Genomic DNA, 70,335 nt, shown 5'->3' with positions numbered 1-70,335 from the left:
CCTTATTTAAGAAAACTCTACTATAACATCAATTCCATGCTTTTTCAATAATATCAAACTTAAAAATATATTGAAATCTTGATGTTCTTACCTTGTCCTATTAGTTTCAACCTTTAACTTGGTTTTCTCTCTCCTCCAGCTTCTCTTTCTTGAATCTAACTTGATATTCTAGCTCCCCATAGTCTCCTTGTTATCTTTCTCTCTTGATGGATATGGAAATTCTTTTGATTTCTAGGTGAAAATGGTGAATTTTTGGTGGAAGGACCAAATTGTAAAGAAAGCAAAACTTTCTTTCTTTCTCTCTTCTTCTCACGTTGGTGCATGGGAAAAATGGTGGGATGGTGATTCTTCATCTTCCTTTTCGTATTTATATACTAAATAAAATAATAATAAAACAATAAAATAATATTTAAAAATCAAATTAAAATATTAATAAACTATTATTTATTTATTTATTAAATCTAAAATATCTCCAACATCATCATTGCATTCTAGATTTCTCTCTCTTCTAATTAACCATTTTGCCCTTCATAATTTTTGAAAATTCCATCCTTGAGTCATCACTTAATTTGGTAAAATTGTGATTTAGTCCCTCAAAACTCTTCACCTTTTCAATTTGGTCCTAATTCATCCATTTTCCTTAGTTTCTAGATTATTCCACCCTTAAAATATTTTCACCATTGGTTCTTCAACTTTTTCATATTTAGACTTTATCCCTCAAATTTTGAGTATTTACTCTTAATCAACAAAAGTTTTCTCACTTTTGCGATTTAATCATTTCTTGAATTAATATATCATAATATACTTCCCAATGTTGTCATAACTCAAAATTTCCCTTTTTGTCACTTTATTTCCTTATTTTACTATATCAAGGATACCTACTTTCTTACTGTAGTAATTTTCGGGGTATTACAGTAGTAATTTTCGGGATATTACATAAATTCAAACTCAAATTAATCATAAACAATCAGCAACCCAAATCCATTTAACTTGAACCTCATTGTCTCCAAACTCAAATTGGCACAATATGAAACAACTCAAATCCAAAACAACGTCAACCCGAAATGCCTTAAACCTAAAATGATCTAAACAATTAACGTGAAATAACCTAAACTTAGTAATCAGAATCCAGAATGATTTAAACTTGTAATAATTCGACCCCAAAAACTCGAAAGAACTAAACTTAAAAAAATTTAAACTCACAATTAATCCAAAATCCAAAATAACCCAAACCCAATATTAACCTAAATAGAAATAATCAAAAAATTTAAATCCGATCAAAAATTTGCCCGACCCGTCTAAGTGTGTTTCCTTCTATATAGTTTTCAACCCTTTACGTGTAATTTAACATCATGTCTCAAATCGATATTTAGAATTTATTGTATTAATTTAGTGATTAGTTTTTTTTCGATCAACCATTTTGATACACATGTGTCACCCTACAATTATAACACATGCCATCATCATTTAAAAAATATTTATAAAATCCAAAATAAACATAAAATAATATATTTATACAATTAGGTTTATTTTATTTTATTAATTTGAAAACTTTTATTATTTTAAATTTTTATTTTTAAAGATGACGATATCATTAGTGACTCGTACACGTGTTATAATTGTAAAATAACATGGGTTTAAATTTAACGATAGATCAGAATAAAATTTAGATATTAAATTAAGAAAAAATTATAAATATCAAATTGAGAGAATGTGCGGGTAAAATGTATTTAAACTTTTTTATTAATTATTTTATTGCCATAATAATATTTGATGTTAAAGGAACGTTATTAATTAGAGAAAATCCACATTCATTAATGAATTATGACAACAACTGCCTAGCTGTCAGAATTGGATTAAGTTGAGACACCATTTTGGACCATTTATTTATGAGTGTATGGCAATTAAGATTTGGTCTTTCTGTTTCAACATGCACCATGGGTTTGGTAGGTGTTTCTTTTTTTTTTTTTTGGAAAATTTGGTAGGTGTTTCTTAATAATAACAATGATAATAATAATAATACTTTAATACATCAATTTCTTCAAAATAAGATAATACAAAGATTAATACTTACAAATACAAAATCTAATATTACAAACAGGGAAGAATGCAAGGGTAGGTAGGAGGTTTCTTCTACGATATAAAAATTTGTGATTTAACCTCTTTAAAATTATTAAATTACAATTTATACATAGTAATATTGCACTTGGCGTAGTAATAATTTTTTGGGGACCCAAGAAATATTTTAGGTATAATAATTTTACAAAAACTCATTTTAAATCTTCATTTAGTTTTTCGTAGTTTTAATCTTTAAATTCATATTTTTATTAAATCACCTTAAAATGGAAAGTGCAATTAACGTTTTTTTAATTTTAATGATGTGACATACAGGTAAATTATTATGTGGATGACATGACAATATTTAATTAATTTTTAAAATTTTAAAAATATCAAAATTTTAAATAATTTTCATATATGTTTTAATGATTTTTTTAATTTTAAAAGAGTTAATTAAATGTTGACATGTCATTCATGTGGCAATTCTTGTGTATACCATGTCAAGAAAGTTAAAAAATATTTAACTTTTCAACTATTTTTGGGTGATTTGATAAAAAAAGTTTAAGGGCTAAAAAATAAAAATTTAATGGAATACTAAAATATTATGCCTTAAGTTAAAGTATTAAAATTCTTATTTATAAATATAATATTTTTATTAATAAATTATTTTAGTAAAATTGATTTTTTATCTATAAATATAATAAAACTTATAAATAATAAAATTTATTTAAATAACAAATTAAGTAATATAATTTCTTCAAATTCATACTTTTATATGTATTTCTCTACTCTTTTGTGGTTTCAGTTTCTTAAAAGAATAAAAGAAATATAAAAAAAAAAAAGAGTACTTATTGAACCTTATTCTCAAGCTTTGATGATCTGATCGATTCGAAATCGTCGATACAATAGCATGGAACGATTCGTCGGCGGCAAATTCAAGCTCGGTCGCAAGATCGGCAGTGGTTCCTTCGGCGAAATTTATCTCGGTTCGTCTCCACTCAATATATATACTTGGTTGTGTATAATTTAAAGTGATTTATAATCATTTTGATTTTGTTTTCAACAGCTACGCATATCGATACGTTTGAGATAGTCGCTGTTAAGATCGTAAGTGTCGTTTAATTGTTTAGATTCTTTATCTGATTATCGTTTTAAGCAAAGAGAGCTAGAATTGAAAATCACTTGTTATTCTCCTTTTTTGCTAATTTACTTTGGCGGTTACAGGAGAACAATAAAACGAAGCATCCGCAACTGTTTTACGAAGCAAAACTGTACAATATTCTTCAAGGAGGAAGTAAGTGTTCTGCTAGAAGTTAAAGTTACTTGCATTTTAGAACTGTGAAATGAGGAATTAGTGTTTTTTTATTTATTTATGATTTTAATTAATGCGTAGGTGGAATTCCTAGCATAAAATGGTCAGGTGTAGACGGTGAAGATAATGCACTTGTTCTCGATTTGCTCGGACCGAGTTTGGAAGATCTTTTTGTGTATTGTGGAAGGAACTTTTCGCTGAAAACTGTCTTAATGTTGGCTGATCAAATGGTGAGCTAAAATCAATGGAAGTTTGTGTTTTTTTAAATAGTTACTTAATTTTGTATTCTGATGATTGAATCTATTTTAGATTACAAGAATTGAATATGTTCACTCTAAGGGATTTCTTCATAGAGATATAAAGCCTGATAACTTCCTCATGGGACTTGGTCGGAAAGCAAATCAAGTTTATATAATTGATTTTGGACTAGCAAAAAGATATCGAGATTCCACGACTAATCGCCATATTCCATACAGGTAGTTTTTTGGGTTTAGTTTGTTGCTTGTTAACTTGTCTTTGTGTTTCTTTTGGCCTGTTATATGTAAACCAGTTTTACTACAATTGTGTGATATGTGGGTCTTGAACTACTTTTGCTTCTTACAGAGAGAACAAGAATTTAACGGGGACTGCACGTTATGCCAGTTGCAATACTCATCTTGGAATAGGTAAGGGAAGACAATTTTTTATATTTTTTCATTCATCAAATTGAATTAAGCATGCATTCGTTTATTTGGATATTTTGTCTATTTTTTTCATAGAGCAAAGTCGAAGGGATGATTTGGAATCACTTGGCTATGTACTTCTATATTTTCTTAGAGGAAGGTAGACAGCCTATTTTCAGTGATTCTAAGGCAATATTTTGGAATTTGTTTGTGTATAAAGCTGACCAAAATTTTCATGATATAGCCTTCCATGGCAAGGTTTGAAAGCTGGCACAAAGAAGCAGAAATATGATAAAATATGTGAGAAGAAGGTGTCCACTCCTATCGAGGTGTGTCTATGCTTTTTGTATCTTTCAGTTCTATATTGTGATTCTAGTATGATTTGATTAACATGGCTTCTGTTTCCTTTTACTTTTGTTGATCAAGGTTCTTTGTAAGTCCCATCCTGTGGAATTTGCATCTTACTTCCATTATTGCCATTCGTTGACATTTGATCAACGTCCTGATTACGGATTTTTGAAGCGTCTTTTCCGTGATTTGTTTGCTCGTGAAGGTATTGTTGGATGCATTTTACTTTTCAAATTCTTTAAAAAGAGGTTTTTGAGCTGCATTGATTATACAATGCATGTGTTGGTTCGTCATCATAATTAGCTTGTGCTACACTCTTTTATGTCTTCCATGTTCTAAAGGGCTCATTGTTGCAAAGCATGAGGCTTTATCTATGCTACTGAAGAACTCAAGAAAGTGATTGTGATCTAGGGTGATGTCCTTTTGACAGTACTGGTTAAAATATGCCATTGAATGGGGAAGAAAAAAGCCCCCGCTAGTTGGCTTCTTGGACCAAGTGTCGGGATTTGAGCTAGCAAATGACAATGGAATGACATAAATGAAAACTTTTGTAAATGGTTTATTGCAAACTAATTTTTGGTTCTATTTTGTTATAGGTTATGAGTTTGACTACATTTTTGATTGGACTATCATCAAGTACCAGCAAGCCCAGAAAAGTAGATCTGAGCTCAGATTTTCTGTTAGTAGCTTACTTCTTTTCCTTGAAATGTGCAACAATATATATTGCAGTTAGTGTTGTATATATTTTTTGACCTGCCTTAGTGATTTGGAACTGTATTCTTTAAATGGAAGATCTATTTTTTTTATAAGATTATATTCCCCAAATTACAGCCTGTTCCTGGAGGTAGCAGCAGTCATCCTTTTCCCGTGGATGTGAACAATCATCAAGGTTAGCTCCTGCTGACGCACTTTGTGCTCAAATGACTGAATCATGTCTTGAGGAATTTATCTGTTGGATTAAAGAAGAGATAGGGTTCAGATGTAAAATCATCAATGATCTTTATCTTTAGAGAAATTCCGAATTCTGTTATTGATGTTAGTTTTACTTGGAAATAAATAGGATTTGTGTTTGTTTAAATTTCAGGAAGTTCTAATCCTTCTTACTTGACTGATATTACAGAGCGCACTAGATCAAACAATGTTTCGGGTCCTGTTGAGAAAAATGTAAGTTCAAGATCTTATTTCAGTGAAGAAGGAAAATTTATGCCAACTATTTTTGTGGTAAAAGTAACATGGAGGCCCTTGTACTAAGAGTCAGATTGCATTTTGCCCCCTCTACTCAAGAAATGGGCAAATTAGTCCCTGTCTATTAGATCAAAGAGCAAGTTGGTCCTGTTAAAAATTTCATCCATTTTTGCTGTTAAAAACTGATCCCATTATGTTAGCATGAGGTACACATGGCATGCCACATATCATTGTTTGGTAATTTTGTTAGCCACATCAGTTTTTAACAGTACAAATGGATAAATTTTTTAACAAAAACGACTAATTTGCCCATTTTTTTAGTAGAGGGGGAAAAATGCAATCCGGCTCCTAGTACAAGGACCTACATGGTAGTTTTAGCTATTCTTGTTTGTGTAGATATATATGGATACAGCTCTTTATTGTTTATTTATCTTAATTAGGAATTATTTTAGTGCTTTTGGATCTTTGAGTGCATTCTAGCTTCATTTGTGATATTGATTTTCATGTTTGGTTTTGTCAGATTTTTTACCCTCATACACCCTCATCTTCGTTTGCACATGCCAGTACCGCAAGAAGAAAGCAGAAATCAACATTTCCCAATGAAACCACTAATTCTGGGCCTGGGCATGGAAACAAAATCGGTCCCTCCAGTAGTTGGATATCATCATTGCAGCGCATTTCATCTGCCAAATGATGAAAATGGTAATTTATCAGCTCATAGATCAGTTTCTATTAAGTTGAACTCTATCCAAATGCAATTAATGCTGGTATACTCGCATCATTGACCAAATATTCTCAACATTAGCTATGGTTCAGGTTAAGGAATTCTAGTGATGCATCTATGATTAGCTCACCTAAAACCCCAGTTTTCTTTCGCATAAACCTTTGGTTGTTACTGAATACTGATACCTGAAGTATGATTCCCATGCTGTAGATGTCGTAAATGACCCAAATAGCAACCTTTGTTTCTTTGGCTTTTCCTAAATGTGAATTATGCGTGATGGACCGACTATGTTCTAACCATTAGGTAGTCCAATTTCATTTTTGACATTTGTTTGCCTCAACTGCAATCTTTTATTTGCATGCGTTTCAATTTTATCTGTTCCTTTTAACGAACTCATTGAAGTTGTTGAATATTTTAGCTTCATGTTTTCCTTCATTCTCCAGTTGTTTTCTCAGCGCAATTTCTATTTGTTTTTGTGCATCACTTAAAATATTTCGGCTTCTCATGTCCTGTCAAAGTGTATGGTATGAATTTTTTTTTCTAGCAATTGTTCATCATATATATTCGTTTATCTAAATTTAAATAATCCTTCTAATTATACATGTTCATGCTTCTAATTTGTAGGTGTGTTTGAAGACCGTAAAATGTATATCCCTCTTCTAACACGGAAAATCTAGAAAGGACTGCTTGAAGAAACTATTTATGGAAAATCTAGAAAAATCTCGAAAGGGCCCTTCGAGTCCTTGATTCTGCAAATATCATCAGTGCACGTGCCGTAAAAGTTAAGTTCTGCCTTTGATTTCAACTTGCCTATGACAAGGAACATGTTACAATACATATCTCTGCCGAGCTTGTCTAATCATGTATGATGCGGATCTGTTCGGGATAATGAGAGAAGATTAAAATGAACAAATAACTTTTTTACACATTTGCTGTGTCTACTTGGATTCTGAAGAACTGAGGAGCTCTATGTGACTATGCTGGTATCGCGTAAACTAGGCGAGGCAGACAAGACATTACTTCAAGCTCCTTCAGGTATATATGTATGTATGTATCGTATGTACAACTGCTGACAATCTACTTTCCGATACATAATGCTATTTCAGAATGGAAAAAGTCGATGAAAACATTATGTTCTTTGTCCTTACAACTGGGGCTCCTTTGATTTTACATTTTTGGTCTTCCTTGAAAACTCTTGGGGCAGTGCCAAATCATTATTATTATTATCAAAAGGTTAAATGACATATGTAAGCAAATCCATATGATTATTTATTGTTCATCTTCTGTAAATATCAGTGGCTATATCTCATTTACTTTAAATAGCTTTAGTTGGAACAAACGAAGATTTGCGTGTTGCTGGTTTTGTTTCAATCAAATGGTTTGAAACAAAGAATAAACCTGTCAATTAGGCTTGTTGGAATGTGTCAATCTTTTTGTGTCGTTTTATTTAGATGATTTTTTTTTTATTTCGGGTCATTGTGCTTGAATTATTTCAGATCTTTTTATTATTATTTTAGTTATGATTATTGTATGTTTAATGCAACATTTGGCACCTTTCAATGTGATATGATATCTAGTGATGGTGTTAAGTTTTAGTATTTAATTTGAAATTCATAATTAACTAATTTTATTAAATCAACTTGGAAGATAATCGCAAGCTACGCTAAATTTATTCAAAATTATAATTTAACGATGTTGACAACTAATTTTTTCTAAAAAGTTTAGTTTTTGACAATTTACATACAAAAAGCAAATAAGACCAGAAATACACAAGTAAAGATTTGTTAAGCCGTTTATAATTAAGTCAGATCAAAATTAGAACGTGTAAACCTTAACACCAACAAAAATTTAAAGACACGTAACAAAGATTTCACTCAAAGCCAAGTTCAAAGTTTTGTTAGTTACAGCATATTTTACAAAAAGTTCTACAATTCCCGTGGGTGCACTTGCGCCATTGCCCCCATAGATATGTAAACCCATGTCTGGTAACAGGCAAAAATCACGTCCAAGTTAGTCTCGGTACCCCTTCAACAAAATCGAACTATCAAAATTGGTCATTTGTAGTATGCAAAGATCGGTCTATTAAAACCGGTTCTAGTTCCCGACAAATCTGAAGTTACAACTTCAACCCTTCTGAATCCGATCTGCAAGTCATGTACACAATTCATAAGGCAATGATGATTGAAATGTGCCTCTACCAAGTTGGATGGAAACCTCAAACAAACATTAAACAAAGATTTAAACAGAGATTTCATGACGAAAACATACCTTGTCTAGAAGCATTTCCCGAAAAAAATCAGGTCGGTATTTGATATCTCGATAATTACTTCTTGTTGTCTGCAATATGTCGTGTAAAAAGTTGGTTTTTTAAAGGGTCCAACATTAATAAAGCATGTCACTTCACACCCATCGAACCCCCAAGGCTCACCCATAATTGTTCTCATTTATGTAAAAAGAATATACCTCAGAGACTCTGCGGTTCCTTTCATATGATGACCAAGGTTGAGGTTCCAATACAAAAACGCCACCCTGTTCATGATCATATGCAGGTTAACACGACTAATAGTACAAACAGTATATGCATTCTTCCACAACTGAAGAGAAAATCGATACTCATAAATGAAGAGAATTTAGCCCGACAAGGGTGAAAATGAAATTACCGGACGTAAAAGTCTCCAAATCTTCCCGAACGCGGTAATCAAGCCATCATCACCCCAGTTCAGGTGAATCCACTTTGTCACACTCAAACTGCATTGCAAAGGGATCCGTGAAAAAAACAATAAATCAGGTACAACTCACTATCAAAGCCACATGTATACAAGATCACTTTATGTTCTGTATGATAAGTTTGAAGACTACACTTCAAAGATGAGCAAAATAATCAGAGTTCTCAAATCATAGAGCACTCTATAAGAAGATTGAGCCGAATAATTGATCATAGCTCTTGAATCATAGGACACGGTAAAGTCATTTTAGAATTTGTTGAGGGGGCGGCTTTCTTTTGGGAGAAGTCTTTGAAGTGTCTACGATCAGACCCTCAAACAATGGAGGTATTATGCCTGGGATGTTCTTACCCACTAATGTCATTTAAGGGCATGGGTTCAAAACCCACTAAGGCCAATTGCTAAACATTTCCTCGGTGATTAGACAGTCCCTAAACTCCGTGAACCCGTTGGAATCTCCTCGGAGTTGAAAGACAAAAACCTTCGGCTAAACTGAGCATAGACACCTTAGGCACAATACCTCCACTGTTTGAGAGTCCGATTGACTGCTCGGTGGATGACACTTCAAAGACTTCTCTTGGAAAAAAATTGACCCCCCCCCCAGCAGAATCATAGGGTACAACTTATTTTTAAGGACGGTACCAATTAGCAGTGATTAGTCTAGTTGTTCTTCTTATAGCTTGTATTGGATACTGGAGAAAAGACATTTTCCATCATGTGATGTATAATCTTTAATAAAAAGTTACAATTATGAAAGGGAGTAGACTTACCAAAGAATTGTATCGTACTGCTTATCATGCGGACGACTCCTCACGAAATTTTCTTGTCGAAAAGAGACTATATCAGATAGATTTCTTTCACAAGAAGACTGATGGCTTGAACCGTTGTCAGCACCTTCGTTTGAAGACTTATTAGTACACTGCTCCGACTCATTTACATCTTGTACAGCCTTTACATTGGTATTGTTTGTATTTTTCTTCTCAGCAAATTCCATTTTCACAAATTTCCGAAGGTACCAAAATGCTTCTTCAATTAAAGCTGAGGATGAAAAAACAAAAAAAATTGGATTAATATAAAACCATGAACTTCAACACCAGAAAAAACACAAACTACAACATAAACATAGTCAATATCTATGTTACTCGAACTCGGGTATGAGCATCAGATATGTATTTAAAGGATCCTTGGACGTCATATCCCAATATCCACATGTTGAACATGAGTGTCAGACACGGGTATTTCAAGAAAAATGAGAACTCCAAGTAACATAAGTCAAAATGCCAATTTTCTTACAATATTAAGGCTAAGATTAGAATCTTACCAGAATCAATGTCAAGTCCTAGGATGCTCTTGCAATTGTACTTCTTTGCTGCATAAGTATGAAAAAAAAAACCCATAAATATACCAATGTTAACAAATACAACCAAACTACTACAAATTAACATCATATTTTATTGTCAAAAATTAAACCTAGAAGATAACCTCTATTACCGGAAATCTCTATCTCCCAAGCAATGTTCGAATTGGTACGCGCATTCCCAATCAAGGAAAGCTAGCAATCCATTCCCATCAACATATAGTTTATTATAAAATTATCGAGTAAAACAATTCACAAACTTCAAAACTTATTTATTTAGAATTATGTACTTATATAAACGCAAAAATGATATATATACAATTTCCAAAAGAACATTTTAGGTTTCAATAAATCATATTCCACTCCTATACAAACCGCAGTAGACTATCCCCTATATATAGAATTTCCAAAAGAACATTTTATGTTTCAATAGATCGTATTTTGTTCCTCCTATACAAACCAGAGAAGACTATCCCTATATATATGATTTCCAAAAAGAACATTTTAGGTTTCAATAAATCATATTTCGTTCCTCCTATACAAACCGGAGTAGACTATCCCTATATATGTAATTCCCAAAAGAACAGTTTGGGTTCCAATAAATCGTACTCCTTTCCTCCTATATGAACCGGAGAAGACCATCCCTATATATATATGTATATAATTTCAAAAAATAACATTTTAAGTTTCAATAAATCGTATTTCGTTCATCCTATACGAACAACAGAAGACTATCCTTTTTCGAATTAGATTTTCTAGAAGTAGAAAATTAAGTTCTAGTTATTGTTCCTAGTAACAATCAATCTGCGTCCAGGTAACATTGGAACATATAAAACACAAGGAAACCATGGCACCCTAATGGCCTAACATTATCAAAAACACATACAAAGAAATATAAATATATATAGTAGAAAGTACCAATTTGGATTGTAACAACGCCACTGTTACACCCAATATCCAAGCAATCTTTCCCTTCAAACCACTCCTTCTTCAACACCCTAATGCGAGGATCTTCTTCCCTTTCAGGACCCTTTCCAATCTGAAACAAGCATACATACATATACACAATTAAAACCCAGAACTTGTTTATCAAAAATAAAACAAAACAATGAAATATAACAAAATGGGTTTTTTTCTTACTCTGTAGCCATAATAGCTCTTGTAATTTCCGTAAGGGAAAACCTTCTTGAATTTCTTATTTGAGTTACTCTTCGCTTGGATTTCTTGACCCTTTTTGGCCATTTCTTCACTGTTTCCGTCTCTTTCTTCTTTCTTAACCTCACCATCTTGTTTTTTATTCTGCTGCTTTTGGGTGTTTTCAATTCTTTTGCGTTTCTTTTCGTTTCTTTCCGCCATAGCTTTCCTTTGTGTAGAGGAAAGCAAATGAAGAAGAAGAAGCAACACAACGGCGCCTATAAATTAGAATTTTCTTTTTTTCTCTTGGATTTGATTCTTAGGGTTTTTGAAAGGGTTTTAGAGAAGATTTTTTTAGGGTTCATATATATAAGACGAGAAGAAGCTCAACAGGGGAAAGTGCTACAATTGTATATAAATGTTGAATATATTAGAGTAATTTGCACCAAAAGTCCTCAAATTATCACACATTTTAAATTGACCCTTAACTTTTAAAATGCTCTAATTGCATCCCAAATCTAATTTTAATTAAATTGTTTCTTTTTCTGACCTGAATGCCTGAATCTAATTGATCAATCCATTCAGGGGGAAGCTGTAATTAAACAGACAACAAAAAAAGGGAGAATAAATCACACCTTATTTGCCTCAAATATTAAATATGGTATTATAATAATTTTTTATTTGATAATTTATGTTATTTGAACGATTAAATAGGTTCAAGTGGTAAATCTTTAAAGTCAAGTGGTTTGAGAAAAGGAGGTATCGGGACCTCATTTCTATAAAAATCGAGCCCGAAGTGTTATTAGGGTCATATTAAAGTTTGATTAAGAAATTTTATCGTTTAAACAGTTAATTAGTTAAAAAAGACTAAATTATAAAAGATGTAAAACTCAATCACTATAGCTTTATTTGTATTTAATGAATATAAAAGCATGAATTGAGGTCTTTATGTAGTAATTATACCTTTATAGATAATAGTGGACGGTTCATGGGTTTTAGATTGGAATTTTAATTGTTTATTTTAAGGTTAATATAGTAATTTAATAAATAAACTTAAAACAAAAGAAAATAAAAAGCATGTGTCTTCTTCATTTCTATCTTCATCACCGAACAGGAAATGGAAAACTTCATTGTTGGCTTCATAAGCTTCAGCCAAGCCTGATTCTTCATGCATGGTTAGTGTTTTTTATCCCATTTTTAATAAATTTTATGTTTTTTAGCTCATATTAGCTTAATCTAGTTAGCCCAGGGGTTAAATTGTAAAACTGATAAATGTTTAGGGATTTTTCATGAACGAGTTGCATGTGTTTATGAATTTAATTGATAAATTACTAAGCTTGGTTGTTAAATAGAAGTATTTTATTAAGTGTTTTTAGTAATTTTAATGTTAAAAGGATTAATTTGTTAAAAGAGTAAAATTCATGGGATTTAATGTGAAATTTTTACGAATATAGGTTGTTTATGAATTCTATAAAAATCGGCTAACATGAATTTTGGCTGAAAATGGTAAATTTACAAGTTTCAAGATTAGGGACTAAATTGCAAAAAAAGGTAAACTTTGAGGGTAATTTTTGTAAATTTTCATTTATAGGGGTTATAAGCTAAATTAATTATTTTAAATTCTGGAACGAGAATAATTGAATAAAAATATTTATCTAGATCAAGAACAACTTGAATAGACACAAATCGTGAAAAAGTCAAAGTAGCGGGATAGTGGTTGGTTCGTGTTAAGAAGTCGTTTATGAGTTCAAGTAAGTTAGTAACTTAGTTAATTCAATTAGTTACTGTTTCGATAAATTTAATATCTATTTGTGTATATATGTGAATCAAATTTGTTGGTTTGAAGGAATTGATTAACACCATAGTTGAAACACACTATGACATTATATCAGAATTAAATAAGACCATAGTTGAAAGAAACTATGGCATCATACCGAAAACAAGTAAGACCATGGCTGAAAGACGTTATGGCATCCCGATTTTAACGAGTAAAACCATAGTTGAAAGACATTATGGCATCACAATTCTAACAAGTAAAACCATAGCTGAAAGACATAATGGCATCATGAACCAGACGGATAAGACCACGGTTGAAAGACATTATGACAACACGACATAAAATGAATAAGACCATGGTTGAAAGACACCATGGCATTCTTCAACCATTTGCTATTCAGGTAACATGTTTCGGTTGAGATATCTATTATTAGTATGAATATGAGATGAATGTTTTGACTAGCATAGTTTATTAATGAATATTTACACTTTGGTGTGATTATGTGTTTCATATGTTTATAAATATGTTAAATAGAAATTAAATGGTTACATGAGTGTTTTCCGAGTAGTCAGTGTTATTCCATTTGGTTCAACGAGTAAATAAAGCTTAAATGAGTATATGAATATATGAAACGAATCGTGATTTTGGATAATAAAATGGATTATAATGATATGTGTAATTGCAAGGAAAATATGGTTTATTGTACATGTATAAGTGATGACTTATGAAAAGGAGATGTCGACATGTTATATACCATGTTTTGTTGGAATTATATGTACATTGCTCCAGCAACTAATCATGTGAGGTGTTGTGTATAGGAAAGGAAATTGGGATTGTGACTAAACTAAATTATGCTTGATTGTCTAATTTAATGTATTCGGTAAGTTTAAGTTTCCTTTATATGAGCTTACTAAGCACTAGTTACTTACGTAGTTGTTTTTCTATATTTTATAGATAATCGAAAATCTCGAACGATTGGAATCAGCGTCGGAGCACAATCACACTATCCATTGATCCACTTTGGTAGCTTTTGGATATATTGGCTAATGGCTATAAATAGCATGTGTAGGGTTGTATGTTAATTTGATATGTTTTGAATTGTGCTAAGCTTTGGTATGCCTCAATATCTTTTGTTAATGGTTCTGCATGGTCATTTGAAATTAGGGGAAAAAATGGTTAATTGATATATGTGCTTTGGTAGGTATAGGGCTTGTTTGTTACTTTGGTAAATTGGTAATGTTTTGAGTTGTGTCAAACTTAGGCATGCTTAATGCCTTTTGTTTTTAACTTGTAAATGTTTATAGCATAAGTGTATTAGGGTTTGATGTTAATGTGTTATTTGGAATGTATTGATTTTGCTTATACCCATTTATAGATATAAATGGTTTTGTTTGGTTTATTTATCCTTAAACACTTTGGAGCATGTTCCTTTTTAGTTATATCTAAGTAAATTGGTAAGTTGATGGTGTAGCCTAAAGAGAAGTGGTCATTTTGTGTCTATATTATAAAGTTGAAATGTGATATTGAATCCTTGTTCATGTGTGATATTGTTGACTGAAATGTGATACCTTTGACTAGCATATTGGCTAGGACATATAGAATGGTTGATTAATTGACATGTTTTATATGTGTTTAAGTTGTAATTAGGTCATATGAATGGGTGATAGAAAGGTATGTCTTGGTGTGCAAGCATAGGTCTTGAAATGGCTTGTTTTAAGGGCTAAAATTGGAGCACACGGCCTAGGACACGGGTTGTCACACGGCCGTGTGCTACACAGAACTGCCCTACACGGTCATGTGTTATTTTTTTTTCAGGTGCAGGATACACACAGTCTGGCACATGGCTTACGACACGGTCGTGTGTCCTATAATTTGAATGCCCACACGGCCTGGGCTATGTCACACGGCCTAGCTACATGGCCGTGTGACCCCTGTTTTACAAATTTTCAAGCTTGGCCTAAATTTTTTATTTGCTTCGAATAAGTCCCTGATTACTTTCAAACTGTTTTAAAGGCCCTTTAGACTTAATTTAAGGCCCGTAAAAGTATTTTTGCTATAATTAAATTATTTTATCAAATGTTAATATAAAAATTGCATGTTGATTTCTGTTTCGATGTTAAATGTTTTGAATTGTATAGTAATACTTCGTAACCCTAATTCGCAACGAAGACATGTTAATATATTTTATATAAATTACTGAACTATTGATTTTAAAGTTTATGATTTAACATAAATGTTCAACAATGTTAACCAATAAGACTAACTTTTCAGTTTTCATCAAATACGAGGATTACCTCAGAAATTGAAGTACAAAATGCTTGACTTATCAAAATTCGTAAAGTAAAAAGATGAAATCCGTAATAAGATATAAATAAAATCTATAAACTATAGATTATTAAATATAAAAATTAATATATATTTTAAAAATAACACAATTCTTACCTTAGCAACCTAATTCGTTTTATGGGGAGGGTATCCATAATTTTTTCATCTATTATGTTGTTATATTTAATGAATTTGAATATCCACGAATAATTTCATAAAAACCAGGTAGGTGGGATTGTGAGGAATTATACCAAATATAATATAAATGAAATGGTTTAATTTTGAATTTCATCCTTTACTTTATGAAAAATAGAGATTAGTCATTTTATTTTAATATATCAGAATTTAATCTCTGCACTCTAAAAACTTAAACAAGAGACGAATCTAAGAGAGTAGAGAGTGACCTTGACCCTTATCTTATAAAATAAATTAGTATGATAGTAAATCTACTTTTTGATCCTTTAAAATTTTATAATTTAATTTAACCCCTATTTTGGATTCGCCTCTGACTTGAACCGCTAGTTTTTGCTGCTAATTCATTTCATATAAATTATTAAACTATTGATTTCAATAAAACTAATTTTTTATTTTTCGTAAAATACAAGGATTACCTCGCAAATTGAAATAAATAAAATCAAATTTATCAAAATTCGTAAGATGAAACTGTAATGAGACATAAATAAAATCGAAATGATATAAATTATTAAATATAAAATTAATATTTAAACAATAATAACACGATTCTTACCTCAGCAACCTAATTCTTTTGTGCGTGGTTGGCAAATGGCAATGGCATGCTTTGGCTTACGTTTCTTTTAAAAGAGGAATTAGGATTTTGTTACTATCAAACAATTGAGGCACGAATAGTGCCTTAACCAACTTCCTAATAATATTGGTTTAATTGCACCCCTGGTCCCTATACCATTTGACTTTTACTTTTTTAAAAATTTAGGATTATTCAATATGTTTGCCCAAAATTAAAAATTCAATTCAATTACTAACAATATTAATGAAATTTCGTTAATTTTGAACATGTGATGTTTTAATATTTAAATGTCTAATTTAAAAATCAAAATTCAATCGATAATATATATTCAAATTTAACAAAAATCAATTAACATCTGTTAAGTATGACTCTATTTTCAGTCAAATTTGAAAAATAATCTTTTAGTTAAACTCTGTTTATTTATTTCAGTCAAACACTGATTAGTTTAGATTATTTTTTTATTATTTGACATATGAATTTAGCCTATAAATAGGCTCTTTTACAACCTTAGATAACACACCCATTAGATTAGAACTCATAACACATTGAGAGAATTTTGTGTTTACGTTTTGAGGGTCCTTTGTTTTTCGGGTTTTCGGGGTTTAGTTTTATCTCCATCTTTTGTACTCTTCATTCTTTTGCCATTATAGTAAAATTATCTTTACCCGTGGTTTTTTATCCTCTTTGGAGGGGTTTTTCCACGTTAAATTTGTGTATTCATCTTCTCAATTTCTTCCGCTATTTTTACTTGTTTGTTGCTTAATCGGGACGATCCCTAACAAGTGGTATCAAAGCTAGTTCAAATACCAGCCCATTCAAATATGACAACAACAATGTTTGAAATTGAGAAGTTCGATGGTGAGATAAATTTCAATCTGTGGCAAGTTCGGATGATGGCAATTCTAGTTCAATCCGGTTTGAAAAAGGTTGTTACCGGGAAAATGCCTGAGAATCTAAATAAAACAGAATGGGAAGAGGTTGATGAAAAGGCCTTGTTTGCAATCCTGTTGTGCCTCACGAATACGGTATTGCAGGAGGTATTGATGGAGAAGACCTCATCCGCCTTGTAGAAAAGGTTAGAAACTCTTTATGCGACTAAGTCTTTGGCTAACCGTTTAGTGTTGAAACAACGTCTATTTACGTTTCGCATGAATGAATGTGATTTTCTTAGAGATCACATCAGTCAATTCATTACTCTTTTAAATGATTTAAAGAACGTTGAGGTTCATATTGATGATGAAGATCAAGCTATGCTATTATTGTGCTCTTTACCCCCTTCATACAAGTCTTTCAGTGAGACCCTAATTTATGGCAGAGACAAAATCTCGTTTGAAGATGTGAAGGGTCATTTGTTGAGTAGAGACAAACTCGACAATGAGCTTCATTTGGATAGCAAGGCAGATTGGCAAGCTTCCATTTTGGTAGCATCAAAGAAACGAGACAAAAGGTGTCGCTATTGTAAAAAGTTAGGTCACGTCAAAGCAGATTGTTATAAACTCCGAAATAAAAGAGCTGCTGAGAGTAACGAGGAAGATGTAGCTGATGCTAATTTGGCCGATGAAAGCGGTGATGATTTCTTGTTAGTGTCAACGAACGATAACTCCAAGCTCACGTACGAGTGGATCCTAGATTCGGGATGTTCTTTCCACATGTGTCCCAATAGAGAATGGTTCTCTACATACAGTTCGGTTGAAGGTGGAGTTGTGCGCATGAGAAACGATTCATCTAGTAAGGTAATTGGTATTGGTACTGTTAAAATTAGGATACACGATGGGACGATTAGGACACTCTCAGATGTTAGGTATGTACCTGATTTACGAAAGAATCTCATCTCCTTGAATATTTTAGACTTGAAAGGATGCAGAATCAACATCAAGTCAAGCGGCATTAAAGTATCTCGTGGAGCTCTTGTTTTGTTAAAAGGTAAAAGTACTGGCAGTCTTTATATTCTGGAAGGTTCTACAGTGACCGGTGAAATCGGACGTCCCTCGTCCGTTACAGAGTCGAAGTCAACTCGTTTGGAGCGAAGGCAACTTGGTCATAGGAGGGAAAAATGTATGACCGTTTCATTGAAGAGAGGTTCTCTTTTGGATGCAAGTTTTGAAAAGTTAGGGCACTGTGTTCGTGAAAATCAAACCCGGGTTAGTTTTGATTTGGCAGTGTACAAGTCGAAGGCTAGAAGTCTTCCAGTTTCTAAGCACAGATTCGACTCAGTTAATTCCCTGCATAGTTCAAGATAGGCTCGTGGCGGGTTTTGGCAAATATGGCGTTGTGGAAATATGAGTCAAGGTGGAGATTTGTTAAGTATGACTTCTATTTTCAGTCAAATTTGAAAAATAATCTTTTAGTTAAACTCTACTTATTTATTTCAGTCAAACATTGATTAGTTTAGATTATTTTATTATTATTTGACATATGAATTTAGCCTATAAATAGGCTCTTTTACAACCTTAGATAACACACCCATTAGATTAGAACTCATAACACATTGAGAGAATTTTGTGTTTACGTTTTGAAGGTTCTTTATTTTTCGGGTTTTCGGGGTTTAGTTTTATCTCCATCTTTTGTACTCTTCATTCTTTTGTCATTATAGTAAAATTATCTTTGCCCATGGTTTTTTATCCTCTTTGGAGGGGTTTTTCCACGTTAAATTTGTGTATTCATCTTCTCAATTTCTTCTGCTATTTTTACTTGTTTGTTGCTTAATCGGGACGATCCCTAACAACATCGTTATCATCAGACCTCAATTTTTAAATCATATGAATAAAAAAGATAAATTATTCTAATGAAAAGTAAAACTATTAATTGATTTTTATCTTCTTTTAATTTCAATAATTTAGTCAATTTATTTGTTTAATTTAAAAATTAAAATTTGATTGCTAACAATATTAACGAATGTTCGTTAAATTTGAATATATGACATTTTAATATGCAAAGGTCTGATATCAAAATCAAAATCAAATGGTAAAAACACCTCTCTCGTCCCTCTCAATCTCAAAATTGAGCAAATCTATCCCTCTAAAAAAATTAGAGTAATTTAATCCCTGTCAATCTTGAAAGTGAGCAACTAAGGATAATTAATCACATTTGTTGGCTACATTTGTTAAATCAATGTCAAATTGACAAAATATGTAAACTTTAAGGGCTAAATTTGTTATTATGTCAATAAAAATATGTACAATTGACAAAAAAACAATGACATTGTGAGTAATTGTCCTTGGTTGCTCACTTTTGATATTAATATGGATTAAATTGCTCTAATTTTTTTAGAGGGACTCAATTTACTCAATATCAAAATTGAGAAGGACCAAAGAGGTATTTTTACCAAAATAAAAATGATAACACATATTCAAATTTAACAAAGTTGTCAATTGGAATTTAATTTTTAAATCATACGAACAGATGGACTAAATTCTTTGAATTAAAAGTAGAAAGATGAAATTTTAAAAGTTCAAAAAGTACAAGGACAAAATATATAATCAAACCAATAATAACTAACACATGAAATCCTTTTTGCATGTGAGGACTCTTCATTGGATGAGCTGGGTTTGGAAAATGACTAGCATTTAGCCTAAAGCCCCTTAGGCACAACCCTTTCGGCATATGATACCAAAACAATAAACAAAGTTCAAATTATTTTTTGCCATGTTCTTTTCTTATTGATTAATTAATTCCATTACCTTTTTTCGAAGCTTTTGACGTTGATATTTAAAGAAAAAAAAAAAGAAACACACTATGGGTTTTTATAAATGTATTATAAAATTAAAAAAATTGGAGTTTAATTTTAGGTTAAATTCATTATTAGTTCATGTATTTTATGAAAAATATTGATTTAGTCTCTATACTTTAATTTGGTCATTTTACTAATTTCAAAATATGACGCGGCAAATATATTGTCATATTTGTAATGTCATGTTAGCTTATTATTTTTACATATTACTCACTAAAAATCTTGTTAATAGATTAATGACTATTATTTGTGTCAAGGCGAATTTTCAAATTTTAAAAAGTATGGAATTTTAGAATGATTCAAATGGAGAATACAAACTAATTCTACAATTGTACGCATAGTACAAGACTAGTAACTGATTTAACTAAACATATTTAACTACTAATTTTTGGGTCAAAGCTAAAACAGACCAATTCAAAATTATATGGACTAAAATAGACTAATTCAAATAATACAAGGACTCAAATTAATTAAATTAATATATAGAAATTAAATTCACAACGTTCCCAATGTATAAGGACAGATAGTAGGATATAACCTTAATTTTATTTTTCTTAAAATTATATGATATAATGAGAAGTTTCAACTCAATATATTTATATTAAAATTAACATTGGAGTAAGATCCTTTTATGCTAATAGGAAAATACTTACATAATTTTGTTTACTATTAATAAAATAATAAAACTGTATAAATTTATTAATATAATTTTATTTTTCATATATACAATTTTAAATTGATATAATGTTAATGTAAAATATTGTTTACATTAATATATATTTAATTGATAATTTTTTACATAAAATAAGTAAAATTTTAATTTACACATGAAAGATGTACATGAATACAACATAAAAATTAAAATATGATGGATGGATAGATTTTAAAATATTAATTATACAAAACCATTTAAAAGAATATTTATTTATTTATTTATAAAAAGAATATTTAATTAAATGCATGTTTTTGTTAAAAGTGACCTCTCTGTAGTTTAACCTAAACTATTGAATAAAATATAAAATTGAGTGAGTCACGTGTCTTGATCTAATAGTTAGGGTATTTATTATTATAAGTGTGGTCTGAATTTGAGTCGTGATAATTGTGTTGCTGTCAGGATTTTGTCTTCCTCCTACAATTCACCAATATATATATAAATATATAATTAAGTAAAATTAAATGCAATAAACATTTAAACTAATACCACGTATTTAATTATGTTGACATAATTTTTTTTCTATTATTACAAAAATATCATTTTGCTCGCTTTTTGATATACAAAGACCTTTTCACTTCCTTGTTTGACTATTTCACCCTTTAATCATTAAAATGATTTACTATTGTAAGTTAGCTTTTGAAAAATCATATTTAATTTTTAGTTTTATTTTTACATGGTATAAAATAAAAGAAACCTTATCTTCCAAAATAAATAAATAAGCAAAATAAACCTTATGGAATAAAACAATACGAGAACCCCTTGTCTCGAGGCAACCAAACATCAAAGCTAAAATAAGGAAATAGGGGAGGCCTGTCTCGAGACCTAGTCTAGAGACATAAAGAACCTTGTCTCGAGATATGTATTCTAATATCTCGAGACATGCTAACATCGAAGTAAAAATTTTGAAAAATAAAATATGGCCCGTCTCAAAACTTGGAGATCCTTGTCTCGAGACATAATGTTAAAACTTGAAAATTGAGTTTGAATTTGAATCCTAACTCTCAAATTGACTTAACATAATGTAGGGATTAAATTATTAAGCACTATAAATGTAAAATTTTGAGTAAAATAGATGATTGAATTGATATGAATGATATTTGTGCATTGAATGATATGAGTAAAAGTAGGTTAATCAGAGTTACTTCAACAATGTAACGTGACATCATACATTCGAATCCGGTAATCTTAGATACCAATCTAATTAATCTACCTTTTTTGGCATTTAATATGTATTTTTATTTTTATTTTTTAGATTGAATGAAAGAAAAAGCGACCACGTAATCCAAACCAATTTAATTTGACCGAACATAATTAATTCTGAAAATAACAAAAATAATGTAAGAAAAACATGGTAGTGGCACAAATTCATTTTCTGGGTCCAGGTTTTGTCTTGGGGTCATAAGATTTTGAGATAACGAGGGACCACTTTTGAAATAAAAATGGAATTGTGGTTATAAAATTGTAATTATCCAAACGTAAGGGGTGGCCTTCCTCCATTCCATTTGCTTATTGTGGTTGAATTATGATTTTCGTCCCTTTATTATGTTAAATTGATAGATTTAATCATTTTTATTTTAATTTGACATAATTTGATCCCTCAAATTTTAAAATGTTGTTAGTAGGTACAAACTGATAAAACTGTTAAAGCGATGACGTGTATTTATTAAATCATGTAAAATTAGACTTGTTTGAGGGCCGAGCTACTTATTTTAACCCAAAGGCCTACCGAAATTTGGAAGAGTTTGGACAAAAAATATTAAACTTGAAAAACAAACTTGGGCAAAAACTTTTAATTTGTTTAAATACGGATTAGGCTAGGACTTCAATATTCAAAGCTCGAGTTCAATATTATGTAATTTATATCATATGAAAATTAAATATAATTATTAAAATGTAAATATTAAAAAAACATATGTAAAATTGTTTGAGTTTAGAAATTTAATAAAACAGCCTTTCAAAAATAAAAAATAAAAAATGGTACTAAAAGAATACAATTGCTTAATATTAAATATAATATAATATTTTAAAAATAATAAAAATATGGACGGATTTAAACGAGGCGGAGTTAACTAGTTACAAAATTGATGATATAGCTTTTAATTCAACAAATGAGATTAATAAATTTTTATGTATCATTAGTTGATGTTTAAAAAATTAATACTTAATATACTAATACAATAATTTTTAATTCCATAAATATATTAAAAATTATCATTAATAAATAATAAATGAGTAATGAGTATGGAGAACTTTTCTTTTTTCTTTTTAATGGGTAATTTGTTTGTATTTTTTTTTTTGTGGTTAGGTGAAATTGTTTGTATTTTAATTTTTAACGACTTCTCATAATCTACGAAAAGAAAAGTGTCTCAAATTATAAGAGTTTCATAGTGGAACTCGTTTGGTCACCGTCATGAAAATGGTGGGTCTTTTTCTAACATGATATGTTCTCGTAATTCGTTTTTGTTGCATCCACTATTTTAATTTTTTTTTTAAGTTTTAAATTTATAATTTGATAAGTAAGATTTTGATTTGAATTTTATAAATGTAAAAGTAGTGTTAATTATAAATCGTTTATGGTTTTAATATTGATTAAGTTTATTTATTTTAAATTTTCGTATTTAAATTTTAATATATATGTAAATATGATATAATGTTAAATTTAATTATTAATGTATACATCTTTTATCAATGTGACCCTTATTTTTTTCCTGAACCAAATGTGGGTTTTACGTTTGAACCAAATGTGGGTTTTACGTTTGAAAAAAGTCGAATTTGACCATTAATAGTTGAGTTACTTTTTTAAAAATATTCATTAAAAATTAATATTTAAATTAGTATTTCATTTTAAAAATAATTTATCTTTTTAGAAAAATTATTTAAAAAAAATTAATGATCAAATTTAACTTAAAAAAATTAAATTAACAAAAAATATAAATATTAAAGATAATTTTAATGTTATCCTTAAAAGTATATTAAAATAAAAAGCTAAATTAAGTTTGATAGTTAATCTAGTAATTATTCTTAATTTATTTTTTAAAAAATATTTATCAAAACTAAAAATAATTAATAAAATAGGTCAAACGAACAATTTATTTATCGAAATAGGTCGAAAGGGAGGCCAGCAGCTGACGACTTTCTCTCAAGTAATTGTTCCAATCAAACATGGAATAATGTTGTAAATGGGTCCCTGAACTTTATTAAATTTTTGATATGGTCTAATTACTTTAAAATTATATTTGAAAATAGTATTTCACTTTTTAAAAAAAATTAGAATAAGAGATTATTTGAAAATATCAAATTGATATAAATATTTTTATTTTAGTTATTTTTTTAATAAGTGTGGTTAAGCACATAATACAATGTTTTTGAAATAAGATAAATAGTTAGATTGGTCAAACTATTGATTTTCAACCCGATTGATTCGATCATGTAGTTGGTTAGTTCGGTTCAATTGATCTATATTGATTCGTGAATCAATTAGTTCAATCTCTTTCTCTAAATTGATGTACCGGCCAGATTTTAAAAATAAAAAATTTTGACTTAGTATTGACTACCATCCGGTCAATATTGAAATTTTTAAAATTTGAAAATTAAATGAACTAAAAATGTCCAAATTAGAGTATAAAGACTAAAGCAATAACTTATGCATAGTACAGGGACTAAAAACAGAAATTGACCCACTTTACTGCACAGACGCTGTTTAATCTCGCGATGCTAACGGACGCTTCCCTCGTCCATGCGACTGCCTTTCGAGTAATCCACTTAAAATAAACAGTGACTCTACGGCTCTTCCTTTCTCTATCTCTGTTCCATTTGTTTTATATTTTTATATTTTTCCCCATTTTAAAATATTTTTGTAAAATAATGTATTATTTTAATATTGCAGTAATTATTTTAGACTGATTGGCTCATTGCTTTGCTCTTCAATTATTTTAAAAAGAAATTATAAGAACGGTTTTCAGAGCAGTAAATCACATTTTTTTCTTCTAACAATTTCATTTCAGTGACGAAATTCGAAAATTCTTTGAACAAGAAATGTTGAATTCGTTAAATTTTTTTTCGAAATTTTGAATCCTATCGCATTTTTTTTTTTGAATTTTGTCTCTTTTTCTTTGAATTTTGAAGGAAGAAAAATGGAGTTTTAGTTATCCAAACAGCGATGAAATGAAGCATTTAACGATTTCGAAGACTATTATCGTCTCCAGATTTTGTTTTTGATTTTCTTTTTTGTGGAGTGATGGGCTGCGTATACTCGAGAGCTTGCATCGGCGAGATTTGCGTGCCGAAGGATGGTAGAGTTAAAGAACCGCAACGCGGGAGGACAAACGCGGCGGAGATTGCCGTTTTCTCGTCGACATCTTCAAACGAAGGTGAAGAAACCAGAGACCAAATCCACTCTCAGTTAAGCTTGAACCTACCTGGTGACCGGGAGCTTGGCATCACGCGCCTCTCTAGGGTTTCATCTCAGTTCCTTCCGGCGGACGGTTCTCGAGCGGTTAAAGTTCCGTCAGGGAATTACGAGCTTAAGTATTCTTACTTGTCTCAAAGAGGTTATTATCCAGATGCTTTAGATAAAGCTAATCAAGATAGTTTTTGTATCCACACTCCGTTTGGAACTAATCCTGATGATCATTTCTTCGGTGTTTTCGACGGCCACGGTGAATTCGGAGCTGAATGTTCACAGTTTGTCAAAAGGAAATTATGCGAAAATTTGTTAAGAAGTAATAAATTCCACGTGGACGCCATCGAAGCTTGCCATGCCGCGTATTTGACGACGAACACGCAGCTACACGCCGATAGTTTGGATGATAGTATGAGCGGAACGACGGCCATAACGGTTTTAGTTCGTGGTCGGAAGATATACGTGGCGAATTCTGGTGATTCGAGAGCGGTTATAGCAGAAAAGAGAGGGAAAGAAATCGTGGCCGTTGATTTGTCAATTGATCAGACACCGTTTCGCGTTGATGAGCTGGAGAGAGTTAAGCTATGTGGAGCGAGAGTGCTTACATTGGATCAAATTGAAGGGTTGAAGAATCCGGATGTGCAGTGTTGGGGAACGGAGGAAGGCGATGATGGTGATCCTCCGAGGCTTTGGGTGCCGAATGGGATGTATCCTGGAACTGCTTTTACAAGGAGTATTGGGGACTCGATTGCTGAGACAATTGGTGTTGTGGCAAATCCGGAGATTGTTATGCTGGAGCTTACTGAAGATCATCCCTTCTTTGTGCTTGCTAGTGACGGGGTCTTTGAGTTCCTTTCTAGTCAAACCGTGGTTGATATGGTAAGGGAATCATTTGAATGTGCGGAATTTTGATCATTAGTGATTAAACTGAAACTTAGTTGTTGTTACCTGTGATTTATGATTAATTCTAGTCGGTTAGATTTCTTAATTTTTGGTCGGGAACTGGGATGCTATTATAGGAGTTTTTAGGAGTCTGCCTTCTTTTGTTAATGTTGGACTTTGGATTTGAGGAATTGGTATTCATATATTATGCGAATTAGAAAAATGACTATTGAAGTACATTCCATTAATTTCTGGTTGTAAAAGGTTCTCTATTTATTATATTCTTATTTGTTGCTTATTTAAGTCTTCCTTTGTGTCTATGATAATGGTATTTTCTTAATTCTTCTCATCATCTTTTTTATTTAGGATGATATATTTGTTCTTATTCTTAGATATAAAATTTGATGCCTAATTCATTTCATTCTTTATCTGTAATTGTCCTTTATATTTCAGGTTGCAAAACACAATGATCCTCGTGATGCTTGTGCTGCAATTGTGGCTGAATCTTATCGACTTTGGCTTCAGTATGAAACCCGAACTGATGATATTACTGTGATAGTTGTGCATATTAATGGACTAGCTGGGGTAAGTGAGCAAGCTTTTTGCTCCGGATGTATTTCTTGTCAGCATGGCTAATTGTTTCTCGTTTGTTTCTCTCAGCAGGCTGGTGGTGAATCGGCTAACCCTGCTTCTATTTTACGGCCTCCTGTCCCTCAAGTGTCAGAGGCAACAGGATCAGAATCTCCTTTGGCCTTTAGCTTGAGCTCTAGGAACCAGCAAGCAAGGCATGATTTATCACGGGCTCGTCTTCGTGCTATTGAGAGTTCGTTGGAGAAGGGGCAAATCTGGGTTCCGCCACCTCCAGCTCACAGGAAAACTTGGGAAGAAGAAGTAAGCCTTCTGTTCTATTCCATTAGTTTTGGATGCATTAAAGGGTTTCCTGACAAAACCATTCTACTGTCTCGTTTTATGATGATGTGTTACAGGCGCATATAGAGCGGGCATTGCACGACCATTTCCTCTTCAGAAAACTAACTGATTCGCAGCGTCATGTTTTATTGGATTGCATGCAAAGAATTGAGGTTCAGCCAGGGGATACTGTGGTTAAACAGGTTAGTTTTTTAATTTTCTCTTATTCTTTTGTTGCTACCATTTTATTTAATTCTGATGTTGTTCCCTTACTGCATGAGCAAACATGTCTTGAAATCACATTATTGCTTCGTTGCTATCATGTAAGTTATGAATAACCCAAGCGAAGATGCCACTTTACTAGTGATCAGTAGGAAGCAATTGCCAGCAGTAAATCCAATGAATGAGCTGCTGATATTAAAACCATTAGGTGTCAAAGATCCAAACTTCTCCTGCATATAAGCGTGCTTTCTGCCTCTGGTGGCTAGTTTGGTTTGAAATTGAGGTTCTTTTTGACAAAGCTGAACCCTGGTTCAACGACCTTGATTTCTCATGCAAGGACCTGAGTAGCTAATATCTTAAATACAGGTCAAGATGAAGTTGTTTGCATGGTTGCAATTGAAGTTAGTATCCTAATTGTTGTTATATTTTGTAGGGTGGTGAAGGTGACTGCTTTTATGTTGTGGGAAGCGGAGAGTTTGAGGTCTTGGCAACCCAGGTTTGTTTGTTTGCTTTGATCATTATATATATATATATATATATATATATATATATTTGGTATCTTTCATGTCCGTTTGCTGTTCATGTTCGGGGTTCATGGCTGTCCCTCTCAACAATGTCGTTTCCGAGGTTCAAACCTGTGTTCTCTTCTTGGCAATGCAATTTGCCTTGCCACTACGCCCAACGCTTATCGGTTGCTTTGATCGTTATATGTAATGTTGATTATATTACCTGTTATCTATGGTTAAACCTATCAAAGTTCTCAAGGGCCCGAGCTTGTTTTATGGAATTTGAACTTAGCCTCAGCTCAAATATTTGCATCCTTATTGTGGTTCAAAGCTCAAGATTGTCATGTTCTATTTCTCCGTTATCAAATTTTCTTTTTTGTTTTTATTAATGGGTTCTTAGTTCATGGATGATTGTTTATTTTTAGTGAGATTTAAGTTTTCATAAGAAACTATTCTTGCAGGAAGATAAAAATGGAGCGGTGCCAAGGGTTCTGCAACGGTATACAGCTGATAAGTTGTCATCGTTTGGGGAGCTGGCACTGATGTATGTTTTCTTCTCTTCTCCTTTCTCACCTCATAGTAAATGAAGAACTCTCTAATATATTTTTTGAAGTTGACATTGTTTTGCTTAGTAAAAATTGAAATGCACATTTGGAAAGCTTATTGAGAATTTCTACGGAGTAGCAAACCAAAATTAGGTTAACATGTTACCAACATTTATTTGGAGTAGTAACAAAGCAAAAATCCACCCAATTTTCTTAACACCTACGACCTATCAATCACTATTTTGGTGCATTTTTAGTTTTCACATGTGGTGTGTGTGAAACCTGCTGGTTTCTTGAATTAGGGTTATTTTACTTTTCTGGCTAATGTGTTGTACTACTTACCTTGATAATTTGTTTTTATCGGTATACAGGTACAATAAGCCTCTCCAAGCCTCTGTGCTTGCTGTGACAAGTGGAACTCTCTGGGCTTTGAAACGAGAAGATTTTCGTGGAATTTTGATGTCTGAATTTTCTAATTTGTCATCCTTGAAGTTGCTCCGCTCCGTCAATCTTCTATCAAGGTTAACAATTTTACAGCTGAGTCATGTTGCAGATTCTCTTTTCGAAGTTTCCTTCTCTAATGGGCAGACCATATTTAATAAGGTAGAAGTTTTCCTTCCAATGTTATATTTCATTTTCTGTGTATTATTTTTGGTTCATATTCTTATTTTGTATATTTCTCTTGCATATCTGCAGAATGAAGGCCTCTCAGCATTGCACATTATCCAGAAGGGCCAAGTGAGGATTACTTTTGACAGGGATTTGTTAAGCAGCCCAAATGTCTGCAGTCTCAAGTCTGATAACCCCAACGAGGATGATGATCAACAGACGGGGAAAGACCTGTCTGTTGAAAAGACAGAAGGAAGCTATTTTGGGGAATGGACGCTTCTTGGTGAGCAGATGGGTTCTTTAACTGCAGTTGCAGTGGGTGATGTCATGTGTGCTGTTTTGACGAAGGAGAAGTTTGATTCAGTTGTGGGTCCTTTGACAAAGCTTTCCCAGGATGATCAGAAGTATGTCTTAGTCTAATGCACTGAATGCTGCATCTTTGTTTTCCTCCTTTTTTCTGTTAGAATGCGTTTCATTTTATATTTCACATAAACCTTCCATTTTAGAATCTGTAAGCTTTTAGAATTCTCTAACTGAACAACAATGAACTTTTTATTCCTTCTCTTCTCATTTGAATGTTTAATACTTTGTTTGAGAATGATATTGTTGTCTTCATTGCCATTTAGGATTAGAGATTATCCTCTAGATGCGACCAAGGATTCTTCCAAAGAAATTGATATTTCAAGTCTTGCTAAAGTTAGCTTCACTCAGTTGGTAAGAAGTGCTTAGTTCTACCTCTGCCTTGTGGCTAATGTAGCAAAATGTGATCATCAAGAGAACAAATCCTAAACTCTGCTAATGGCATATGCAGGAGTGGAGAACAAGTTTATATTCCACTGACTGTAGTGAGATTGGGCTTGTACTTGTAAGAGACTCAGGTTGGTTATATCTGTGTATTTACTTTTCCTCTCATTTTAAATTAAAAAAAGACGCCTTTTCTTGTGTAACAAGTTTAGGCTCAACAGTTAACTGACATGCGATATGTAGACTGATTATGCATGCTTATATTAACTGACCAAGGCATGTCAGTTGCATTATGGGAGTATAGGAAAATAAGCATGTTAGGTGCTATCTGCTATGTTGTGTTTTTAAGGAACTTGTTATGGAACAACTGATAAATATTTTTTTTTGGGGCGAAATGGATTGATTACCAGAAAAAATCCTTAGTTTGAAGAGGTTTTCAAAGCAGAAGGTAAAAAAACTAGGAAAAGAAGCCCAAGTTTTAAAGGAGAAGGATCTGATGAAGAGCATGAGCTCTGCAGTTTGCATGCCGGAGATTTTGTGCACTTGTGCTGATCAAATGCATGCTGGAATTTTATTGAATACCTACCTTGTCTGCCCTTTGGCTTCTATACTTCACACTCCTCTAGATGAACAATCAGCACGGTTCTGTGCTGCATCTGTTGTTACTGCTTTAGAAGATCTACACGAGGTGATTTTCTAGCAGCAATTCCTTGTGTATCTGTAATTTATTTTAGTTTGTCGTTAACACCCACATTTCATTTGGATTTCAGAATGGTGTCCTTTACAGAGGAGTCTCTCCGGATGTTTTAATGTTGAACAAAACAGGCCATTTACAGGTTGGTACTATTGTATGCTGTGTTATAGTTTGTGCTGACTTTTATCTTTAAATTACTATTAAGTTTACACATAATCAAAGGTCTCCCTTCTCTTTTACATATGAAGGGTGGCAAATCACGAGCTAAGCTTAGTTATTTTATTTTGTTATGTTGCATTGCAGCTTGTCGATTTCAGATTTGGGAAGAAGTTATCTAGTGAGAGAACATTTACAATTTGTGGGATGGCAGACTCTTTAGCACCAGAGGTAATTCAGGGAAAGGGCCATGGTCTTCCTGCTGACTGGTAAAAATACATCCTGTTCTCCATTTGTCTGGTTGTCATAAACCTCTTCCTGCTATATTTTTCATCTAAATGAACAGAATTGATTAGCTCAAAATAACTACACTGCTAGCTTGTTAATGAACATGATTTGGGTTTATAATGGAGATTAATTAACAATGTCACAAAGAAAGGAATTTTAATTTAACCATGAAGGTTTGGTTAGTGCATCAGAAATGTCTACAGGATGTTTTTGTTGGCTTACTGAAGGGTGCAGTGGTAAGGCACATTGCACTGCCAAGAGAGAACTCAGGTTTGAACCTTGGAGATGACATTGTTGAGAGGGGCAGCCACGAACCCCAAAAGGATTAGTCTTCATGGACTGTAAAACAGACATAAAGGATACCTTGGTCATACCAAAAAAGAGGGAAATTCATCTTTAGTTTGTTCCTTTACCTGCCACTTAATATACCATAGGTTTTCCTATTGTAGTTCTTGAAAGTTTTCATGTGGATTTTAAAGAACATCGAAGATGGAGGACCTTTGGGTAGGATGTGCGGTCCTAATTTACTATTTCTTACCAGTGGGTTTGAAAGAGTTTGTGCAGTTTGATGACCTTTTTTTCCTCTCGGCTTTCTTCTATGAAATTAATCTTTTGAAACATGCAGGTGGTCCCTGGGAGTCCTAATCTATTTCTTGCTTCAAGGTGAAATGCCATTTGGATCGTGGAGACAAAGCGAGCTTGATACATTTGCAAAGATTGCAAAAGGACAGTTTACATTGTCGCAGAATTTAAGCCCTGAAGCTGTTGACCTAATCACTAAGGTCTTTTCATTACCATTTCTTAGATACCTCATTGAAATCATGGGATCGCTCACATGTTTGTGTTAAAATAATTTTTCAGTTGCTTGAAGTTGATGAAAGCGTAAGACTGGGAAGCCATGGTTCTGATTCTGTCAAAAATCATCCGTGGTTTGATGGTGTTGATTGGAAAGGAATCAGAGATCAAAGTGTTCCTGTTCCTCACGAGTTAACTTCTCGTATAGCTCAACATTTAGAAAGTCATAATGAAGAGTGCCCTGTTGCCGTTACTTCCCCGACCCAAGATATAGCAGTGCTCAATGATCCGGAGTGGCTCGATGAATGGTAGAAGAATGACCTATATAGTTTCTCCTTCGGTCTACATTTTGCCAATAGTTTGCGAGTTGAGTTCCATTCGACATGATCAAAATGACTTCTGGATTATCGGAAACTGGAGCAGAGAAATCATTGCAATAAAGTCAATTGTAAAGTTGATGGCCTTAGATTGCTCATAATTCTGTCATTTTTTGGTGCTCAGTTGCCACATTAGCCGCATCTAACCAATTCAGTGGATAGCTCAGTTAATAGGTTTTTTTTTTTTTTTTTTTATAAGATCTTCAATTTTTACATATTTCCCACTTTTGTATATAGGTAAATATGTAAATGAGGGTTCCTTGTACTTCAGGCTTCCACTTCACTTTACCGGTGGCAGTAGATAGTTAATTGGTGGGGTTCGGCCGATTAGGTCGTTATAGATGTATTGGCATATCGACACCACATAGGATATGTTGATTGACATCTGTAATTCTTATTTCAAAGTTACTCGATCATTTGTACTGTTTTCTACCGTCTTTTATTTAAATGAAACCTAGTTTTCTCTTGCAAACCAATCCCCTCTTTCCCCAAGATATATAGATATATATATTTCTATGCGCAGAAAGGCCTGCTCGTAAAAGGAAAATACTCCAGGGCACTTTCGATCAAGTTCACCAGCAAGAGTTGGGGAGAAGACAAGGAAAGATTGCAGGTGAGGTCCTTTTTCTATGCTTAATTCATGGAGTTAAAGCATGCATTGTTTCTGGTTATACTTGCTTTTGGTGTGTTTGAAACTGGTCATATCTGATTATCTTATTCACAGAGGGAAGTTGCTTCAACGAGAAAGATAGTTGAGTGGACTTTTCTCACTTCTCAACCAAGTTTTAGAGGAACCTTATCACCTTTATGAAGTTCACTGCCAATGATGTTGACCAAATGACTTTGATGAGAAGATAAGATTTTTGTTTTTAACAATATGTAAAGAAAAACAGTGTCTGGCATGGAATATATGCTGTTATTCGTTAGTTTTTACTGTTGAATTTTATCTTCTGCATTAATAATTGGTTGCATCTGAGATTTTGACATCGGAAAGCACTGAGACTGGGACTATACAAGTTGTTCTGTGTAGTTTAGTACTTCAGTTCTCAACTTCTTCAGTTCCGACTTGGATGCTGGCTATTTGAGGCTCTTCTCCGAAGGATAACACGGCTACTTGAAACAATGATTTGCCAAAGTTATGAACAACAATGATCTTTGTGTCACTTTTTTGATACCATAAGATGCCTCACAGCAATAAGTGGCTCTGATATCAAATGTCACGGCTTACATCAACGTGTAAGGTATCGGTCTAACGTTGTTGTCTGCAAAAGGCGTTTCATAAGTTAAAGCTGATATGACCATTTATATCCCATTCTTTAGTATATAGCCAATATGAGATTTATAACTCTTCTTTAGGATTACGACACTTGTATACACGAGGATGCGAAGGGGAGAATCCCCAAAAGAGAGACAAAGTTGTTGCTGTACTTAGCTTGTCCCGAGTTCGTACAAGAGGTCACCGGTAGAGAGGAGACAATCCAAGGGTTACTTGATGGGTTCAAAGATATTTTAGGTAAGGCAAAGCTGTTTAGCACTTGGTTGATGTCGAGGAAATAACTTGAGGTAAGGTCATTGAATTTAGTTTTGAACCCATTACAGTCAACAAAATTCTCTAGTTAAGGAAATAGAAAATGCAGTAAATTATTACTAGATTACTACAATATTTTAGGGTAAATTATACTAAGGTCACTAAATTATTAGAAAATTTTTGTTCTGGTCACTTAACTTCAAAATGTTACAAAATGACCATTGAATTATTCGAAAGTTTTTATTTAAGTCACTGGGTTGCTATGATTTTTTTAAAAGAAGTTTGGCTAGAAAGCTCCAAGTGAGTAATTGACGATCGATATGGTGGATCAATATCCTTCGATAAGTAAAAGAATATACCTTAGATCCAAATCAATTTGATGGCTAGTGTCAAAGATCAAAGAAGAAAGTTGTTTAGTTTTGGTTCTCAGATTAGTGATGTTCAAAACTATTTCATGAAAAAAAATTGAATTGTGGAACAGAAGGGGAATGAGAGTTTTTGATTGGTGTATGTGGTGCGAATAAAGAGTCATAAATCATCGATTTTAATAGCTCAGTGACTTAAATGAAAATTTTTAAATATTTCAGTAATCATTTTGTAACTTTTTGAAGTTAAGTGACTAAAATGTAAATTTATTAATAGTTTAGTGATCTTGAATGTAGTTTGCTCAATATTTTAATATTATTATAGTTGAGTGTATGACAAAAAAAAAAAAAAAAGTTGGTGAGATTATAGTTTTTATGGACCTGTTCAATGTGTAGTGCATGCAGGTGACCTTAAATATTTTGCTGAAGGATCGTAAGCTATATCAAGTGATCAATAAACTATAGAGATGCATGCCTCAAACCTAATGAGTAAGGGGGAGGGGGGATTTGTACCCAAAACAATTCGAATCCTAAATGATTTGAATCCAAAAAAAGCTTAACCCATACGAATTCAGAAATTCGAGCATCAGACCTGAAATGAACAGGAAAGGACTTCAATGAGAGGAACTGAAATAATGTGAAAATTTTAAAAAGTTGAATTTACTGATTGATCCCGCGGTGATGTCATTAGACTGAGGAGTAGTTGGTGCCTTCCATAATTTTCTATGGAGGAGTGGGTTTATTAAAATATATTGGCCTGCAGTCATGGTGTTTTTGGTAAGTGAGTGGCGTGATCTGGTTCTGATCAGGCAGATATGGACGAAGGAAAACAGGTAAGCTGCTTTAACTTTTAGGGATGGCGTTGTCTCGAATATTCGAAATTCGTAAATTTGTTTTAAAATCTCAATTTGTACAGTGTTATTTATTAAATGCGAGCACTATTAACTGAAATTATTTCTGAGATTCAACCAAAAATATTTATAATTTTAAGAGTCACAAACATTCTATTTGGAGGTGGGGAGGCCAGACAAACTACTCTATCTTTTTTTTTTTTTTGGGAAAGTTTGTTTTTCCTTACACTTAACCTTCTTCAAGACCATTTTGTCTCTTCATTTTTACTTCGGTTGATACTGTATATCAATATATATATCTAAATTAATCAAGTTAAAAAAACTTAAAAGGTAAAATATTATTTTAGATAGTGATTGGAATGAATTAAAATATTATTCAGATATGTAAAATACAAATAGATTAATACATTTCGATGACTTTCAGTGTTTTTTTTAGAGTTTGTTGACACCATTTTTTGGATAAAAACGGGGTTGACTTGGGTTTTGAAAAAATAAAAACGAAAATGGGAGTCGCCACCAATCTTTTTTAATGAGGTGTGATTGGATCACCTCAAAAAGTGGTTGTTTTTAATAAACGATTTGATTTTATTAAAACAACGGTTTTGGTCCACGAAATTCAGAAAAACAGGTTCCGGAGTCGGTTACGCACGAGGAAGGATTAGCACCCTCAATACGCCCAAAATTGGTACCTAGTTGATTACTCAAGGTCTGAATGTCGGAAATTGAAAACTTTAAAGAAATTTAAAATACGATCCTTAAAAAAACTTGAATGGAATGGATTAAAATTTAAGAGGATATTTGGCAATTTGGTTAAACGAGAAATCGAAACCCAGCACATTAGGGCACGTTCCTCGAATTTCCAAAGGCAAAACATTGCCTTATTTTGAAATATATATATTTTTTAAAAAAGGATATTAAGCCATTTGGTTGAACGAGAAAAATCAACACCCAGCACCTTAGGGCGTGTTTTCTCGAATTTCCAAACGCAAAACATTGCCATATTTTGAAAATTTTTAAAGGATATTAAGCCATTTGGTTGAATGAGAAAAATCAACACCCAGCACCTTAGGGCGTGTTTTCTCGAATTTCCAAACGCAAAACATTGCCTTATTTAGAAATATTTTCCTTTTTAAAATATGATATTAATATGCGAGTGGAATAATAAATATGATAGTGTGAAATAAAATGAACAAAACAAATAATAAAACAAATCAATCATGCATATATCATAGCAAATAAATAAATAAACTAAAGCATAAAGATGGACATATAAATGAATACATAAATGAACATAAAATTAAAGGAAAATATATGAAAATTATAAAATATAAAAATGTAGGTACATATGAGGGAAATATGTATGTATATACATAAAATTATGGAAATATAAAAATGTGTATATAAAAGTATGTATATATGTGTATACTTTTATAAAAGAGAACTATGTACGTATAAATATGTTATATAAATGTATTAACGTGTATATATATATATATATACTTTGAAATTATAAAATAAAACATATGTACCTATTTTAAAATTATTATATAAAATATATATATATAAGTAAGTATATACATATTCGTGAGAAAAAATATAAATATAAATATATATAAATATATATATAATGAGTATTTATGTATGTATAAAAAATAAAAATATATATACATATATATATATATATATATATGTAAGCAATTATATAATAATAATATAATATGTCACATATATCTAAGATTTATATAAGTAAATATAAGTATAAATATAATGATAGTAATAAGAATATTAGTAATAAAACTAATAATAATAATAATAATAATAATAATAATAATAATAATAATAAAACTACTGAAAAAAGGACTAAATCGAAATAAAATAAAAATACTGGGCGAATTTGAAATAAAAAAGACGAAAAGGACCAAAATGTGACGCGCGAGAAAGGACGGAGGGCCAAATTAAAACACAAAACGAAAAGCCAAAGGAGTAAATTGAAAGAGGGTGACAATGTGAAAGTACTCATGTATAAATAGCCCATAAAGGCAAAAACACGGACCTTGGTCATGGGTCGGGTTGAAATTCGGGTAAGGGCAAAACGACGTCGTTTTGGGGCCTTTCTGACCCTTCCAAAACGGCGCCGTTTTGGATTCCTATATAAGTAAAAAAACCCCTAAAAAATCATTTCATCCCTCTTTTAAAAAAAAAAAATTCAGAAAACTCTCCCTTCTCTCCCTTTCATTTTCAGACTCACTCAACTTCCGTGAGTGCTCATTATCGGCGTCGTCGCGCCGGCCACCGTGTAAAACCAAAAAAGGTATTTTTTTTGCTTTTTTTTTTTTTACGTTTATACGTTTTATATATGTAAAATAAAAGAAATAAAATCGAATACAATTAGTTTCGAAAGGAAGAAAAATAAAAAGGAAATTAGGAAAGGAAATAGATCTTATACCGAAAAAAGTTTATTGAATCTGTTTTTTTTTCTTTTATTTCTTGAAATCGTGAAAAGAGAGCCTTTACAATAGATTTTCTTTGGCTTTATAGCCGATTACATGTTATTATTTTTCTTTTTTTGTTCTTTGCGTGTCTTCTCCCCTTGCAGGTGGAGTCGGTGGCGACGTGACGTGACGGAGGCGTGTGAGGCGCAGTGGCAGGTGGGCATAGTAGGGTAGGGCGGCAGAGGCTAGAAGAGACCTGAAGGCCCTAGGTACGGCGCCTAGGGTTTTTTCTTTCATTTTGTTTGGCTGAAAATGTTTAGTTTTGGGCTTAGGGTTTCAGTTTGGTAGTGGGCTGGTATTGTAATGTGGGCTTGTGGGTTGTAATTGGGTATTGGGTCTTTTATTTATAATGGGCCCCGAGCAAATTTGGGCTTTTACAGAGTTTATAAGTGTAAATACATGAATAAATAATTACAAAATAGCATAAAATCAATACAAATTATAAAGAGACGAATAATAAGTAATTATCAGATAAAATTTATACATGGCAACTATATATAGTGGGACTAGAGACCCCCTAATGATAATCGCACATGACTATAAAGAATTAAAAAAAAAAACAACAAATATAAATTTGAGCGAAAGACTATAATAAGCAAGGAAAAAGTATAACTTAATTGAACAACCTACATTCTTTGGTGGTGTTTATCAAAAATAGAAAGAAAGAAGCTTTTTGGTTGCATTTAGAAGAGTTCATCCGTCGAGTTTCATAGCGGTCAGATTTAAAAAAAATAAAAATAAAAAAATTTAACATTAATATTTATATATTTTTATAATTAAATTAAATTAAAATTATTTTTAAAAAATTTGAATGGGCTTATATTGAATTAAGGCAAAAAATAAAATCATCATCCAAATATGATGTATCTATTGAATCGGACTAACCACTAAACTTGTAAACACGTCTAATCAAAATATTTTATTAAGACAAACCAATCCGTTCTTTAATCTTATCTAATGCTAAAGAAATTAAGCAATCAAACCATAATCAACATTGCTTAATCTTAATATGAATTGACTTGGAAATAAATAACCACATGCCGTTTATCTTTTGTTTGAACGAAGTTGCTTGGTCAAGGTTCATATATATCCATGTATTTTTTATCCTATCATAATCATGTTCACGGTATTTTATATTTTATAATAAATTTTGATATATTTATAATCGTTTAAGGATTAAACTCGAGATTAATATTAATTAAAACTTGAGCACAAATCTTTTGCTACTTCATTTGTGATTCGATCGACTTATAGATTTATATAATATGTATACTAAAATTGAATCAAGTGTGTGAGAAAATTAATTAACAGTTACAAAAATTAATTTTATACTATAAGTTAGATTGCATTTGCCTCTTTATTAAAAGAATGGACAAATTAGTTCCTATGCGTTAGATTAAAGAGCTCTATTAAAAATTCATGACATATATATGAACCAATTTTTTAATCGTAGAAATGGATGAAACTTTTAATAGAAAGACCAATTTGTACATTTTTGAGTAGACGAAACAAAATGCAATCAGATCACTTCTAATGTAAAGACCTTCATGATATTCCACCGTTTTTTTCTCAATATTTCAACTTCTTGTTTCCCGTCCATATACTGTATTATAAAGAAGGAGAGATTTATATGCTCTTATGTTCCATTTATTTTTTTTAAAAAAATTATGCTCATATCATATTTTAATTTTTTAAAGAATAAAACAAGCAGAAGCATATCGTTGTCTCTGTTTTCCAGATACTAAATACGATTAAATTATTTCATTTATTTGTGAAGTGGCAGAGAAATAATGTAACGTTGTAATAAGAATATATAAGATGTAACTTTCAAAACTGAGTTTTATAGATTGTGCAAGAGCAGGACAAGAAAGAAAGACCCATTTCTTACGTTAATACAACACTAGATCAAGTAGTAAAATAATAGCCAGCAATTTAGACCAAACACTAAGATGAATTCATTTGAGGAACAGGACGGGACATGAGTACGAATGCTACTACTGAATTTATTATCACCTTGTTTTATTATTTCTCTTAGATGTGTAATCTTGAAATTTATTGAAAACGTGTCCAGATAAAATTTTAAAATTTCTATTCTAAAAGGGATTAAATTATATTATTAATTTTAAAAATGCCTAAAATTACAAAATTTTTCATTTTTTAAATGATTAAAAGGCTTAGAATGAAAATTTAATAGTTGAGGGAACTATTAATTAAAATTTCCCATTTGACCTCTAGCTATCATTACCTTTGTTGATGCTGGGATCCATTTATCCCTGTATCGCTTTGCTTCAATTTAATTGTTGTTAAATATATATTTTTAATATTTTAATCTTTTCTTAATGTAAGTAAATATTTAAATATAGTTCTTTAAAATAAACATAAAATTAATGGGTCTTTCTGTATTACATTTTTACATTTTTTCCTTTTAATAATTATATATATAAGGATAAAATGATAATTTCATATGATATGACGGGAGTAAGCAATTATTATAATCATTCTATCTCCATAGTTAAGAAAAATCGCTCTATTTCACATTCTCTTTTCAAAAATAGAGTGGATTGATTCAAAATTCATTAGACAATTCAGTTTTGTCATCCCTAGGGTTCATTGTTGAACATTAATCTCTTTCAATTTTTTATTTTGTGGGTTTATAGCAATTAACTCAAAGCAAATGAAAATAAGATTTCATTATGAATTTCATCCTCTGATTTACAAAATTGAGAAATTAGTCCCTTTATCTTATTAGATTTTGGTCCTCATACTTTATACAATTTGAGAAGTTAGGTCACCTTATGGTAAACAAGAGAACTTGAACTATTGGTTTTGGTAATTTATTGCATATAAGTTGTTCAACAATTGATTTTTACTAATTCTTTGCATATAAATTGTTCAACCTTTTGCTTTGTTTTTTAGGTTTATGATTTAACAAAAAAAGTTAAATAGTGCTACCCAATTGGATTGACTTCTCTAGTTTCGTAACGTAAGAGGATCAAATTTTAACAAATTAAAATAGAAAGGTTAATTTCTCAATTTTCACAAAGTAGACAGACGGAATTCAAAATTAGACAATGAAATCTTTACAAAATTGAAAAGTTAATCCTTCTATTTTAATTTATTAGAAATTAATCTTTGTATTTTAACTAATTTCGCAACTTAATCCAATTGGATAACAATTAACAATTTGAATTTTATCTATACCCATTATCAGAAATTGCATATCCCGTTCATGAAATCTGCCTTAAAACTCATTTACCTACAAAAGCAAATAAAACAAATATTAAATTGGACTAATTTCTCAATTATCATAAAGTATGAGGATTAATTTATGAAAAATTAGGTTTATATTATTATTGTTTGGTATAAGTGTGTAATATGCAGCCAATATATATTACAAGCTGACAATGACAATGTGGAAAAGCTTGCATTTAATAGAGATATTGTTTTAAATTTAGGTTAAAACTTTAATGATATAATATTTATCTCAATGTTTTTGTTTCTTCCCAAATTTAATAATCCAAAAATTTATTAATATTTTGTATCCATCATCTTTATCCCTAAATTAACTTGAATAAAATAAGCTTTGCTTGACATGGATGGCTAGAGCTTAATTTTTTTAGATTAATTTAATTGATTCGTGTAATTATTTTTAAAAGTTTATATGTAATAAATTTAAAATTTCACGAATAAAATTTTATTTATATTAGTAAAAATTTAGCTTCGGAACTTTGAATTTTCATATTTGAGTCTTATCATATGTAAATGTCATATAAATTTTTATAAATTATTTTGAGTTCAAATTTTATTACGCGTGAATCCTATTTAAATATATTAAAATTTTTGATTCATTATATTTTATTAAATTAATTGATGGGACCTATTTATAACATAATTATACTTATTTATAATTATTACTTGAATAATTGACATTGATATCATTGGCAGATTTTATTCTCAAAACTAGATTCCTTGGGTCTGCCATTTTGTCAACCTTGTATGTATATATACATATATATAGATATATATATAATTTAATATGCTTTAACTTGATTAATTTGAATTTAAATCTCATTTAATTATAAAAATAATAATTTAAATGTGCTCAATTTGAATTTAAATCTCATTTAATTATAAAAATAATAATTTAAATGTGCTCAATTTGAATTTAGATTAATTTGAAAAATAGTCTAAATTCTAAATAATTTGAATAAATAATTTTAAAAAATAGAACTTAAAGTAATTAAGAATCCAAAATATTTTAAATTAAATAATAAAATCCAAAAAAGAAAATAAATTTCTAACTCTGCCTATATTAAAACTTATGCACAAATTTACTTACATGAAAAATTTTCAAACATTTAAATGCTGTATTATTGCATCCTTAGATTGTTGTTGATACCTCCTTTTTTCTTTATTAACAAACCATTGAACTGTTCTTCTTGCAATCGGCAACCACAGCCGCCTTATTCTCTCTTCCTTTGTGTAATTTTCCGACAAGTAACCGCCGCCGCCTGTTCTGTTCCTCGACAAAGCAGTGATTTCCGACATCGATCTTTTGTCACCTTGATTAATTGTATGGCGGCTGGTACTTGCTTCATAATCATTGCTTTTGTTTAATGAACTCACTTTGTTCTCAAACAATCTCTTTATCTCTATCTCTTCTTTGATCTTCATGATCCCGTCGTTTCCGATCGGTTTCGTGGACCGACGGTTATCATCGTCAGTTCCTGGTATTGAGAACCTGTTGCTGGACATATCATTGAGCATTTCGGCGTTTAAGGACATAAGGTCCGATGAACTTACACTACTCCATCGGTTCTTCATTACCACATCGGATACAAAGATTTTGTGATTTAACTTATGAAAGATTTCGGGTTCGGGTCTCGGATCTTGCTCTCTTTCTATGTAAAGTTCTATGTTCGAGTCTTCAGTTAACTCGGATTGATTCCGTGAGAACCTCATACTATTTGTGTATACAAGCATGGTCAAATCCTCAGCGTTGACTTTTTGTCTACAAAGTGGACAACTTGAATGTTTTTCAAGCCATTGATCAATACAATCAACATGGAATCCATGTTTGCATTTAGGTAATAACCTCATGATTTCGATATCATCGAATTTCGATAAACAAACTGCGCATTCGAGCCCCTGCTTCGATCCTTTAAGCGACGAGAAACGAAAAAACGGGAGTGATTCGATGACTTTCCTGTCGATCCCGGAAAATTGAGACCTTGTCCGATGGAGCAACCCGAAGTGATGATCGTCACCGTGATGAACCGGTCTTCCTCTATGACATAACTTGGCATAGATTAGTAAGAAAAATGTTAAGGCAAACATGACACAAAGAATACCTATGACAACCGCAAGGCTCGGTCGGAAATTCGAGACGGGATCATCACTTGGATCGGGAGATTGCGCATCGACGAGGACGATTGAGATAGAAAGAACTAAACTAATCAACACCGTTAATTGATTCATCAGACAGTATCTGTGCATCTTAGAATCCCCAGAATTCTATTGCTTCACTGCATGCATTTTAGTTAGCAAAAGATGTACTTTTTTTTTTTGATTTTGGCAAAAGATGTACTTTTAATAGTTCATATAGGGGTAGTTTGATATATATATATACATATATTATATATATCATGATGATGAAATTTAAAAGTATTTTGTCTATTTTATGGTGCCACCTAACAAATTATTAAATAATTTAAAAAAAAAAGGTTGCTTTTGAAACTTTGAAAGAGTTTTTGCATTTGACATTTAGGAGATATTCCATTCAGAATGATATAAGAGGCCTGCCATTTGTGTTCTAAATTTTGTTTAAGACAAAACTGTTTACTTTTGTCTGTTTTTTTTAATTATGTTTTGATGATTGAATTATTCGAAAGTTTTTATTTAAGTTACTAGATTGTTTAAGTTTTTATTTAAAGTCTGGCTAGCAAGCTTCAAGCGACGATTCGATTATCGGTATGGTGGATTAGTACCCATCAATGAGTAGAAAAACATACCTTAGATCCAAGTTGATCTGACGGTTAGTGTCGGAAATCAAAGAAGAAAGTTATTTAGATTTTGGTTTGTAGATTCATGAAAAAAAATTGAACTATAAAAGAAAAGGGGAATCAGGGCTCTTAATTGGTGCAGACAGTGTGAACAGAAAATGCCATACAACAACGATTTTAACCGTTTATTAATTTCAATAAAAACTTTTGAATAATTCAATTACTATTTTGGAACTTTTTGAAAAGAGCAAATAATAAATTTATTAATAATTTAGCACCTTGAATGCATTTTATCCATTAACATATAAAAACAATTTTATTTTTTCGGAATTAAAATGAAATTTTTCCTTAATTTGGTGGCTAAGGCAATATAAAATATCAAAGTCCTGTTAAAAGACTAGACTCAGGCAGGTCTAATTGGTTTTATATCCGTTCAATTTGAATGGAGTAAATTTTAGTTTTAAAATTTTGGTCTAATTGGTTTTATATCCTCCGAATATTTAAAAATCTTAATTAAAATTTTGAAAATTTTATTAATCTTTTAAAAATTTTAAAAGTTTTAATTAACCCCAGAAAAATTTGAAAATTTCCTTAAAATTTTTTGAAAAGTTTTGATTTGAATTTATCGAATCGATTTTCAAAATTGAATCAAAATCGACGAGGCTAAATTATCTAAGAGTGGAATTAAAAAGTCAATGTTAACCATTAATACAATAATAAAGTCAAGGGGTTGCATCTAGTCTATCTTTACGTATTAGGTTAGGTTGTTTTAGGTGAACCCATCAACTGATCTTCGCCGGCTAAAATACTCACTAATCCACCATCGAACTTATGATATAATGAAAGATGCATATATACATATATAAACTCGGTCAAATGGGATAATTTATTGGAAAGTCATTGAAATAAATGAGCCTAGATGGTATCTTAATGATTAATACAACTTGCGTTTATCAAACGTTATGGATCTTTGGTTGTGTTTTAGAAGCAATGTTATGTTTATCGAGTTCTTCATTTTTTTTGAAGTATTTGTATCGACACGAGTGTCGAATAAATGAATCTAGAAAATTTTAAAGGCCAAAATTTAATATAAAATTTTGTGATGTCAAAATATAATTTTATCATTTATTAATTTATAATTTCATCATTTTTAAGGGACTTAATTTTTTCATTCTTGGGAGCTAAAATACAATTTTACCATATATTAATTTAGAATTTTATTATTTAGAAGGGACTAAAGAAATAATTTTCCATTTTGAGAGCCATCAAGGATCCTAGAAAATCTAACCATACCCTATATTAGATAGATACCCGTATTTGAGTTTAAGTAACATAAGGGTTGATATATATAAATAAAGGGAAGCAAATGATTGTTGATACTTAATTGGGAAATCAATAGAGTAATGAACATAGACTCAATAAATCATGCATTTCTTTATGAAGGTGAACATGGAGAGAACCCAAGAGTCAACTATGAAAAACTTTGGTCTCCATTAAGAACATATATAATATTATATTGTATATGCATGCATGCACATGTATATTATAGGAGCAATGCCATTTTGGTTATTATTAATGATGGAAGCTTATGTGTCCCTTGGATTTGGATATATTCAATGTTTTTCTTTTAAAACATCAAATTATGTATATGTACCAAAGTGGCCGAGATGATTTTCTCGAGCAAAGATTGTCAAATGTGTATTCAAGGCCATGGCAATGTATGTTTTTGGCGTTCGGGACCGTTGCCAAATCATTCTCAATGGTCATAGTGTACTTTTCGTTGACATGCTTATGAGAGTTAAAATATAATTCATCATTATATTCACCTATATCTTTATGATTTTCAAAAGGATTAAACTTATAAATTAATAACGGAAAATATTTTTCTAACGGTATAATTCATGAAATCAATAATTCATCAATAATTTATATTAATCGGTATAAAACAATTAATAGATGTGGAATGTTTCGTCTTAAAAGTGAAAGCTTTGGTTAGAAATTTAAAGATCAAATTGATAAAATTTATAAATGTGAAGGGTTAAATTTATTAACTTATTTAGAATTAAAATTAAATTGATAGAATATGTAAATATTGAAGACTACATGTGTTACTAATTTAACCACATATTTATAATAACAAAAAATCCCATCAACTTCATCTCTATCACAATTGTATGCGGATGAAGTGACGAACACTTGAAACTATAAATTAGTTTTTTCCCTTTATTTTTTCTGAAAAGATTTTGATTGACATTTATTTATTAAATTTAAAATTCTAAACCAATTGTTAAAGTGTATTTTGTTTTTAAGGGTTAAATTGACTAAACATCTAAAATTATCATTTAGATTTTAAATTGCTCCCTAAATGTTAAATGTTTTAATTGAGTTCAAAATATCAACATTACATTGATATGGTCTTTCGTTTCAACTTTGGCATCAAGTTGTAAATTAATTGTTAATTTAGATTTGACAGTGAGTATATTTAAAAATACAGAGATAAAATTATAAATATGTGTATATCTCTGTATGGATAGTTTAGATCTAACATGTTAAAAAATAGACAAAATCAATAAAATTTATGACATTTATTATTTTTTTAACATTCAGATCCAAACTATTCATGTATTAGACACAAAATTTTATCCATTGCCAAATTTAAATTGTCATCTAATCGCCCTCCCAAAGCCAAACTGATAGAAGGACCTGATTAATACAACACTAATATTTCAAGAACTCGATTAAAACAATTTGAAGTTCGAGAACCCATGACCCATTTAAAATTTAAGATATAGTTTGAGGACATCTTATTGAGTTAACTCTTTTTAATTAAAAATTTATCAATCTAATTGCTTATTTGGTCAAGATTCTAATTTATAGGGTTGAATCCTAGTTTCTAAAAAAATATAATTTATGATCCAATAAAATAGCATTGGCTTAAGCAAAAATTAAGGATGGGGTTATCACATAACACCTAAAAATTGCTTTAAATTTTGTAAGTAGGTATAAACACATCACATCCATTATGATAAATACAACTTTTAATCCACTTTTCAATAATTTCTTTTATGAGACTTTCTGAAAAAAAATTAAAATCTTAATTTGTTTAGTAGTTTTCTATGATCATATAGTCTTTATTTCTTTGTGCATATTTTTCATCAACTAAATGATAATCAAACATTAGTAGTTTCTTCATACAAAGCCTTGGGTTAATTTCGTTGAACCCCCCATTGTTTATATAACACTTTTTTTGGGCTAGTTTTTTTTTGTGTGTGTGCGCGCGCTAAAAGGAAAGCGGGGGTATTGAGAGAAAAAAAATGGCTGGTGGGGGTTTTACTGATGATGGGAACTTAAAGAGAGCCCATCTCTACGAATACAACATTACTAGTTATTTTATATTTGCTTGCCTAGTTGCTGCCATGGGTGGTTCCCTTTTTGGTTATGATCTTGGTGTTTCAGGTGAGTTTTGAATTAGTGTTTTTGCACTTGTTAGCTATGTAGGACCATTTCCATCATAAAATTACGTGATTGATCTTGGTTTCATGTTTAAATTGTTACTTAAAGGGTTTTTTTTTTATTCAATTAGGTACTTAAATTTGGTCTCAATATTTAATTTGAACCTAAACTTGTCTTTTTTTTTGTTCAAATTGGTGTTTAAATTTAGCTCCATAGATCAAATTGGTTCAAATAGCTAAGTACTAATTTAGAGCAAAAAGCCAAGTTTGAATAAAAAAAATCCTTAGGTAACAATTTGAAGGTAAAAGTACCATGGAGCCCTTATACTAGGAGTTGAATTGTATTTTTTCTTCTCTACTCAAAAAATGGGCCAATTAGTCCTTGAACATTAGATCAAAGAGCAAACTTATCATTTTGTAAAAAATCCATTCATTTCTATTGTTAAAAATTGATCCATGTACCTTAGTATGAGGTACACGTGTAACTGTCTGATTATTTCGTTAACCATGTCAGTTTTTAATAGTAGAAATAGATGAAATTTTTAATAGAAAGGATTATAGTTTGCTCTTTGATCTATTATAAAGGGACTAATTAACCCATGTTTTTGAGTAAAAAGGAAAAAATACAATCTAACTTCTAGAGTAGGGGCTTCATTGTATTTTTACCGAAACTAAGTTCAAGTACCAAAATATATATATTTACCCTAAAATTATCTATTACCCATTTTGGCCATTAGGTTCAAGCATTACGAGATGCTCTCACCTTGTGAATTCCCCCATAAATCATTTAAGCATTACAAGATGCTCTCACTCTGTGAGTTATACCATCATTTTTCATGAGACTTGTTTGCCATATGGATTTGGTTGCATGTAGGTGGGGTGACATCCATGGATGATTTCTTGAAGGAATTTTTCCCAAAGATATACAGGAGGAAACAAGACAGCCTAACAGAGACAGATTATTGTAAATATGACAACCAGTTGCTCACATTGTTCACATCATCACTGTACTTTGCTGGTCTCATTTCAACATTCGGGGCTTCCTATGTGACAAGGATCTATGGTCGTAAAGGCAGCATAATTGTAGGTGGTATCAGCTTCTTCTTTGGTGGTGTCATTAATGCAGCTTCAGTGAACATCCTAATGCTAATCATAGGTCGCATCCTCCTTGGTGCAGGCATTGGTTTCGGCAATCAAGTGAGAAACCATAGCTCCCTTTTAACATGAAAATAAGATCCATAACCATAGTCTATAGTTGGTAAAAGTACTATGGAAGCTCTTGTACTAAAAATTAGATTGCATTTTGCCTCTTTACTAAAAAAAATGGGTAAATTAGTTCTTGTATATTAGATCAAAGAGCAAATTAGTCCTTTCTGTTAGAAATTTTATCCATTTCTACTATTAAAAACTGACATGGCCGATAAAATAACCAGATAGTTACACTTCACGCTGATGTGCAAGGACCAATTTTTAATAGTAGAAATGGATAGGATTTTTAATAGAAGGATCAATTTGCTCTTTGATCTAATATACATGTACTAATTTGCCATTTTTGAGTAGAGAGGGCAAAATGCAATCTGACTTCTAGTATAAGGACCTCCATGGTACTTTTACCTCTGTAGCTCTGTTTTTCGCTGTGTAAAATAATTTATTTAATTGAAACTGGATGAATCGACCTAACCTGACCAGTTCGACTATCGGTCTGATTCCAAAAACATTGATAAAATGATATTGTTATCCTCACTTATCTAAACTTTTATTATTTAAACATGTGATTTCTTTTTACATTTCAATCCCTTATAATACTTTTTTTCAAGCTTTGCTTTTAGTAGTCTAAAAGCACTCTTTGATAGAAAAAAAAGTAAAAAGTATTTAGGAGGTCCTTGTATTATAAGGACTGGATTAAATTAGTTTCTATATTATTAAAAGAATCAAATAAGTCCAAAATGTAATAGAGTTAACATTTACTATCCAAAAATGTCTTGAAAAGATATATTTTTCAATTTTAGTTCAATTTCAAACAAAAGATTACATTTATAGAACTGTAATTTTTTAAAAAATTTAAATTTGTTAACCAAAGAATGTTAAATTTATTCTAATTTGACCTTATTTGATTCTTTTAATTGTACAAGAACTAAATTGATCCATTTAATTATAGAAGAACTAATTTGATCAAATCCTTATAATTGAGGGACCTTTTAGGTACATTAACCCAAAAACAACTCTTTCAAGCATTTACTCTCGAGGAAGAACTCAAGTTTGAACCTTAGAGACAACAATGCTGGGAAGAGTAGCCACAAACCCAAGGAGAGCACCAATTGTGACAGGGGTTCGATAAAATTTCTCTTTTAATCCTTTAAATTTATGAAGTTAACAGTTAATTAAATGGTAGAAATATACTTTACCCTCTTCTCCCTCATAAATTTTTTTTAGCTTAGTCGATACATAAACCTAGAAATAATTTATCTTTTATGTACTGTAAACTGGATATGAAAGATGCCTTATCATACCAAAAAAAATTGCCACTCAAAACACTTTAAAAAATGCTTGCTTTTATTTTTTTGACTGTAACAACAATACTAAACTATCTCTAAACATTTTTTTTTTTACAATTGCTAAACAAATCCTAACACTATTTTGTTTATGTTAATGAAAACAGGCAGTACCATTATACCTATCAGAAATCTCACCAGCAAAACACCGAGGAGCAATAAACCAACTCTTCCAATTAACAACCTGTCTAGGCATCCTAATAGCCAATGCCATTAACTACGCTACAGAACAACTCCATCCATGGGGATGGAGATTATCATTAGGTTTAGCCACATTCCCAGCAACACTCATGTTCTTAGGTGGCTTAATCCTCCCAGAGACACCCAACAGCTTAGTCGAACAAGGCAAGCTTGAAGAAGCTAAAAAAGTGTTGATCAAAGTGAGAGGAACACCCAATATCGATGCCGAATTTGCCGATTTAGTTGAAGCTAGTGATGCAGCTAGGGCCATAAAACATCCATTTAGGAACCTTTTGTTAAAGAAGAATCGTCCACAGTTAGTGATTGGAGCTTTGGCTATACCTGCTTTTCAACAACTTACGGGGATGAACTCAATTTTGTTTTATGCACCGGTGTTTTTTCAGACGTTGGGGTTTGGTTCATCGGCGGCATTGTTTTCGTCGTTGATAACTAGTGGTGCTTTGGTTATTGCTGCTTCGATTTCAATGGGTTTAGTTGATAAATTTGGTCGTAGAGCTTTTTTTCTTGAAGCTGGAACTGAGATGTTCATTTGCATGGTAAGTTCCTTTTTTATTTTTTTTGGGTAAACTAACCCAATGTCACTTAGTAAGTTTACACTTTAGCTGCTTAACTTCAAAAATTTATAAAATAGTCACTAAATTATTCGAAAGTTCTCATTTAAACCACTAAACTGTTAAAATCCTTGTTGTATGGCATTCTTTGTTCACATCGTCTACACCAATCGAAAGCTCTCATTCCCCTTCTTTTTTACAATTTAGTTTTTTTTTTGTTATAAAACAACTTTGAACGTCAGAATCTACATACCAAAATCTAAACAACTTTCTTCTTCGATTTCTGACACTGATCGTCAAATTGACCTGGATCTAAAGTATGTTCTTCTACTCATCAATGGGTACTAATCCAATGTATCAATCGTCAAATTGTCACTTCAAACTTGCTAGATGGACTTAAAAAAAAAAACTTAGCAATCTAGTTACTTGAATACAAACTTTCAAATAATTCATGAACTTAGTAACTTTCCCATTTTAGTTCATAAACTTAGATTCCATCCACATTAGTCTCGGGGACCTTAACTTGGATCTAGAGGTGCTCATGGGCCGGGCCCATAAAAATTTCGGCCCGGGTCCTAAGCCTGGGCCCGACCCGAAATATGGGCCTGAAATTTTGCCCAGGCCCGGCCCGGGAAAAAATATAAGCCCGGGCCCGGCCCGGTCCAATTTTTTAATAAATACCAAAAATTTATTTTAAAAATTAAAAAAGTATTTTAAAAATATTTTAAAATTAAAAAATTTTTAAAAAGTATTTTAAAAATATTTTAAAATTAAAAAAATTTAAAAAATAAATATATTTATTATATCGGGCAAGGCCGGGCCGGGCCCGGGCCAAAAAAGTGGTGCTCAAGGCTCGGCCTGTTTTCTAAACGGGCCTCGTTTTTTTGCCCAAGCCCATATTTCGGGCCTATATTTTTACACAAACTCTCCCATATTTCAGGCGGGCTGTCGGGCCGGGCTGGGCCGGGCCACCTGGCCCATGAGCACCTCTACTTGGATTCCAAGTTCAAAGAATAAAAAGGTTGCTTTATCCCAATATATATAAGTACTAAATTTCAAATCAAATATAGTACATTGGATTAAAACCAAAATTTGGCCACTAATTTGCTATCATCCTTCTTAATGTATAAGATAAATTAAACTAAATTATTAGTAAGTATACGTTTTGGTCATTCAAACTCCAAAAAGTTACAAAATAGTCATTAAACTATTCAAAAAAATTTATTTATGTCATTGGTCCATTAAGTTTTTTTAAAAAAAAGTCCAACTAGCGAGCTCCAAGCTACAATTTGACAATCGGTACAGTATACTAGTACCCATTGGCGAGTAGAAAAACATACCTTAGATCCAAGTCACTTTGACGGTCAATGTCGGAGATCGGAGAAGAAAGCTATTTGAATTTTGGTTCGTCAATTCGTGATATTCAAAACAGTTTCATTAAAAAACTGAACTGCAGATGAAAAGGAGAAAAAGAGTTTTTTTGACTGGTGTAGATAGTGCGAATGAAGAAAGCCATACATCACTGATTTTAACAATCTGGTAACTTAAATGAAAATTTTCGAATAGTTTAGTAACTAATACATAAATTTATTAATAGTTTAGTGACATTGAGTGTAGTTTACCCTAATGTATGTCCGATGATAAAAATATATATATCCAGGGCCGAAGACAGAAGGGGGCTTGTAGTTGCCTTGGCCCCCCAAAATGATAGATTTATCATTTAATCCCTTAAATTTTTATGAAATTACATATTAGTATTCTGACAAAATTATATTTTGGTCCCCAATAATTTGGGCTCGTCCCTGTACATATCCAGATCGCAGTGGCCATAACACTAGCTCTCAAATTCGGAGAAGGTGAACCCTTACCGGTCGGCGTCGGTTGGTTTCTCGTCTGTGTCCTTTTCTTATTCGTATTAGCATACGGCCGATCATGGGGTCCATTAGGTTGGCTAGTACCGAGTGAGATTTTCCCATTAGAAACAAGATCAGCAGGTCAAAGCATGGTGGTGTGTACGAACCTCCTCTTCACAGCATTAATAGCACAATGCTTCTTGGTTTCTCTTTGCCATTTAAAATATGGGATCTTCTTGTTGTTTGCTGGCTTAATTTTCATAATGACTGCCTTCATTTACTTTTTATTGCCTGAAACTAAACAAGTTCCCATTGAAGAAGTTTATTTGTTGTGGAAAGATCATTGGTTTTGGAAAAGGTATGTTGAAGATCATGATCGGAATGGGTCGGACAGGCCATGAAGAAAAGCAAAAATTGGATGGGTTAAAAAGGGAAAAAAAAGTGTAAAACGGCGTCGTCTCCTGTTCTTTGATTTTTTTCAAAGATGATGATTTTTTAGTTAATTATTTGGTCTAATTTGTTTAGAGTTTTCATGTAATTGCAAATGGAAAATGTTGAAATAGAAATTACTTAGATTTGGTATGTGGTAGTGATGGTTAAAAGTTATACGTTTTGGTTTTTGAAATTTATGGTGATAATTTTTTAGAATTTAATTTAACTTTGTGGGCGATGATGTGAGCTCTAAGGGGGGTTAGCATCAAAGGAGTTAAGGATGCATAGGTAAAGCTCATTTATCATTTTTATGGCTCCATTAAATTTCTTGAAACTAAGCTGATGTCTTATATTTTCTGATAATTTATAGGGTGTAAGTGGAAAATGTGTAAAAATTTGTTATCCCTTAGCATTTGAGATTATTCGTCTGGAGCTATTGAAAAATCAAGATAAGATAAAAGTAAGCAGAAATAAATTTATTCGAAGAGAGAAGAGAGAATCGAACCACACCGCTCTAGCAAATTCACAAGGCATGAAAAGGTGTTCTAAGGACTTAGAGCTATTCTAGCAAGTTGGACAGCAATTATTTGTTTTGATGTTCCGTTGTTGCAGATCTTCTATTGGAAAATGATCACTTTAAAGGGGAATTTTAATCTCCAAAACTTGTAAAGAGTCATGAAGAGAGTGGCTTTGATATTGAGAGCATCAAAGATGTGTATAGTCATTTTTTACATAGAAAACGCCATTATGATTGTTTCGCCAAACAATTCCATCACTACCACCTTGGAATGATATTGGTCTATTAAGGAGATCATTAACATGCTAATTAAAAATCATTAAGTTAGAGAATAGTGATTAAATTCATACCTTATATATAGTATAAGACTAATGGCAAAATTAGATCAAGTCAACTGTAAGCACCAAACCATGTAAGTTTTTTTTTTTTAAGTTACTACAAAAACATATTAAGGATAAATTATAGTTAATATCACTAAACTATTAGTAAATATAGTAAAACTGCAAATAAGAACATATATTTTTTAATAATAATAAAAGGAAACCCACCATTTTGGTTTTCTTTTGGTCTTTTGAAGAATTTATTGGTTAATAATATTAAATTCTTGCAGGTCGGGAGCCAAATAAACGAGCTTTTATTTTTCTGTTAAATTCTTCTATTAGTCCCTATACTTTTAAAAAGTTATAAATTTAGTCTTTATACTTTAATTGGATCAATTTTAGTCCCTATACTTTTTATTTTTGAAATTCTAATACTGACCCAAAGAGTAAGAGTTAAATCTGCCTGGTTAAATCTAATTGCTAGTCATGTACTAGCGTATAGCTATAGATTTAATTTATATTCTCCAATTAGATTATTTTAAGACACTATATTTTTTTAATTTTAAAATTTTAGTCTTACCACAAATGACAAGCGTCAATCCATTAACTACATTTTTAGAGAGTAATATGTGAAAATAATAAACCGACATTACACATATAATAATATGTTTACCGCGTCAAATTTTAGAAATAAATATAAATTAACTTAATGTATTTGACAGTTATCATTTGATGATGACTGAAGTTTTAAAATTTGAAAAGTAGAGTGACTAAAAAAAACCAAATTACAGAGACTAAATCCAAAACTTTCATAAATTATAGGGACTAATAACAGAATTTAACCTTTTTCATTTCTGGATAATTGATTTCACTTTACTATTCTCGTGAATATTAAATTTGCTGTGTTTTTTCTTTCCTCTCTTCCGTCAGTCAAACCTCACACATTTTTTTGCCACCGACAAGACTCCGAGGATCTTGAGGTTTGGCAAGAAAACCCCTTTTTTTCCCTAAATTTCGTGTCTTTTTTTTCTTGTTAATTAACGAATTGATGCTTATATTTTCAACTGTAAAATGAATCAAATTTGCTGTGTATAAACCATTTCTGGGTTTTTACTTATTTTGATTATGGAATTACTCAATGGGTTCAAAAACCCATTTCGTAGTGAATATAAAAGATGGGTTTTTTTAGTTGGATTAGTAGCTATAAGTCATTTATTGTTTCAGTCCTTTTTGCTTCCATATGGTAATGCTCTTAGATCTTTATTATTGCCTGGTATTGATGCTTCAAGTGAGGGTAATTATGGAAATGTTGTTTCTCGTGTTCGATCGGGTTCAAAATCGGTTGTGGTTCGTAATACTCTTACTATTAATGGTTCTGATTTTAGTACTAGGGATGTTATTTTGTTTAATGGTGGTAATGGTGGTGGAGATGTTGGAATCAGTAGTCGAAAAATCGGGGATTGGGTGGAAAAGGGTGTGAGTAAAGTCATTTTCGATGGAAATGTTGACGATGATTACGCGTCCGAGAATGGTGAGGATTTAAACGAGAATGCTGTGTTGGAAGAGGTCATTCGAGATCAAGATAATTATGTAAATGCTACATCGCGTATAGAGCAGGTCGCGAAACATGGGCGGGAAGTGTCTACCGGTGAACTTCGGGATGTAAATACTACTTCTCAGTATCCAGCATTGTCTTCGATGGCAAACCCGACGCCGAATGCTGGCTCTTCTTTCCGTTCCACGTCCCTGCAAAGTGATCATACAGTATCTAAGAGTAATTCTTTGATGGTTGTTAAACAGGGGAAGAAAAAGATGAGATGTGAAATGCCACCAAAAACAGTAACTACGATAGATGAGATGAACCATATATTACTACGGCATCGTAGGTCGTCACGTGCAATGGTAATCTGTAATACTATACTTATTTGTTTTATATACCTAACGTAAATTAAACTCATTTTATTGTGTTATTGTAGAGACCACGTCGTTCTTCTATACGTGACCAAGAAATCTTTGCCGCAAAATCTCGGATTGAGAATGGTCCTGTCATAACAAACGATCAAGATCTTTATGCTCCCGTTTTTAGGAATGTTTCATTGTTTAAAAGGTAAGTTCGAGAACATCTATTTGTCTATGAACTGTTGACCTTATTCTCAAATGATGGTTTGTACGCTGTAGGAGCTACGAACTTATGGAACGAATACTCAAAGTTTACGTCTATAAAGATGGGAAAAAACCCATTTTTCATTTACCAATACTTAAGGGATTATATGCGTCGGAGGGATGGTTTATGAAATTGATGCAAGGGAATAAGCATTTCGTTGTGAAGGATCCACGTAGGGCGCATTTGTTTTATATGCCGTTTAGTTCTCGAATGTTGGAGTACACGCTTTATGTTCGGAATTCTCATAACCGGACTAACTTACGCCAGTTTTTGAAGGATTACACGGAAACTATATCGGCAAAGTATCCTTACTTTAATCGAACCGATGGAGCAGATCATTTCCTCGTTGCTTGCCATGATTGGGTATGTTCTTTGATTCAAGCACTGTTGTATTTTCTCGGGTTTGTAATTGGATATAATTACTGAATTTTTATAGGCTCCATACGAAACGAGGCACCATATGGAACACTGCATCAAAGCACTTTGCAATGCAGACGTCACTGCGGGTTTCAAAATCGGGAGGGATGTTTCTCTTCCGGAAACATATGTCCGGTCGGCAAGGAATCCTCTTAGAGATCTCGGAGGAAAACCGGCTTCTCAGAGACATATACTTGCTTTCTATGCCGGAAGCATGCACGGGTATCTCCGTCCGATCTTATTAAAACATTGGAAAGACAAAGACGCCGATATGAGGATCCTCGGTCCGATGCCTCCCGGTGTTGCGAGTAAAATGAATTATATCCAACACATGAAGAGCACTAAGTACTGTATATGTCCCAAAGGTTACGAGGTTAACAGTCCACGAGTAGTTGAATCCATCTTTTATGAATGCGTCCCCGTTATCATCTCCGACAATTTCGTGCCACCGTTTTTCGAAGTTCTCGATTGGGGAGCTTTCTCGATAATACTTGCGGAGAAAGACATCCCTAACTTGAAAGACATACTTACGTCAATACCACAAGAGAGGTATCTCGCGTTGCAACTCGGTGTTCAAAAGGTTCAACGGCATTTCCTATGGCACGCGAAACCTGAGAGGTACGATCTCTTCCATATGACACTTCATTCCATTTGGTATAACAGAGTCTACCAGATAAAACTTAGGTAGTAGTAACATTAATGGCCATTCCAAATGTGAATATACTTTTTTTTATCCGTTTTATGGTCCATGTTCGGGTTGCGTAGTTTTCACGTCTTTGGGGCTTTTTTTTGGATTTGTATATATTTAAACTAATGATATTTTTCAGTGATTCTTATATTTGGTTTGTAATTTTGTTTTAATCTTGAGAGTTAGTATTGTTTGCCTACTCAATTAATCGATTTAATTGACCAAATCGGTCGATGTTAAGTTGGTCTGGTTGAATCGATTAATGCTTATGCATGTGGTTAGTTACAGTTGAACGTTAAGTGGTTAAGTCCGGTTATGCGTGAAAAATCAGCCGAACTGTCTGATTTAACCAATTGCTCACACTTATCGATCCTATTTCGTCCATTAAAAAAATATATATCTATAATTATTAACAAGTGGTTGGATGCAATGCCAAGACATATTGCACTCCCAAGAGGAGGACTTAAATTCAAATCTTGGAGATGACATTGTTGAGAGGTAGACCGTAAAACGGACATGAAGAATACAATATATATATATCAATAAGCGAAGGTAAAAGTACTATAAAAGTCATTGTGCTAAGAGTTAAGTTGCATTTTGCCTAGCACGGTTGGCACGAATTTTTTAGGTGGGGGATAATTTTGGTTTTAACGTGGGTAAGTCATTTTTTATTTTGTCACTCAAGTTGGATTTCGAAAGTAGGAAAGGACTAAATTGAGTGAAGGTCGACTGGATTGCCCATTTGCCAACCAAACAAAATAGCTTCGGTTTTCTTGCATGGAACTGAAACAAGCGTGAAAGACTTCTTTTCAGCTTTTCTGCTTTGTTTGTTCAGAGGGAAAATTCTAAACGAAGTTTTTATCCGCTTCGATGTTATATAAAATATTATAATAATTATAATAATATTTTTAACTAATTATTGTTTGACAATTTTAGCTTATTTAAAAACATCATAATCGTAATAATTTATATATTTTTAAAAATTTCATTTTCCATGGAGGAACTGTTAAATGGCATTTGTCCACCAAGCTTAGCTAAGAGTTTGTTCCCATCATGTCACGTGTCTGTCCCTAAACAGAACACCCCAATGACAAATCTCTCCACACGTGTTGTCCCTCCAATGCCAGTTTTTACAGTTATGTCGGTTAGTTTTAAGTAATTTTCTTTTACCTATTTAAATGTAAGGGCCTAATGCTGCTTTTACTCCTTATATTGTGTTAAAAGTTATAATTTAATCCTTTTACTTTAATTTTTATATAATTTAATCTTCTATTTTTATATTGCCAATTAAAAGTATTATCTATTTAGACTTACTAATAAAATTACAAAAGTATTTTTATAAATAAACAATCAAGTTATGTACTATTAATTAATGATATTGTTAACAAATTTATGAAAATCAACCTCATCACTTTAAAATAAAGGATTAAATTCCAAATTTGCAAAATAATAGAAGGACTAAAACTAAAATTAAACCAAATTCTAAGTGTTCCTAATTTTTCGACAGACAAGCATGTCTAGTGTCTACTTAGCCGTTGTCATATTAATTTCCTCTCCCTTTTAATTTTTTTTCATTCAAAGCAATGGAAATATCATCAGAAAAATGTAATCAAAATTGGGTATTTTATAATTAGGGTAAGACCAAAAAAATACAATGGAAAAACAAAAAGTAGATAACGCTATTATCTTCATTCAGCTGACGAAGCCATACATACACTTTATTTCTTCTTTTTTTACAAAAAGAAAGGAAAAAAATTTCTCAGTGAACAGAACACTTTTGCAGTGCTCTTTGCTTGAGAATTGGGTAATCTAAATTTCTATCCTTCTTTTTATAAATTTGGGTTTTGAAAGCTTTCATTTTTTAAAACAAATTCTGGGTTTTTCCTTCTTCAGTGGTTAGTTTGTCTCTTTAATGTCTTTTATTTTCTATCTTCTGTTTGGTTACTGAGAAAATGTGTCATTCTTTTGTTTTTAAATTGGATTTTATGTTTGGATCAGGCAGTGGTTGAAAAGAATTTAATGGGAGATTTACACAACAATGGAGGATTTGCTGAAAACCAGTTATCTGTAAGTATTGGTTCAGACCATTCTGATTTGTTTCTGTCTTAATTACATCATATTGTGTTTCTTTCATTGCATTATTTAAACCCGAACCCGAAAAAATCCGATTCTGATAACTTGATTTAATCTTATTTGATCATAAAAATACATTGACTTGAGAAATACTGAATGCCAAATGACCCGAACTTGAAATGATTCGGAAATCTTAAAACCGAATTGACCCGATCCGATTCTTGTTATCAGGTCCATCATGGTAGTCTTCTGGATTTTCTCTTATTTTCCTCACCAATGGATGATATTTTCACATGTATTCTATCTTGGACATCTTATTTACGTCGCCGATTCATCGATTTTGTAGGTGAGTTCTTCGGTTTTTGGTGCGTGCGTACGTAGGTATGCATGTATGATGTATGTATGTGTGTTTAGACATTAATATGTGTCTGCAGAGAATCTTGTCGTCCAAGATGTTTACAGAAGCAAAGGTTCTGTTTCTGTGTCTTCGACATCTTACACGGAATATTTTGACTCCGGAACTTGCCAAACTTCGTTGGGCCAGGGGGAAGAATTTCTCGCAAATACAGACTCCGGAATCGTAAATACCAATCGCTCTATGCAACTAAGACAAGCGGTTCCTTTCATCTTTCAAGGGTAATGTATCGATACAATGGTTGATTTTCAAGTTTCAATAGCTGTACCTTGAATGTATTCTGCTAATAGAGCTATGATGGTAATGTTTCATAGCAATGCGTTTGTATTCCGTTTTTGTTTTTATCATTTACCCTATTTGCAGTTGCTTCTACCGGGTTGTAGGTTGGCATTCCCGTTTTTAGCTTTGCGGGTTGCTTGGAGTTCGATCTTGGTGCCGTGGAGGTTCGCTTTCTGCTATGTGAAACGCACTCAAGCACAAGTCTATAGGTAAAAAAAGTAGTGTCTTCGATTTTCTTTTTTCTTTTAATTGAATTTATACTTCAATATCTGAAAAGTAGAACCAGAAGAAAAAGTCTGAAATCAGCCGGCAATTGTTTCGGTTTAGGCCATAGATCCAAAACAAAACTCTGTTTATAGGCTTACAAGGAACATTGGAACAAAATCGAGCTGCAATCCCTAAACTCCTCTTCGGGTCATGGGAAACACATTGTGGGACCTAATTCAGCTTCCCGGGGCTAAACCAAAAAGTACTCAATCCCAGTCCCATTGCTATAGAATACGATCTTCCTCCTACCCCAACCGCAAAGTCTCAATCTTTAACTTGACTGAAACTGTTTTGCCTTTAGTATTTTCTACGTACTTGTCCTCGTACTTTGCTATGTTTGCTTCTTCATAATGAACATAACCGATTTTTTATTTTCAGCATTATATCACGGATGGAGAGAACATTACGCGGTTCATCCGATGATATTGGATGGTTACAACGCACCCCTGGAATGGCTCCTGTTGAGGACGGTACAGCAAGATTCCTTGAACTGCTAGAAGCTATAAGGTACCGAATTAATTCAACTTTTTTTTTCTTGATCTTCTCGAATAATAAGAGATTATTCCTTGCTAGTTGAACTGAGATTTTCACGTTTAGGAACGGAGAACACACGTTGCCAAATTCATTTGTATATCTATTTGTTCCAGGTATGAGAATATCACGGTATCTCTTAGTTTCTCGTTTATCGATTTCGGATTCACAATAGATTTCTAATTCTTTGTCAGGCCTTTTTAGCAATCATGGTCCCTTATATTTTGTTGCCACTAAGAAATTCTTTTCGAAAATGGGTCTCACATGCCATATAGCGAAAATCCACAGCGAGGTAATTATGAGTTGCTTCGTAAATTATCATAAGAAAACTATTGTTTTTGTGTTATTGAGTTTGAGTTTTTATTGCTTTATCATACAAAGGCATCGGTGGAACATAACGCGTGGGAGTTGAAGCAATACATTGAGGAACTTTATTGGGGGTCGGGTAAACGTGTAATGCTGCTCGGTCATAGCAAAGGTGGAGTTGATTCGGCCGCGGCGTTATCAATTTATTGGTCCGAGCTAGAGCATAAAGTTGCTGGGTTGGCGCTGGTCCAGAGTCCGTATGGTGGTAGCCCTATAGCTTCTGATACTCTTCGTGAAGGCCAAATAGCTGATAAAGAAACTCGAAGGATCTTCGAGCTTTTGATATGCAAGACGATTAAGGTACTTTCCTTTCCTTTTCCGATAAATAAATTCCCGAGGTTTTCGAGTCAAACATTATAATCAAGGGCGTAGATAAGGGCAGGGGCTAAAAGTTAAAATTTTAAATGCAATTTCACCATAAACTAATTTATATAATTTTTACAATAGCAAAGATGCAATTTACAATTAAATGAAAAAATCAAAGGTTTATCATTTTTAGGGGGCCAAAGTGCAATTTTACCATATACTAATTTAAAATTTTATAAATTGTAAAGGAGCTAAAAGTTAAATTTTCCATTTTAGGGGACCAGGCCCTGCCAGCCCCGCCCCCCTATCCAGGGGGCAGGGGCAGGCAGTGGCCTTAGCTCCCAAAATGGTAAATATGCCTTTTAGTCCCTTTGAAGTTTATGAAATTACAAATTAGTATAATGGTAAAATTATATTTTGGCCTCCAAAAATTTATGATTCCAGCTCTAGCTTCCCAAAAGCAATTTTCTGGTTTCTCCCCTGCTTATAATTCGAATATCTATGTTGCAGGGTGACATGCGAGCATTGGAAGATCTTACTTACGAAAAGAGAAAAGAGTTCATCATGAAGCATAAGTTACCCGAGGGAGTCCCTCTTATCTCGTTTAGCTCGGAAGCAAAAGTGGCTCCCGGTGTACTAGCTACCATGACACAAATAGCTCATGCTGAGCTTCCCCGGCTTCCCTTTCTAAAGTTCAGGAATTCGGAGTTCGACGATGTCAGTCAACTTGGACACCAAGTGCCTATCGTAATTCCGGTTTCCGCTGCCATGGCCTTATGTGCTCTTCACTTGCTGCTTAGATACGGGGAGAAGAGTGATGGACTCGTGACGTGCCGTGATGCCGAAGTTCCGGGTTCGGTCATAGTGAGACCCGAGCAGAAGCTCGACCACGCTTGGATGGTGTACTCGTCGAAGAAGAAAAATCCAAACGAGCCAGACGCTACGGAAATGTGTGAGGCTATTTTGACCTTACTAGTAGAGCTTGGGAAAAGGAAGCAAGAAGAAATAGAGAAGTCTTAAAAAGTAATTTCATTACAAACTTGGTTAAATTTGTTGGGATTTAATTAACTTAATGAACATATTTGAATCCTCAAATTGCAAAATTTTATTTAATTTTCGTATTTTAATTTGACATAATTCGTTTTCTTTATTTTTGTAATGTCCTTCTAACATAAAAATATCTTTTATCCAAGTAAAATGATCAAATTATGTCGATTTAATTATCATTCAGTTTATTTTTACTTTTAATTTTAGAGATCTAATTTCTCTGCTCTTTTAGGTTAATAATTAAATTTCAATTAATAATGTCGTAAAAGGATTATGTTAAATTGGAGATAATTCAATTTAAAGGAATTTTTAGTGTTATCAATTGTTACTTCAATTATGTATTAAAAATAGGATTGAATTGCCGGGACTAAAAGTGGAGGAATTAAAACTTTAAATATACAAATATTAAAGGGATTGGGAGTGCAATTAGACCAATTATGCCAAATTAAAGTACAATATGACTATTTCAAATCAGATCATAGTAGAGGTGCCAAAAATCAGAATTTAACCTAAATCAAATCTAGAGTATTGCTGACAAACTTGCTTCAACGAAAATAGTACTATTTACCATGGGCCACAAAAAAGGGGGCAGGCAGGGCTTGGCCCCAAATGACAAATTTTCTTTTAATCCTTCTAAGAATTACGAAGTTTTAAGTTAGTTCATTGGTGAAATTGCAATTTGACCTTTTAAAAATTTAAAATTCAGTTTTGGGTCATCCAAAAACAAAATGTTTATAGTTTAATCCTTTAGAAAATTGTAAAATTTTACATTAAAATAACATTTTAAGTCTCTTAAAAAAATATAATTCAAATCCAGACCCAATAACTTTATTCGCATAATGTTATTGAAGTATTCAAAGCTACTCTCATCATAAATGAAAGTAACAGATGCATTAACTTATAGAGATTACAAACAATGTTGAGTGTAGTGTTAAGACACATAACACTCTGTGAAAGAGAATTTATGTTCAAACTTTGGAAACAACGTTGTTAGGAGTAGAGGTGCTTATAGTTTGGGTCAGTCCAAGTTCAGGTTGGGCTTAAGCATTATATTAACATATTTTATGTTTGCTCAAGTCCGATCGAAAATATGAGCCTAAAATTTTGTCTAAGACCAACCCATATTTATAAATGGCTAACTCAAGCTCATTTCAGACTCGCCCATATTATTTTTATTTAATTTTTAATTTTGTATATATTTATTCATTTATTAAAATTTTATATATAAGCATCTTATTGTGGATTATATAGATTTAATTTTTAAGTCTTATAAATTGTAAAATATCATAATATATATAACATATTATAAATATAAAAAGTGGATCGGGTTAAGTCGGACTTTGATTTTTAATGTTCAAGCTCGGGTTCGATCCCTATTTTAAACTGGGTGAAGAATCCATCCCATAAACAGTTCAAATAAAAAAAATTATGAAAACTTTCATTGCAGTGCATGCATTCTCATCTCATCCACCATTTTCAGCAATGCAGCAGTTACAGGTTTCTTTCGAGTAAATACTCAATTAAGCTAAAAATAGTATATGTAGTTATTTTCTGATGCAGAAAAATATTAAACCCCAAAGGGGGTACAAATAAAATTTACTGAATTAATAAAAACTATCCCAATCAATGAGAGGGTTTGAAATAAGGTCCCCCACCCCCCATAGAAATTAAAAAGCTTACATCATTGCATGGGATTTGATGAGTTAATGCATTTGTTTTAGTTTCAATTTTGGGTTGAAGACAAAGCTTGGATTCTTTTCCTGTACAAAAATGGCCAAGCGAATTAATGTTGGTTGGTTGGGTTCTCTGCAAAGAAAAAATAAATGGTCTAATTCTGATTTTAGTCCCTGTATTGTGTTGAAATATTGATAACAATGTTAGCAACTGCTTGGGTTTGCTTTCATATCTGTGTTTTACTTAAAACCTATGTTTGCTGGAATTGGTCCGGGTCTATCGGTCAGATTAGTTGGACTGTGAATTAATCGATATATTGATTCGGATAAAGATTTGAACTCACTTTGAATTAGTTTTTGAACTAACCCCTCAAAATCGAACTAAAAAATCGTTTGTACCAGTGGTTTAAACTTTAAACTAGTTTTCTCTATTTCTTTTTTTTTTTACGAATTTTTAATAATTTATTTAATTAAAATAGGACTGGTCAATTAATCCGATTGAACTAGGAACTAATGGTCCGACTAGTTCAACCATTGGTGCAATTTTAAAAACCTTGTGAAAACTCTTAACTGTCATGAGCCAACGGTGCGATGCATTGGTTAATTGTATATATTAATTAGGCTTAATATAACATTTGGTACCTGAACTTGATACTTTTTTAATTTGGTACCTACACTTTTTTAGTCTAATTTAGTATCAAAACTTGACACTTTTTCCTAAATTGGTACCTAAATTTGACCCTTTTTTCTTAAGTTGGTACTTGATCTTTTTTGGGATCCAATACTTGAACTTGACTCATTTTCCAAATTTGATACCTAATTTTTTTTGTTTAATCTGGTACTTGAACTTGTCAAACGTTTTACAAATTACTTCAATATACTAATAATGTTATTTTTTTTATAAGGTAGCAAAAATAATCAATGTATGGCCGAGATGTGACAAATGACTTTTTTTCGTATTTTATGAGTTCAATTACTTTTAGTTTTATTTGTTTTATTGTTTTATTAATTGAAATTAAAAATTCCTTTTAATTTGAGTTTTAAATTTTTTCTTATTTAATATTAATCTATTAATCATAGCTCAAGATCTAATTTTTAACATGATTTTCCTCTAAAACTGATGATATTTTTGTAGCGTAATAATTCTTTTTAATATTGTTAGTATTTTATGTAATTTGTATAACATTTATTAAGTTTAGATACCAAATTGAACATAAAAAAGCTTAGGTACCAAATTAGGAAAAAGTGTCAAGTTCAATTACCAAATAGGACAAAAAAATTTAGGTATCAAAGTAAAAAAAAAGAAGCCAAATTCAAGTACCAAATGTTGTATTGAGCCTATTAATTACAATATATTAAATTTATCTGTAAAATTTGTTTAAAAATTTGTATATTTTCATAAATAATAAATAATAATATTATACAAAATATTGTATATTGTGTACTGTTTAAATACTATATATTTTATACACTTTAAATTTTTTAAAATTATATAAATGTTGTTTACAATTTTAAAATTGTACAGATAATGTATTATAAAAACTATAAAATTATCATTCAAAATATATAAATTATCTTGTCTTTTATATATATATACGATTTGAGCCTCTGAAACTATGATATTTAGATTTTCAAGTTTTCGTTTCAATCAATGCTTCATTTAGTTTTGACATGAATTTTAATAAATATATTTGTTATATAAATACGGATTTTTAATTGTGGTTTTAATCCTCTATTATGGTGACTTAATTTGATCACCCTAGTTCTATAACGTTGTTAATGGGTTCAAATTGATAACATTATTAACGACAAGTAACGTGGTTTCTATGAGTATTTTAACACTATTATTACTGTTATTAATGAGCCATTAGTCCTCTTAATACTTTAACAACAACAATTAACAGTGCTATCAATTTGGACATACTAATAATATTATAAAAATAAAAGGATTAAAATTAAATGATTAAATTTTAAATTTTAATATAGTAGAGGAACTAGAACTAAAAATTAAACCCAAAATAGTTGATTGGTTTTGCTAGTGCTATGAAATACACATTTTTAAAAATAAAAAAAAAGCCCATAAATCTCTTATTGGTTGCAAAGAGTCCAAACAATAAATTTGGTAGCCCCAAAAACAATGAAAGTGTCCCCAGCCCATTTACTATTCATATCGGCCACCTACCAAGATATTACCCATTTAACTTGATAAATGACCAACTCCAATATAGCTTTTATTGCATTCTAAGTTGGGAAAGGGGACCAGATTACACACATCATTCAAATTAGGGATCGCACAAAAAACCTGAGCCCGATGGATTTAAACTCCATCCGGTCTTTTGCTTTGAAATTGAGTTTCAGTTGAGGAATAACTCATTTTCTCTTTTCATATATTGTATAGATGGGTAAACTATCAAAATAGTCACTTATGTTAACGTGTTGTAACATTTTAGTCGCTGAGCCGTTAATTCTCATTAACAGTGTAATGGTAAGATGACATGGCACGTTAAATCATTATTTCAAACAAAAAAATTTAGGTTAAAGTATACAATTGGTCTCATATTTTTTTCGTTTTGAGCAATTTTTTTATTTTATGTTCTTTTAACTTTCCTTTTTTTATTTTCTTTTTCATTCTCTTCTGCTTCTCTCTCTATTTTCCTCCCTTCTCCATCTTTTTTTAATGTAAAAGAAAAAAATTAAATTGCTTAAAATGAAAATAAATAGGGACCAATTGTATAATTTAACCTAAAAATTTTTATGATTTAACGTGTCACGTCAGCTTACCTTTACATCATTAACGACAATTAATGCTCAGTGTCTAAAATGTTACAACACGATAATGTAAAGTGACTAAAACGTAACATTTTAAACATAAATGACTAAAATATAACCTGGGGAAACAAAAGTGACTATTTTAGTAGTTTACCCTACATAGATATGAAATATATGGTAATAAATTTTATAGGTTAAAATTTGACATAAGTCATTGTACTTTTCATAAATTTAGAATTTAGTCTCTATAATTTTATTTTTAAGAATTTAGTCCCTATACTTTTTAGATTTTAAATTGATTCAACTGTTAATACCTATCATTTTTTTGTTAAATTTAGATTTATTACAGATCATTTTTTTAATTACATGGCTACCAAGTAAGTTTTTATTATCATTTCAAAATGTCACACCAAGAAATTTAACAAACAAATTAATAGTGTTAATATTGGGCTCAAATTTTAAAATATGAAAATTAAAGAAATTAAATTCATAAAAATAAAAATACAGAGACTAAATTCTAAATTTAAAACTACATGAACTTATGTCATTCTTTAGCCATTTTATATTACTATTTGCTTTAGCATAATTAGACTTAGAAAACAATTAATAGTATCATTAACATAAAACCATTAATTTATTTTGATAAGAACAAATTAAAACATGTGGCATATTGGTCATGTCAGAATTAGTTTTAACTAAAATATTTCATTGGCTCATGTAGCTTAAAATGTTAATATATATATATTATTTAAAAAAATTAATTCAATTTATTGAGCTTTTAATCAATTGGTATTGATGCTATTGCAACAAGAAGGAGGACGTAAGTTAAAGCATGTTTAAACGCGTTTTTTCTCCAATTTAATGAGTTTAGAGGGGTCACCTCTACTTTTGGTCAAATATACTTACCATCATATCATGAACTTCAAATACGAATCGTAAAACGAAAATATCTTCCAAAAGTAGGGTATATTAGAAAAATGAAAAAGGTGGTGCATTATTGTCCTTAAAAATCAAAATTAAAGACCAAATAAAGGTAGCCAGGACTTTTCCACCTTAGGATGTTGGTTTTACATATGAAAAATGAGATTTCATTTCTTAGATCTATTTTTAAATGATTCAACTTTTTTTTTTTTAAATTAAAATTGGGAATAGAAGCTTTCGTCTATTAATTAGTAGTAATTCAGATTAAATTTTGAAAAATAAAATTAAAGGGATTTAATTCTAACTCAATTAAATAAAAAGTAGTTGAATTGTGAATATAAATCATGGGGAAAAGAAAGAAGAAAATAATTTGGGTGTCCAATAAATGCTATGAAACTAACCTATCACATTCATTTCAAAATGCTACCCCAAACATAGTATTAAAAAATTCACTCAAAATATAACTTTTTTTTTTATGATTGCATTTTTAAGAAAAAGACCCAATGGGTATTTATTCTTCATAAAATTAACACCATACATTTTGTTTCAAAATATTTGGAAACCAAAATTTCCTAACAAAGGAAAAAAAAAAGGATTTTGGGGCTTTTATTTTCATTTATTGGTTGTTGAATTATTAATTTCTATTTGCATAAGCATTCCAAAATTACTTGTTTTCACATGATTTTTTTAAATAAAAATGACTGTAATTTGCATCATATATATATATATATATATATATATATATATATATATATATATATTTCAAGTTGGAAAATATTTACTACTTACTTAACCTTTAAATATTTAGTAATTTTTTAAATTAAAAATATAAAAGTTAAGTAATCTAAAATTATATTAAAATTTATTTATCTTAAATCTTACATTTAAAATTAAAAAGTTTTGTTAAAAATTTTATCTTAAAACAAAAGAAATTGTACATAAACATTTCTATTTAAAATTTAAAATAAGAAAGTTTTATCTTAAAACTAAAAATGGAATAAAATTAAAAAAGATGGTGGTGAATAGTTAAAAAAATATAAACAGGGAAGGATTATTTTTTACGGTTCATGTTCGGGGTTGTAGTTGTCCCTCCCAATAATGGAGTCTCTACTATTTGAACCTGCATTCTTCCCTTAAGAATGTAATATGCCTTGCCAATCCTCATAGCCCCCTCCCATATTTGCTTTTCTTAAGGTAATGTCTAGAACTATCCATAGCCCTTCCGAATCCATAAATAAGAGGATAATGAGCTTCAATACACTCGAATCTATATCCTCCTACATTGACAATAATGACCATGCCGTTGATCTAAGACTCAATCGGCATATTTTGATTTTAAGGATTCTCTTGTGCAGTTGGAATTTATTAAATTAGAAAATGTGACCATGGTTAGATGAGAGTGAGACTTTATTCTTTTTTGTGAAAGCTAGTAAGATTTAGAAACTTGCTTAATTTTATGATTTTAATTTGGTTAAAAATTGAATGGATTAAATTGGACGGTTTAATTATTTTAAAAGTTTTGAAATATAAATTAACAGTAATTCAAAATATATAACAATTCAAAAAATATTTTTAAATCAATTTCACTATTCATAAGAGTTTTAAAAGGAAAAAATGGGTTCGACTCGATTCAAATTATTATTTAATAATTTTAAATTTATTTGTAAAAATATATAAATATTAATATATTATTACTGATTTAAGTATGAAAAATTAAAATAAAATTAAACTATAATCTTATTGTGATGGATGAAATTGGAAAAGAAAAACAAGTCTACATAATAATTGTGGGAATATTCAGCACGTGCAAATATACTAAAATGAGACCCATGGCTAAAGTTTGTTCTAAATGTTTTTCTTTCATTTGCTTTTCCAAAATAATGAAAAAGAGTAAGATAGATTTATTCACTTTGGTGTATCAATAATATTCTTTTAATTTAGTCCTTTCTAAGAAAGGGGAATTATAAAAATATATACATCGATTTACAATGTCCAATGTTTGGAATTTGGACCATTTTGATGGAGTTTCAATTTTTAGCTTTTAGGGTCTTCACCTGTGAGTTGAAAACAATGAAAAACCACGGAATTTTTTTGGGTTCCTCACCTCTTAATAAAACAAAACAAACAGAGATTAATGTTTAACAAGAGTTATACCACATATAAAAAATAACAATAAAATGGTAGCAATTTTTTTGCAAATTCGGGACAGGCCCAAGTAAAAAAGAACTTATCTGATGCTCAGCTAGTTTAAAAAACGGGTATTATTTTTTGCCTAAACCCTTTCACTTTTAGAATTTATTTTATAATTTTTGAACTTGAATTTTTATATTTTTAAATTTCTTTATTTAAATGTTAAAATAAGTCATCACTTAATCAAAAACCTTATTTAAGTGTTTCAACTTAAAACTAATTTTAAAGGCTTAGTTGATGGTTAACTTCTAGTTAAGACCCTAAATGAGTACAATTTTTTAACAAGAGTTTAGTTAATTTTTTAAATTATTTTATGAAGACATTTTTTTTATATTTAAGATTCAAAAAAATTTTGGTAGAAAAGAACAGCATAAAGGGATTACAAAGAAAAAAACACACCTCTTAGGAACTATGAAAGCTTCTTTTATTAACTATTAGAAGTCCTTGAATCGAAATTGGAGGTTCTTCAAAAACGACTAAATTTGGAGGACCAGATACCGCAACCCTTGCTATATGATCAACAACAACATTTTGGGATCTAGAAACATGGCGAATGCGCACCTTCCATTCACGATTAAGGATACTATGAATCAAACGTAGCTTTACCATTTTGCTATTGGCAGATCCACCAACCAACACTGATTCCACTAGAAGTGTATTATCACATTCGACCTCAACCTATCACAATCCTTTCCCCGATGCAACACGCAAACCCTCTAGCACCAGCTCTCGCTTCCACCTTGAAAATATTATCCTTGCCCATTCCCATAGAAAAACCACATACCTAATTCACATTTGAATCTCTGAAAGCACCCCTGATTGTTGCCTACTGATTAGTGTTAAGTTTGAACCATCCACTCTCCGATGGGGACCAATGAGGCGTTGTCACCATAGGACTCGGCTGTAACACCAATGATCCAAATGTATCATAATCCCTTACCCATGACAACCATGTATCGAATACATCCTGCACACTAATATTGCCATCAGAGAAAACATAACGATTGTGATTCTTCCACAATAACCAACATAAAATTGAAAACGGAGTTTGCCAATCAACATGCCCTCTGCTCAGATGCCCTACATCACGTAAATTCCAAACCAACCATTCGTTGAATGGCATAGAAAAGAAAAGACTCCTTGTCCGCTTCTCATTCCTCGGCAACCT

The 70,335-nt window shown here is 31.5% G+C and overlaps 7 protein-coding genes across 16 annotated transcripts; 5 read left to right on the top strand and 2 right to left on the bottom strand.

The window, feature by feature from the left end:
- Positions 1-2,834: 2,834 nt before the first annotated feature.
- Positions 2,835-7,579, top strand: LOC105787528 (casein kinase 1-like protein 3). 6 transcript variants are annotated; one of them, XR_008197756.1, is made up of 15 exons: positions 2,835-3,044; positions 3,125-3,165; positions 3,283-3,352; positions 3,452-3,600; positions 3,680-3,846; positions 3,974-4,035; positions 4,129-4,192; positions 4,277-4,361; positions 4,459-4,585; positions 4,977-5,059; positions 5,212-5,269; positions 5,465-5,544; positions 6,130-6,267; positions 6,733-6,813; positions 6,914-7,579. XR_008197756.1 is itself a non-coding variant. In XM_012614190.2 (14 exons), the coding sequence occupies exons 1-13, from the start codon at positions 2,969-2,971 to the stop codon at positions 6,257-6,259; spliced, it is 1,236 nt and encodes a 411-aa protein (XP_012469644.1). In that variant the 5' UTR covers positions 2,838-2,968; the 3' UTR covers positions 6,260-6,267; positions 6,914-7,579. The 6 variants fall into 6 exon arrangements, 2 of the variants coding, with proteins under 2 accessions (XP_012469644.1, XP_012469896.1); XR_001131670.2 differs by having other exon boundaries at positions 2,836-3,044; positions 6,086-6,267; XR_008197755.1 differs by lacking the exon at positions 6,733-6,813 and having other exon boundaries at positions 2,836-3,044.
- A 557-nt stretch (positions 7,580-8,136) lies between these two features.
- LOC105787910 (probable RNA methyltransferase At5g51130) lies at positions 8,137-11,890 on the bottom strand. The gene is made up of 8 exons (XM_012614542.2): positions 11,510-11,890; positions 11,288-11,408; positions 10,334-10,381; positions 9,783-10,050; positions 8,950-9,037; positions 8,753-8,818; positions 8,558-8,626; positions 8,137-8,433 (listed from the first exon to the last, which is right to left on the bottom strand). Exons 1-8 carry the CDS (start codon positions 11,723-11,725, stop codon positions 8,344-8,346), a joined length of 966 nt encoding a protein of 321 aa, XP_012469996.1. The 5' UTR covers positions 11,726-11,890; the 3' UTR covers positions 8,137-8,343.
- A 12,866-nt stretch (positions 11,891-24,756) lies between these two features.
- On the top strand, positions 24,757-32,417 carry LOC105788049 (protein phosphatase 2C and cyclic nucleotide-binding/kinase domain-containing protein). Of its 3 annotated transcripts, XR_008197501.1 has the most exons (16): positions 24,758-26,097; positions 26,554-26,685; positions 26,761-26,991; positions 27,087-27,212; positions 27,665-27,727; positions 28,199-28,281; positions 28,654-28,885; positions 28,979-29,295; positions 29,518-29,605; positions 29,703-29,769; positions 30,046-30,323; positions 30,406-30,471; positions 30,633-30,754; positions 31,399-31,555; positions 31,635-32,111; positions 32,183-32,417. XR_008197501.1 is itself a non-coding variant. In XM_012614969.2 (15 exons), the coding sequence occupies exons 1-15, from the start codon at positions 25,054-25,056 to the stop codon at positions 31,878-31,880; spliced, it is 3,249 nt and encodes a 1,082-aa protein (XP_012470423.1). In that variant the 5' UTR covers positions 24,757-25,053; the 3' UTR covers positions 31,881-32,417. The 3 variants fall into 3 exon arrangements, 2 of the variants coding, with proteins under 2 accessions (XP_012470423.1, XP_012470206.1); XM_012614969.2 differs by having other exon boundaries at positions 24,757-26,097; positions 26,764-26,991; positions 31,635-32,417; XM_012614752.2 differs by having other exon boundaries at positions 31,635-32,417.
- A 9,001-nt stretch (positions 32,418-41,418) lies between these two features.
- Positions 41,419-42,684, bottom strand: LOC105788448 (E3 ubiquitin-protein ligase ATL42). Its single transcript, XM_012615394.2, has one exon. The coding sequence runs from the start codon at positions 42,675-42,677 to the stop codon at positions 41,532-41,534; it is 1,146 nt and encodes a 381-aa protein (XP_012470848.1). The 5' UTR covers positions 42,678-42,684; the 3' UTR covers positions 41,419-41,531.
- A 3,813-nt stretch (positions 42,685-46,497) lies between these two features.
- Positions 46,498-52,193, top strand: LOC105788377 (sugar transport protein 14). The gene is made up of 4 exons (XM_012615293.2): positions 46,498-46,639; positions 47,510-47,832; positions 49,295-49,924; positions 51,756-52,193. The coding sequence occupies exons 1-4, from the start codon at positions 46,498-46,500 to the stop codon at positions 52,191-52,193; spliced, it is 1,533 nt and encodes a 510-aa protein (XP_012470747.1).
- A 1,777-nt stretch (positions 52,194-53,970) lies between these two features.
- Positions 53,971-56,503, top strand: LOC105788524 (probable glycosyltransferase At3g07620). The gene is made up of 4 exons (XM_012615499.2): positions 53,971-54,963; positions 55,038-55,168; positions 55,240-55,588; positions 55,662-56,503. The coding sequence occupies exons 1-4, from the start codon at positions 54,187-54,189 to the stop codon at positions 56,328-56,330; spliced, it is 1,926 nt and encodes a 641-aa protein (XP_012470953.1). The 5' UTR covers positions 53,971-54,186; the 3' UTR covers positions 56,331-56,503.
- Positions 56,504-57,968: 1,465 nt separating this feature from the next.
- LOC105788608 (uncharacterized) lies at positions 57,969-61,704 on the top strand. 3 transcript variants are annotated; one of them, XM_012615599.2, is made up of 10 exons: positions 57,969-58,134; positions 58,329-58,397; positions 58,635-58,749; positions 58,838-59,039; positions 59,202-59,306; positions 59,743-59,871; positions 59,962-60,011; positions 60,090-60,187; positions 60,277-60,561; positions 61,078-61,704. In XM_012615599.2, the coding sequence occupies exons 1-10, from the start codon at positions 57,985-57,987 to the stop codon at positions 61,585-61,587; spliced, it is 1,713 nt and encodes a 570-aa protein (XP_012471053.1). In that variant the 5' UTR covers positions 57,969-57,984; the 3' UTR covers positions 61,588-61,704. The 3 variants fall into 3 exon arrangements, with proteins under 3 accessions (XP_012471053.1, XP_012471205.1, XP_012471126.1); XM_012615751.2 differs by having other exon boundaries at positions 58,013-58,134; positions 58,333-58,397; XM_012615672.2 differs by having other exon boundaries at positions 58,097-58,225.
- The last annotated feature ends 8,631 nt before the right edge of the window (positions 61,705-70,335 follow it).

The sequence above is a fragment of the Gossypium raimondii genome, chromosome 7 (assembly GCF_025698545.1).
Source record: "Gossypium raimondii isolate GPD5lz chromosome 7, ASM2569854v1, whole genome shotgun sequence".
NCBI classification, from domain to species: domain Eukaryota; kingdom Viridiplantae; phylum Streptophyta; class Magnoliopsida; order Malvales; family Malvaceae; genus Gossypium; species Gossypium raimondii.
Note: the sequence above shows the minus strand (reverse complement) of the source record. Positions and strands in the feature narration are given on the sequence as shown.

What these genes read in the sequence shown, in the direction of transcription:
- LOC105787528 (XM_012614190.2), top strand. Translation starts at nt 2,969, where the DNA reads ATGGAACGATTCGTCGGCGGCAAATTCAAGCTCGGTCGCAAGATCGGC. An exon ending in CAATATTCTTCAAGGAGGAA is followed by an intron (nt 3,353 to 3,451) that starts GTAAGTGTTCTG and finishes ATTAATGCGTAG; the next exon opens with GTGGAATTCCTAGCATAAAA. An exon ending in AGGTGTCCACTCCTATCGAG is followed by an intron (nt 4,362 to 4,458) that starts GTGTGTCTATGC and finishes TTGTTGATCAAG; the next exon opens with GTTCTTTGTAAGTCCCATCC.
- LOC105787910 (XM_012614542.2), bottom strand. Translation starts at nt 11,725, where the DNA reads ATGGCGGAAAGAAACGAAAAGAAACGCAAAAGAATTGAAAACACCCAA. An exon ending in CGTTGTTACAATCCAAATTG is followed by an intron (nt 10,382 to 11,287) that starts GTACTTTCTACT and finishes ATACTTATGCAG; the next exon opens with CAAAGAAGTACAATTGCAAG. An exon ending in AGGACTTGACATTGATTCTG is followed by an intron (nt 10,051 to 10,333) that starts GTAAGATTCTAA and finishes TTTCATCCTCAG; the next exon opens with CTTTAATTGAAGAAGCATTT.
- LOC105788049 (XM_012614752.2), top strand. Translation starts at nt 25,054, where the DNA reads ATGGGCTGCGTATACTCGAGAGCTTGCATCGGCGAGATTTGCGTGCCG. An exon ending in CTTTCCCAGGATGATCAGAA is followed by an intron (nt 29,296 to 29,517) that starts GTATGTCTTAGT and finishes ATTGCCATTTAG; the next exon opens with GATTAGAGATTATCCTCTAG. An exon ending in CTTTAGAAGATCTACACGAG is followed by an intron (nt 30,324 to 30,405) that starts GTGATTTTCTAG and finishes TTTGGATTTCAG; the next exon opens with AATGGTGTCCTTTACAGAGG.
- LOC105788448 (XM_012615394.2), bottom strand. Translation starts at nt 42,677, where the DNA reads ATGCACAGATACTGTCTGATGAATCAATTAACGGTGTTGATTAGTTTA.
- LOC105788377 (XM_012615293.2), top strand. Translation starts at nt 46,498, where the DNA reads ATGGCTGGTGGGGGTTTTACTGATGATGGGAACTTAAAGAGAGCCCAT. An exon ending in TTATGATCTTGGTGTTTCAG is followed by an intron (nt 46,640 to 47,509) that starts GTGAGTTTTGAA and finishes GGTTGCATGTAG; the next exon opens with GTGGGGTGACATCCATGGAT. An exon ending in GCATTGGTTTCGGCAATCAA is followed by an intron (nt 47,833 to 49,294) that starts GTGAGAAACCAT and finishes TAATGAAAACAG; the next exon opens with GCAGTACCATTATACCTATC.
- LOC105788524 (XM_012615499.2), top strand. Translation starts at nt 54,187, where the DNA reads ATGGAATTACTCAATGGGTTCAAAAACCCATTTCGTAGTGAATATAAA. An exon ending in GTAGGTCGTCACGTGCAATG is followed by an intron (nt 54,964 to 55,037) that starts GTAATCTGTAAT and finishes GTGTTATTGTAG; the next exon opens with AGACCACGTCGTTCTTCTAT. An exon ending in TCGTTGCTTGCCATGATTGG is followed by an intron (nt 55,589 to 55,661) that starts GTATGTTCTTTG and finishes GAATTTTTATAG; the next exon opens with GCTCCATACGAAACGAGGCA.
- LOC105788608 (XM_012615599.2), top strand. Translation starts at nt 57,985, where the DNA reads ATGGAAAAACAAAAAGTAGATAACGCTATTATCTTCATTCAGCTGACG. An exon ending in CCGATTCATCGATTTTGTAG is followed by an intron (nt 58,750 to 58,837) that starts GTGAGTTCTTCG and finishes ATGTGTCTGCAG; the next exon opens with AGAATCTTGTCGTCCAAGAT. An exon ending in TGTATATCTATTTGTTCCAG is followed by an intron (nt 60,012 to 60,089) that starts GTATGAGAATAT and finishes ATTCTTTGTCAG; the next exon opens with GCCTTTTTAGCAATCATGGT.